This window comes from Vicia villosa, linkage group LG7 (assembly GCF_029867415.1).
Source record: "Vicia villosa cultivar HV-30 ecotype Madison, WI linkage group LG7, Vvil1.0, whole genome shotgun sequence".
Taxonomy (NCBI): domain Eukaryota; kingdom Viridiplantae; phylum Streptophyta; class Magnoliopsida; order Fabales; family Fabaceae; genus Vicia; species Vicia villosa.
The window spans coordinates 76131477-76203565 of NC_081186.1; the positions used below are offsets into that span (position 1 = coordinate 76131477).

General features: G+C 33.0%; 2 protein-coding genes and 1 pseudogene across 2 annotated transcripts; 1 reads left to right on the top strand and 2 right to left on the bottom strand.

The window, feature by feature from the left end:
- Positions 1-28398: 28398 nt before the first annotated feature.
- Positions 28399-41316, bottom strand: LOC131620873 (glutamyl-tRNA(Gln) amidotransferase subunit B, chloroplastic/mitochondrial-like; annotated as a pseudogene).
- A 3004-nt stretch (positions 41317-44320) lies between these two features.
- On the top strand, positions 44321-48647 carry LOC131620875 (ADP-ribosylation factor-like protein 8c). The gene is made up of 6 exons (XM_058892053.1): positions 44321-44562; positions 44728-44809; positions 44908-44940; positions 45037-45158; positions 48007-48168; positions 48295-48647. Exons 1-6 carry the CDS (start codon positions 44525-44527, stop codon positions 48410-48412), a joined length of 555 nt encoding a protein of 184 aa, XP_058748036.1. The 5' UTR covers positions 44321-44524; the 3' UTR covers positions 48413-48647.
- A 4258-nt stretch (positions 48648-52905) lies between these two features.
- Positions 52906-56209, bottom strand: LOC131620876 (probable inactive receptor kinase At1g48480). Its single transcript, XM_058892054.1, has 2 exons — positions 54812-56209; positions 52906-53800 (listed from the first exon to the last, which is right to left on the bottom strand). The coding sequence occupies exons 1-2, from the start codon at positions 56067-56069 to the stop codon at positions 53199-53201; spliced, it is 1860 nt and encodes a 619-aa protein (XP_058748037.1). The 5' UTR covers positions 56070-56209; the 3' UTR covers positions 52906-53198.
- Positions 56210-72089: the final 15880 nt, after the last annotated feature.

Genomic DNA, 72089 nt, shown 5'->3' on the forward strand with positions numbered 1-72089 from the left:
TATATATATATATATATATATATATATATATATATATATATATATTAGAGATAGTTATATGGTACATTTAGTGCATTATAGCTTAGTGTACATATCTTTACTCAGAATATATAAACACTGATGTAATCTATATTTTACTTTACTCAATTTAATGAAATAGTGCTTCTATCATACTCTTTCTCTTCTCTCTTCTTCTTGAATGTAACAAACTCTCACTCCTTTCATGGAGGATTCCTGTATCATTGACATGGTATCAGAGCAAATCAAGCTCTGATAGCCATTGTTGTTTCTCTTCTCTTCATCGTCGCGTAGATCTCCTCTTGCCTTTTCTTGCTTTGCTCGATTTCTCTGCAACAATGGCTGCTCAGAGCTTCCTCGATTTCGCGACCAACTCTGCCAATCCATACTACCTGCATCCTAACGAGAATCCAGCTCTCGTTGATAAGTGCCAAAATGTCGATGTTTTGAGTATGTAAATAGTGGCACTTATCGATACTTTTGTTAATACCGTTTGAATAATTCCCCGTTTTGTGTATAAATACGTATACTTTGTGAATAGTTGTATTTTCATATACTTTTATACCATTTGATAGTTTTTCCTTTGTTTTTATAGGTATTCATGCTTATTGGAGCCTTGAGGAATAAAGTGTCAAAGACACGGCTTCAATTTCGCAATTTGGTGAAAGCCCGCTTAGCCACCGTCAAGCGGACTTCCAAAGACTCAAAATAAGGATGACCAAAATCATCATTTTGGTTTCCATTCATTCATTATTGGATAGAGCATTGAATAAGCTTTCCAACGCTTCGAACCGGGCGCAATTCGGAGTTACGGTTCTCGAGTTATGGCGAAAACAAAATCTGATTTTTAGCAGACTCCGCTAAGCGGAGGGGGTCCGCTGAGCGGAGCTCCAGCGGAAAAAATCAGCGTCTGGAAGCAATTTTGAGTCCGCTGAGCGGAGGGGGTCCGCTAAGCGGACCTGCTAAGACAGTAGCTCGTTAAAAGGGGCCAAAATCACATTTTTAGGTAATGGGTTGGGTATTTTTGAGTCCCAACACCATCAACTTCATTCTTAGGGTAGATTAGCTTAGAAAACAACTTCCAAGGTTGCATAAGGATGATCGGGGGTGGATTGAGCATCGAACGGAGCTGACAAACCGGGAGATTTTCGGTTCATTTCTCTTCTTCTTTGTGTATTTCTCTTTGGTTGGGTTTGTTTGTATATTTACTTGAATCTTATGTATATTTACCTATTATAATGTTATATTTAACTTGCTTTACGAATCTGTGTTGATGTTATCCTGGATTTTTGCTCTATGCTGGGGATTTGGGTGCTTTAGAGATAAACTTCTTGAATCCTTATCTAGGATGATTATCTGTTGGTTTTGAACTCTAGAGATAGATTTAGAGCTAGCATTCACTGTTTGTATCTGTACTTAATGCTTTCGTGTTTGAGCGGCGCGCGAGAGATCGCCGACGCGAGAACACGAATGTTCTCGTGACTTCGCGTTAGAGATAACCTTAGTTGTGAGATGATCTCGTTTGTGCTCCAGAGATGGACGCTTATGTGAGAGATACGTGATGACATAGATGAGTATCGTAGGTTGAGTATAACGGGTTGGTAAGTGTATGTTTGTGAAGAGTGAATATATTTACATTCCTGATAAGTTATTTCTCTTCTAAGAATGTGTTTATTCTTTTCTTGTCTATATCTTTGTTTACTTTTTGCTCATTCAATCCAAAGTTCGAAACCATAGAAACTATTGAATGGCATCTCTCCATCTCTGTGGACGATAATTCCCGGATCAATATTTCCAAATCTTTTTTATTGCTTGCCCTATACTGCATTCAACAAAATGGCGCCGTTGCCGGGGATGGTTGTGGATTGCATCGCAATAGTTTATGTGGTTTTGAGATTTGTATATATCGTATATATTGTATAGTTTCACTTGTATATATATTTACTTGTACATGTTTACTTGTTTATGTTCACCATATAAGTTTACTTGTATATGTTACATATAAGTATACTTTTATTGGTGAATGTTGGTGAAACATGTTGATCTCGGATGAACTCTTTAATAACAAATCTTCACTTTTCAACTTGTGAATCCAACATTCATCAAATTTACCTTTTTGTATGATAATAGTTGTTTGTATTTCATACTTGTGCATATGTGTTTGTTTATGTATATAGTTGTATACTTTGGTTTTTAAGTTTGTTTAATCATTGTATATATTTGTACCCGTAACGTTTGTTGAGTGTTTTGGTTAGGAAACTTTCTTTAGGCTTGTGCGGTGAGACGTCACCATGGCATGACGAAAAAAAGCTACTTTCCAAACACCAAAACAATAAAAGCGTCGAGCTAACGACGTAAAATAAGCGCTTGTTGGGAGGAACCCCAACAGTTGTAAAGTTTTGGTTATTTTTATGTTTATGAGGTATTTAGGTGAAGTGGAAGCAAGCTAAACACATGTTTTGTTCTGATTTTTCTGGTTTTTCTGTCATCCGCTAAGCGAGCCTAGCTCCGCTAAGCGATGACAGTAAAATTTTGTTTTCCTGCTTTGTACCAGTGGGGTTCCCATTCCACTTGGTTCACTCTTTTTCCCATTTTCACCAAGGCTAATTAGTAGTATATATTAGTTTTGTTTTTCTAATTCTTTTGTTGGTTGTTTGTACTTAAATTTTGTCGGTAATTCGAAGATTATTGAGGTGATTTTCCAAAGCTTGAGTGTTTCAACTTGCGGATGTATGGTAGGATATTATTTTTGAAGTTGTATCATTCAAGGTACTCATTTATCGCTTTCTATAGCATAACATGTTTAGGAAACTTTTCATTTGTACAATTACCATACAATTCATTCTTTTGCATTACTTGCTTGTTGATTGAATCACTTTAGTTCCCAAACCATAAATGTGAGGAAGCTTTTCATTGTTCATATATGCTGGAGGCCACAATCTTTGTTTTAACTGGATTTTATTATGCTTAATCTTTTGTTTATGTTGATTTTATGAAAGCATAAAAAGGATCAAGGCATTTTGTTTCATTTTGAGCACAACCACCATAACCAAATAGTCAATTCACCTTGTGAGTGTGTGATCATTTGTTAACCCTTTTGAGCCTTTTTGTCAATGTCCATGTTGTTTTTGCTAAATGCTTATCTATGAGTGTTTAGTTCTCATTTTTTCATGGATGATTGATTCTTTTTTTTCTTGAACCCTCAACCATGATTTTTGGTATGAATTTTTACCTTGCCTTAGAAAGTAGAGAGTATTCATATGATGGTGTGGTTGAATTCAAGTTGGGGAGAAGATGATTATGTACTTATTTGGTTGTTGCTATGAGGTTGAAAAGAAAGAAAAAAAAGAAAAAAACGTGAAAAGAAAGAAATGTGAAAAAGTTTTGAAAAACAAAAAGAAAAAAGAAGCGAATAATTATAAGTATGGTGTTTTGGTTGTGACAACTTGAAATAAGGAAGAAGTTTAATCGAGATTTTGTTGTTTGAATCTTTGGTGGATTGATCACTCCCTTAGGTTTAGGCAAGTTTTTGTTTCGATTAGCCTTAGGACTTATCCCTTGTTTGTTAACCAAGCCACATTACAACCTTGAAAAGCCCTTGTGATTCTTGCTTTTGTATCTTCAATATGATTTTTGGATGAATGCATAATTTAATCTTTTGTTTGCAAGATTGTTGGATGAGTGTTAAAAGTCCCTCACCTTTGTGTGTTATTCATCCATTGATGAATTTTTGCTAGGTGTGATTCATGATGTGAGCATGTATTGTGTTAGATTGTTTTGTATGCTTTTTGTGCTTAAGATTCGTTTCGTTTACATGTTGTCGTTGTAGGATAGTGGTAAGTATTTACTTTGTTTATACGTTTTTGTATTGAGCCATACATTTGTTTTTGGTTTTCAAAACTTGTTGATTCACAATTCTTTAGTTTATTACATTTGATTCTTTGATTTATTTGACATTGTTTGAGGACAAACAAAGTTTCAAGTTGGGGAGAGTTTGATAAGTGCCAAAATGTCGATGTTTTGAGTATGTAAATAGTGGCACTTATCGATACTTTTGTTAATACCGTTTGAATAATTCTCCGTTTTGTGTATAAATACGTATACTTTGTGAATAGTTGTATTTTCATATACTTTTATACCATTTGATAGTTTTTCCTTTGTTTTTATAGGTATTCATGCTTATTGGAGCCTTGAGGAATAAAGTGTCAAAGACACGGCTTCAATTTCGCAATTTGGTGAAAGCCCGCTTAGCCACCGTCAAGCGGACTTCCAAAGACTCAAAATAAGGATGACCAAAATCATCATTTTGGTTTCCATTCATTCATTATTGGATAGAGCATTGAATAAGCTTTCCAACGCTTCGAACCAGGCGCAATTCGGAGTTACGGTTCTCGAGTTATGGCGAAAACAAAATCTGATTTTTAGCAGACTCCGCTAAGCGGAGGGGGTCCGCTGAGCGGAGCTCCAGCGGAGCAAATCAGCGTCTGGAAGCAATTTTGAGTCCGCTGAGTGGAGGGGGTCCGCTAAGCGGACCTGCTAAGACAGTAGCTCGTTAAAAGGGGCCAAAATCACATTTTTAGGTAATGGGTTGGGTATTTTTGAGTCCCAACACCATCAACTTCATTCTTAGGGTAGATTAGCTTAGAAAACAACTTCCAAGGTTGCATAAGGATGATCGGGGGTGGATTGAGCGTTGAACGGAGCTGACAAACCGGGAGATTTTCGGTTCATTTCTCTTCTTCTTTGTGTATTTCTCTTTGGTTGGGTTTGTTTGTATATTTACTTGAATCTTATGTATATTTACCTATTATAATGTTATATTTAACTTGCTTTACGAATCTGTGTTGATGTTATCCTGGATTTTTGCTCTATGCTGGGGATTTGGGTGCTTTAGAGATAAACTTCTTGAATCCTTATCTAGGATGATTATCTGTTGGTTTTGAACTCTAGAGATAGATTTAGAGCTAGCATTCACTGTTTGTATCTGTACTTAATGCTTTCGTGTTTGAGCGGCGCGCGAGAGATCGCCGACGCGAGAACACGAATGTTCTCGTGACTTCGCGTTAGAGATAACCTTAGTTGTGAGATGATCTCGTTTGTGCTCCAGAGATGGACGCTTATGTGAGAGATACGTGATGACATAGATGAGTATCGTAGGTTGAGTATAACGGGTTGGTAAGTGTATGTTTATGAAGAGTGAATATATTTACATTCCTGCAGGTTAGGTTTTCGCATAGTGACATTTTCCGCATATCTGACATTCAAGAAGATCTATACAAGCTTCGTCAAGGTACTTTAGATGTGTCCAATTATTTCACTCAATTGAAGGTTATGTGGGATGAATTGGAAACCTATCGTCCAATTCCATCATGTACTTGCGCTATCCCTTGTTCGTGTGGTGCTTCGGCCTCAATTCGCAGCTATAGGGATCAAGACTATGTGATTCGCTTCCTCAAGGGTTTGAATGAGAAATTCACTCATTCCAAAAGCCAAATCATGATGATGAATCCCTTGCCCGATATTGATAAGGCTTTTTCATTGGTGATTCAGCAAGAAAGAGAGATGAACTATGCTGTATCTGTTGTGGCACCTACTGGCAATCCTGATGAGAGCATAGCTCTCAATGTCTCTCAGGAGGCTCAATCACATAAATCCAATCCTCACAAGGGAAGATATCAGGGTGCAGCTGGTGCAAGAGGCTCAAATCGTATCTGTACTCATTGTGGAAGAACTAACCATACAGTTGATACTTGTTTTCTCAAGCATGGATATCCTCCAGGTTTCAAGAACAAGCCCAAAGGAAATGGCTCTAGTTCTCAGCCTCACACAGCAGCTAACACGGCTTCAGAGACACCTACACCAGGTTCTAGCTCTACTAATCCCTCTTATGGTTTGACTCAAGAGCAATACAACAACATAATGGCATTGCTTCAACAATCAAAACCTGTTGTCACCACTAATTCTGTGTCCACATCTCCTCTTATGCTTAACACTATGTCCTCTACCACAAATGGTAAGTCTTCTTCTCTGTGGATCCTTGATACAGGGGCCACAGACCATATCTGTTTCAATCTTTCAGCCTTTACTAAATATCATAGAATTGTTCCTATCTCTGTTACTCTGCCTAATGGATCTCATTTATCTGCTTCTATCTCTGGTTCTATTCAGCTTACTAACTCCTTAACCTTGCACAATGTCCTTTACATACCCTCTTTCAATGTTAATTTGATATCTGTTGCAAAATTGTCTAAATCCAACAATTGTTTTGTTCAGTTCAATGCTGATTCTTGCTCCATTGTGCAGAATCCTTCCATGGAAACGATTGGTATAGCTGATCTGCAACATGGCCTCTATGTTCTCCATGCAAATTCTTTTCCTTCTAATTGTAATAGTTCTTGTAATTCTGTTATCCCTAATGATGCTACTATATGGCACATGAGGCTAGGTCACCCTTCTAAGCAGGGTTTAGAACACATAGCTAAAGTTTTTCCCTTTGTTTCTTGTAAAGAGATTGTTACTCCATGTGACTCATGCCATATGGCCAAACAAAAGAAATTTTCTTTTTCTGATAGTATTACATGTTCTTCTGATGCTTTTGATCTTATTCATGCTGACCTATGGGGTCCCTTTTCCACTATTTCTTTGTTAGGACACAAATATTTTCTAACTCTAGTTGATGACTACTCTAGGTTTACATGGGTGATTTTCTTAAAAACTAAAGATCAGACTCGTCTTAGTTTCATAAACTTTGTAGCTTATGTTGAGAAACAGTTCAATAAACATATAAAGTGCATAAGATCTGATAATGGTACAGAGTTCCTGACTCTTCACAATTTTCTCTCTTCCAAAGGCATTTTACACCAAAAAGTCATGTGTTGAAACCCCTCAACAAAATGGCATTGTTGAGAGGAAACATCAACACATTCTCAATGTAGCTAGAGCACTACATTTTCAATCCAATGTTCCCTTTACCATGTGGAATTTCTGTATCCAACAAGCTGTTCATGTCATTAATCGTCTTCCTACCCCTTTACTCAAAATGAAGTGTCCTTATGAAATTCTGTATAAAGAGCCTCCCTCCCTCATCCACCTTAAGGTTTTTGGTTGTTTATCTTATGCAACATCTCTCATGGCTCATAGGACAAAATTTGACCCTAGGGCTCGCAAGGCTGTGTTTATAGGTTATACAGAAGGGACCAAAGGATATGTTCTTTATGACTTGACAGATCACAATATATTTGTGTCAAGAAATGTCATTTTTTATGAATCTTTGTTTCCCTTTAAATCTGCAGCATGTTCCCAAGACAACAACTCTGCTCCTCCCTGTACTTTGAGTCCTAGTTCTGACACTCCTCTCTTTGATGACACAACTCCTATTGTTCCCTTAGACAATGCTGTGCATCTTACTGAACCATTGGATAATACCATATCTCATAATTCTGACACTGATAACTCAGCACCCACTCCATCTCTCACCCCTGCATCATCTCTGCCTCATAGTCCTTCCCCTGTTAGTTCTTTACCTATCAGTTCTTCCACTCTCCCTGATAATACTCCTTCTAGTAGTAATACTTCTCCTGATAATCAGCCTCCTCCTAGGCATTCATCTAGGAACTCTCACCCTCCTTCTTATCTTGCTGATTATCACTGTTACTCCTCTTTTGCCAACCCTCCAGCTAAAGTTCTTTATCCTTTGTCATCAGTGTTATCTTATGAACACTGTTCCCCAGATTTTCAACATTTCTGTTCCACCAACTCTCCACCTCAGAAGGCATTCCTCTTGCTGATCCTTCATCCTATAGAAGACTCATTGGTCGTCTCATATACCTCACCAATACTAGACCCGATATATCCTATGCTGTCCAGCACTTGAGTCAGTATGTCTCCAAGCCCCTGGTCCCTCATTATCAAGCAGCTACTCGAGTTCTCAAATATCTTAAGTCTGCACCTGCTAAAGGCATTTTATTTTCAGCCACTAGTTCTCTGAAATTGTTTGGGTTTGCAGATTCTGATTGGGCCAGATGTCCAGAATCTCGCAAATCTATTATAGGATATTGTGTTATCCTTGGCTCATCTCTCATTTGCTGGAAATCAAAGAAGCAAAACACAGTCTCTCGTTCTTCCACCGAGGCTGAATATCGAGCTCTGGCATCCTTATCATGTGAGCTGCAGTGGCTCCAGTTTCTCTTTAAAGACTTCCTTATCAGTTTCTCTCAGCCTGCTTCTGTGTTTTGTGATAGCAAGTCAGCTGTTTATCTTGCACATAATCCAACATTTCATGAGAGGAGCAAGCATATTGAGCTTGATTGTCATGTTATTTGTGAGAAGATTGTATCTAAACTTCTACACTTGTTACCTATCTCTACAAAGGAACAGCTCGCTGATATTTTCACAAAGCCTTTACACTCTCCTCTTTTTTCTTTTCTTCTGTCCAAGCTTGGCCTTTGTAGCATCCAAAGTCCACCTTGAGGGGGGATATTAGAGATAGTTATATGGTACATTTAGTGCATTATAGCTTAGTGTACATATCTTTACTCAGAATATATAAACACTGATGTAATCTATATTTTACTTTACTCAATTTAATGAAACAGTGCTTCTATCATACTCTTTCTCTTCTCTCTTCTTCTTGAATGTAACAAACTCTCACTCCTTTCATGGAGGATTCCTGTATCATTGACAATATATATAAAAGAAAAAAATTATGCATGAAAACATAACTTGTATTCACAAGGATTCGCTTGAATTCGTCTCAAATTTGAGGGAAAAAAATTCTTTTTGATTGAATTTGAATTTTTTTAATTATAAAATATGAGAACGAATCGGATAATAGAAACGCTAATACTCACTTCAAATTCATTTTTAAATTCGTCTCATTTATTTTATTATGTATTTTATTATTTAATTTGTGTAACTTAGAACTAGTAACAAACCCGTGCGTTCGCACAGGTTCTGGTACGAGATGCGCAGTTGTTTTAGATGTATATTTTTTAATAAAAAAATATATATGAAAATAATTAACCGTTGATAAATATCTTCATGTTCCCGTTAATATTCAATATTGTGATCAGTAACTTCAGATTCCCGTTAATATTCAATATTGTGATTAGTAACTTCATGTTCCCGTTAATATTCAATATTTGAATCAGTAACTTCAAGTTCCCGTTAATATTCAATATTGTGTGATCAGTAACTTCATGTTCCCGTTATATTTAATCAATAACTTCAGGTTCCCGTCAATATTCAATATTGTGATCAATAACTTCATGTTACTGTTAATATTCACTATTTTGATCAGTAACCTCACATTTCCTTTAATATTTTAATCAGTAACTTCAGGTTCCCATTAATATTCAATATTGTGTTCAGTAACTTCATGTTCCCGTTAATATTCAATACAAATAGTCAGTAACTTCATGTTCTCGTTAATAAGCAATATTGTGATCAGTAACTTCATGTTCTCGTTAATATTTACTATTTTGATCAATAACTTCATGTTCCCGTTAATATTCAATATTTTAATTAGTAACTTCAAGTTCCCGTTAAAATTTCATATTGTGATCGGTAACTTCATGTTCCTGTTAATATTCGATACAAAAATCAGTAACTTTAGCTTCCCGTTAATATGCAATATTGTGATCAGTAATTTCAGGTTCCCGTTAATATGCAATATTGTGATAAGTAACTTCATGTTTCCGTTAATATTCACTATTTTGATCCGTAACTTCATGTCTCATTAATATTCAATATTTTAATCAGTAACTTCAGGTTCCCGTTAATATTCAATATTGTGATTAGTAACTTCATGTTTCCGTTAATATACAATACAAATAATCAATAACTTCAAGTTCATGTTAATATGCAATATTGTGATCAATAGTAAAGTTGTTACCGTTATAACAATAATATATTTTTGTATATGAAAATATTTTAATAAACAATATGTTTATCCCCGTTTATAAATATTATTTTTGTTGACATTATTTATAAAAATATTTGAATCAATAATAAAGTTGTTGTCGTGTATAAAAATATTTTAAACAATAATGTATTTTTGCCCGTGGATAAATATTATTTTGTTTTTTTTACTACATTAGAAATAATGTATCATACATGTTTTGTCTTAAATTGTGATAAAAAAGTTTATTTAACAAACTTCTCTTACACACAAATCCACTATTTTCTAACACGCCGCCCTATACTTCCTTATCCATCCTATTATCAAATATCACCATTAAAAAATATAATAAAATACTTTCTTATCCTAAAATGTTGTAATTTAAGAAACTTAATAAAAAATATTATGAATAAAAAATAATATTTAAATATTTAATGTGGTAAAAAAATACATATTTTATGTTAATGACTAATTCATCTTATAATATCTTTCATTATCACAAAAAATATTATATGATTAATACATAGATTAATTAATTAATATAAATATAATATAATTTTAGAGCCAATAAATAAGATAATAGGAATCTAACTTTATGCTCCAAAATCAAAAGAAAATAGGAGATATACGTTTTATATACACCTACAACAAAAAGAGGAAACCTAACTTTATTCTCCAAAATCAAAAATAGAAGTAGAAGTTGTAATCAAGAAAATAGTGATTTGAAAGGAAGAGTGTGAAGTTGAAAAAATGGATGTGGTTACCAAAACCAAAACTTCACTTTATGAGTTGATCAAAAGTTTAGAAGCAAAATAATAAGAAATGAGTAGAGACCAAAACAATTAAAATCTAGATGGAGAAGATATCCATTTGTCAAACTTAGAAGTAATAAGGACATTAATATTTTTTCCAGAACAATAAATGTTCTTATATGGTAGATATTTAAAATATATGTATAAAAACCGAATTTAGATTTGAATTTTTCATTTTCATTGAAATTTGAAAAAAAAAATTGTTTTAAAAATCGAATTTAGATTTGAAAGAGATAAATTCCGTCCCGATCCATCTTATGTCATGCCTAGTTGTTTGTTGCTTTGCTCAATATGTTTGCTTTTCATGAGGAGCTTTAAGGGGCTAGGCACACCATTGAGATTGTTTCGTAAATTCTTTTTAATTATTTTTTTCTTTCGAAAATAGATTCTCAATTGGAAACACTTATTTTAAAATATTCAGTGTTATTTCTTTGAGGTTATGGAATAGGTGATTGAATTGTGTGGAGCTAATTAAAAGTACATGTTTCATTATTCTCTTTTTTTTAAAAAAATACAAATGAAAAATCGTTTTGGAGACAAATATTGCTTCACTTGATTTTTAAAATAGTTATTATGTTGAATGAAATTATATTTTTTCTAGTGTTTCAGGTTTATTAGTTAAGTCTTTCTCTATATTATTTTTGTTAATTTATTTTACTTTATTTGTACTTTTTAATAATTGATTCTTATTTTTTTAGAATTTAAAATCACAAAGTTGATGAAATGGAGTAATTGAGTGTGGAGAGACACGAAGTGAGATAGAGTTAGAAAAAGTGAGATAGACACATATAACCGGTTACTACGAATATGTAACCAGTTACACCCACGACAAAATCATTTATCTCAACTTATTTGACTTTTCTTCATAGTTATAACCAATTACAGTCCCGCAGTAACCAATTACAACATTTGAATTATTGTTTTTCACTTAACACACCACATTAGTTCAAGTGCTCCAAATCTTCCATGTCCATGTTCATCTTCAATCTCTTGAACATTTCAATTGTGACTCCCTTGATCAACAAATTAGCCAATTGGTCTTCACTTCTAGAATATCTCAATCTTAACATTCTTTCACTAACAAGTTCTCTAAAGTAGTTAAATATCATCTCAATATGCTTGCTCATCCCATGTACAATTGAGATCTTAGCAAGGTTTATAGCAGAAACGTTATCAACCATGAGCGTTACAACGTCACCCTCAATGCTGCCCAACTCCTTCAATAGATTCATTAACCAATCAGATTGGCACAAACACAACAAATCGACAATATACTCGGCCTCACAAGACGAGAGTGCTACTACTGGTTCCTTCTTCGAACATCATGAGATTGGTGTTTCACCGAACATAAATATGTATCCACCTATAGATTTTTTACCATCTTTATTTTCGCATCAATTTGAATCGGTAAAATCGAGCAAATTGTATTTTCTGCCTGTGTCCATTGCGGGAAAGAGAATTCCGCAGTCAAAAGATCTTTTAAAGTATCTTAGAATCCTATTGAATGCTGCCAAGTGAGACACTTTTGGTATCTCTATGATTCTACTCACAATACCGACACTAAATGACAAATCTGGTCGCGTATTACATAAGTAACACAAGGATCCAATCAACCTCCTATACTGAGTTGGATTAACATCTTGCTCATCCTCATTTTTCAACAACTGTAGCATCGGTTCAGTTAGACTAATGATATCATTACAATGCTTCATTTCAAATTTCTTCAAAAGCTTCTTGGACTTGTTGAACTCAATACCAAGGAAGTACGTCATGAGGCCAAGGTTGGTCATCTCAAACTCCTTCATAAGCTCACTCTTGAACTAGAAATGTACTTTTGTCGCTTCCCGTAATCTATAAATCGTCTACGTATATACAAATAACTATCACCCCTTCACTTGTATCCTTCTTCACATACGCACCATGTTCGGATACACGCTTCTTGAAGCCAATCTCCTTTAAGAAACCATTTATCCTCTTGTTTCAAGCTCTCGGAGCTTGTTTCAAACTGTACAATGATTTCTTCAACTTGTATAACTTTGGCTCTTGGTTTTTCACAATAAAACCAGGGATTGTTCTACATAAACTTCCTCTTCAAGCAGTCTGATCTTACTGCTTTTACATAATCGGTTACAACATGATTTTGCATCGTTTTCAAAGTTGTTGATGTTGTTGTCCTGTTGCCTATTGTTGTTGTATCCCCTATGTGATCATGATCAATAGTGTGTTCCCGTCATCAAACTCTTGTCTTGTAACTTTGGCTTCATTCACTTGAAGTTCCTTCTTGTTCGCGTTGCACTCTCTTGTAAAATGACCAAACTTTTGAAAAATAAAGCATTACATCTCGCTCTTGTCAATCTTTCTCCTTTCACCTCTAAAGGTTCTTTGACCACCTTTTTTGTAGCAATTTTCTCACCCTTTTGACAATCCGAATTCTTTGAATTTTGGGATTCTTTTCTACCAAAATTCTGAAAATTCCCTTTACTCTTCATGGGCCATTTTCCTTTCAATTTGTCTTTTTCATTGAAATGAGCTTGCAAAGTGATCTTCGCCTTGGCCTTATCACTATTTCTCTCTTCCATCCTTTACTCATGAACCTCAAGAGAGCTTTGTAGCTTCTATTTTCTCATCATCGCAAGATCCTTTGATTCCTCAATCACTACGACCACATTGTCAAACCTTGGCGCTAAAGAACGCAAGATTTTCGCGACAACATACTGCTCTGTGGCCGTTCTCACCAACCGAGTAATTCTTGTCATGAAATCGTTGATTATCTCTTTTTCCTCCATTAAATTAGTTCAAGTTGGCGTTTGTGAGTTTGTAACCTCACAACCTTTGCCTTGCCAGCCCCTGCATATGCCTTCTCCAAGATTTCTCGCACTTGCTTCGATGTTTCACAACCACCAACTTTCTCAAAGTTGTCACCATCCACACATTGATGCATAAAAAACAACGCCTTTTAATCTCTTTTTTTTCTTCTTTATGTGTAGCTTGTTATGCATCCGTTGCACCTTCGACAAGAGGACTCACTCTGTTCTTGATCACTTCAAAAATATCTTGGTAACCAAACAACACCTTCATTAGCTTGAACCATTTGTTTTAATTCTTCGCATCAAGGATGAGTAAGTTTGCATGAATTATTACATTGGAGACATAATTCATGTTGCACATTAGGTGTTTGGTTGATCGAACCAATCTCTTGATGCCAAATATTAGAGCTTGGAATCACAAAGTTGATAAAAATGGAGTAATTGAACGTGGAGAGAGAGAGAGAGAGAGAGAGAGAGAGAGAGAGAGAGAGAGAGAGAGAGAGAGAGAGAGAGAGAGAGAATTTGCATTAGCTTTGATGAGGATATCTCTTGGGTATTTATACAATTTTCGGTTGGATTAGGATACAAGTAACATAAACTAAAAAAACATAAATTAATTTTCTCTAATCGGTTATACAAAACTTGCAACCGATTACAACTGCTACAAAAACTAAAAATATAATAATTAAATACTACAAATGCATAACCACTTACGCTACACGCAGAAAAAAATCACTTTCTTAAATTTATTAGACTTTTTTTCATAGCTGCAACCGGTTACAACTTCACAATAACCGAGTACAACACTTAAATTATTATTTTCACTTAACATTTTTTTTTGGTTTCCCCAGCTTTTATCCATTAAATTTTCTCCAATAAATTTGTTAATAAGACCGATGTTGTATAGATTTTGATTGTTTGCATTTTGTTTTGACATAATCCTCTTTTTGTATTTTCCGTTCTCCCGTTTTAACACAAGAATTAAACTAATTAATTTATTTTTAAATCTTCTTTAATCTAAAATATTTCCTTGATGTGTTTAACCCTTAGACTGGCATGCTTACAACGTCACAATCAGAAAACAGCAGCTCATCAAGAAGCTTTGCTTGAGTTTGAAGCGTGAGATACTCTCCACTCACTAGTGAAAATAAGTATATTATATTATGTCAAAAAGTTAAATTACCTAAAAAATCTTTGGCTATATTATATTATGTTTGAATAGGTTTTAATTAAAATGGATAAGCAATGAGGTTTGGATAAGACAATATGTTTTACTAGAAAAGAAAAATCCCTTAAATAAATTTATGTTACACACAATATTTATTAATTTAAAAGAATAAATAAAATTTGGTAGGTGGAATAACTCAATTTAATACTACTACATGCTAATTGAGTTCAATATATCATTAGTTTAGTTGTATATTTATATTAATATAAAAATAATTTATTAATATTTATATACGAAAAATAATAATTTTAAAAAATAAAATCAAATATAGTTTAACCTCAATAAAAATTAATTTTTTTAATATCCCCTTAATTTATAAAGTTATCAAACTACATAAGCACTGGTTAAGGTCATCAGAAGAACCTCAACCACTTGATAGAGTGTTAATTAAAAAAATACAATTGAAATATTAAAATCACATTCCATATATTAACAAAAATATCCACACATCTATTAGTTTCTTGGTATACAATTTGCATTGTTTTTAGTTAGACTTTGTGGTTCCATAGAAAAACATATAATCAATATTCCTTTAAGAGTTTAAAGGTAGTACTCAGTTTAATTTTTTTTACACGGTCAGCGTATCACAATCCTTAAAAATAAATACTCTACGTGTGATTTAAAGAAAAAGTCAAATATTTACAAAAATTAACGGTTTAAATTTCAGCAACAATGTAAAACTGCTTTACACTGTTGGTGTATTTCCTTTAAAACCTTCCTTTAAACATTTTGTAAAAAATAAGCCCTTTAAACATTCAATTTAATTTTAAAACTTATCCTAGGAAGAGTGTATGCTATCATCACATCATATAGTATAATGCATTCGTATGAATTATTTATAGCTATTTATCTCTTTTCACGCTTTAATCTAAATTAATTGGTGTATATTAAACTTAAATTAAATTTTATATGTGTAGATTTTCTTAACCTATTATCTCATTCTTAATATATGAAGTTGTTTGCATTTGTAGTTGAAAGAATAATAAACTTATTGTTAACAGTTGTCCGTTAGACATTGCAATAAAACATTTAATAAAAATGTAGAATAATTTAAAAAAAAGAGAAGATAAATATCATTGATAAATTAAACTTATTGTCATAGAAAGCTATGGTTCACCATTTATGCTACTCAAGTCTAGCCAACTTGCACTAAAATAGTGACAATTATTCTAACCGAAACAACTAACTGCTAATAGCATAAAACTAAATACAAAATACAATAAATCACATACTGTATATAATTTAGGAATTATGCCTCTAACTCCCCTCTTAAATTGGTGGTGAGTGAATCACGCCAAGTTTGTCTCTAAGTTGATTGAAATGTGTGTGGCTTAATAACTTGGTGAGACAATATGCAATTTGATCCATTTTAAGGACATAAGCCACAAGAACCTCATTTTGTAGTATTTGGCCTCTCATATAATGAATATCAATTTCAATATGCTTAGAACGAGCATGCAATATTGGATTAGAACCTAGTGTCTTGACACTCAAGTTATCACACCATAATATGAGTTTCCTTAGAAATGAGAGTTTAAATTCAGTAAGTAGTTAACGAATCTATGCTATCTCGGCAGCTAGGTCAACTAAAGCTCTATACTATGATTTTGTATTTGATCTTGATACTACCTTTTGTTTGCTTGAGGACCAAGAAATGAGTATTTCACCGAGGAACACACATTGATCAACCATGAATTTTCTGTCATCAACACCAGTGGCCCATACTGCATCAGAAAAACTTGTTATATCCAAGTCTATTGATGGCTTGAATGTGCAAGGAATAATTGACAGTGCCTTAAATATACCTCAAGATTCTTTTTAAGCCTTGCTAGTGGTTAATGGTGGGTGAACTCATGTAATGACCGAGTTTATTTACAAAAAAGGCTATGAAGGTCTTTTATGAGTTAAATATTGTAGTCCTCGTATGGCTAATCTGAACACAGTGGAATCTTTCAACTTCCCCCCCACAACTATGAATTTCCTACTTGTTATCATCGATGTTAAACATGGTGAGGCATTGTCCATTTTGAATCAACTATGTTTTCTTGATATTTGTTGGGCACTAGTATCCACGTTTTGTTGGACATGAGGGCTTGAAACTCTTATTGCATTTCTTCTTTCCATAAGGGTATTGTGAGAGCTTCCTTGGCATTTATAGGCTCCATTGTGTCTTCGTAGGTCTTAGTAAGTCTAATGTAAGGTATTTTTTGTGTATGAATGCCTGACTTACTCCTTATATGTATTGCATTGCCTGTATTTTAGTTTAGACTTGATTTACCCACACTTTGCTGTTTAACTATGTATGGTGTCTATTCATGAGTGGTGTCATCTTCTAATGAACCATTGCCAGTTTGTTCAGTGGCATTGTTAACACCTTGTGAGTCTTCTGCAATTATCTCAATTGGATTTTCTTCTTAGTGATTGGTATACTTGCATTATTGATGAAATTACCTACAGTGCACAAAGGAAAATAAGTAGATGGATAATTAATTATTGTTTTTAGAGGACTTCTTGTACTGAGAAATCCATCATGGAATGGAAATGGTCTTCATTGAAGAAGACATGCCTTGATATGAAAATATTTTCGTGATAGTTGAGACATTTGTCCCCTTTGTGGGAGTTGATATATCCTAAGAACACACACCTAGTTATGTGAAATTGCAGCTTGTGTTGATTATAAGGTTTGAGACAAGGGTAGCAAGCACAACCAAATGGTTTCAACAACTTATAGTCATGTTCTCTATAAATAATAAGTGAATATGGACTCTCATTTTTAGTAACTTGAAATGGAAATTTATTTATGAGATATACTGCAGTAGAGAAGGCTTCCCACCAATAATGTAAGGGCATTTGAGCTTGTGCAAGTAAGGTTAATCCAAATTCATCTATATGTTTGTGTTTCCTCTCAGTTCTTCCATTTTGTATAGATGTGCATGTACATGACATTCTAAATTGTATGCCTGCTTCTATTACAAGTTTTTGCACAAGTTTGTATTCACCACCACTGTCACACTGAATTACATTGATTCTTATATTGAATTGATTTTCGATCAAGTTTTTGAATTGAGTGAAAGCTTGCACAATCTTAGAATTTTTTCAAGGGATAAATCTAAGTGAACCTACTAAAATCGTCAACAAAGTGCACATAATATTTAAAACCAAAGGATGACATTATTGGCAAAGGGCCTCATATATATGTGTGGACCAATTCAAGTGCCATATACATTTGTGTGGACAAGTTCAAGTGGTCCCTGAGCAATAGAAGAAGATTACTTAAAAGGTAAGAGATGCATTTTGCCATATTGGCACACTTCACAAAAACTAAAACTATCACTAGATGGTACTTTGACATTACAACTTTTCAAGACTTTATTATTTGGGTGACCAAATCTCCTTTTTTTTATCTCTCCTTGAAAGATACATAAGAACTTAGGTTTCTTTTAGTTCTTAAGATCTGGTACAATCCATCTTTAAGTATTCCTTTTAGTATTACCTTCCATGTCAAGTTGTACTTCACAAAACAACAATTTTCATCTAACTTAACAAGTATGTTATTGTCAGCATCGAGTTTAGAAACACTTAATAGATTTTTGGTAATCTTAGGTACGTATAGGATATCATGTAAATTGAGTGACTTATGTTTTGAGGAACATGTGGCCATAATTTCCAATTTCTCACCATCACTAACAACTAGTGAAACCTTACCATGGTGCTCAGTTAAGTCTTGAAACTTGTGAGATTGATGTGTCACATGATTGCTTGCACCACTATCAAAGTACCAGTCATAGTCTTTGACTGAGTTCCGAGAAGCCAAGAAGGCATTGTGATATGCTTGCTTGTCACTGTCTGCTGAATAAATGGTCTTGAGTAGGCTTTGTCGAGCATGTCAAATCAATCTATTATAGTGTGATTACTCTTTCCACAAGCTTGGCATGGTGTCTTTGATAACCTACCTCTTCCTCTGCCTCTTCTCCAACCTCTTAATTTAGAACCTCTCTAACTATTGTTTGAACTAAACATGTTTCCTCAGTGGTCAGATTTGTTTGCAATAGTTTGAAGGTGAGAAAAATATACAAGAAGGGGGGTTGAGTTGAGTATTTGATAAATTTTCTTTTTTTGAATCAACAAATTCTAAATCTGACCAAGTTCAGATTCTATACACACCCGTTCGGGACTTTCTTGCTCAATCAACCTGAAAGAAACTTTCTTGACTAAACACACATGTTCAGGACTTCCTTGCTTAATCAACCTCAAAGAGATTTCCTTGATCAAACAATCAGTCTGAGAATTCCTTGCTCAAACACACTGTTTGAGACTTTTACAAATTCTAAACAAACTATTTAGGATTACAACAAGATGTACCTGATATACAATCAGAGATACAAATAATATAGCATAAGAAAATATCTTGTTAATTGAGATTTCTAGGATATAAAAGTGTAAGAAACTCTTAAGTCTGTATAATAAAACAACTATGTATGAAAGCTTAGAGTGGAAATAATTCTTGTTCTATCTTGTTGTTTGTATTCTTGTTACTTTTTTTGAATCTTCAGCTCCTTATATAGAGGGAACAAAAGAGACGTTGGAAGCTTGCTTGCACGAGTATCTTTCCTGAAGAAGCAGTTTTCAAGAGAGAGACGTTGAAGTAGGTATGATAAGCATCTTCATCTTCTGAATAATCTCTTTATCTATTGTGCTTTCTCAAGTAAGGAGTCCATAGGCATGCTGTAGTAGACTAAAGAAATTGTGTCACACAACCTTGAGCCTTACGCTAAAGCTTTAGTTGAATTTCTCTATAATTCTGGTAGTTGATAATATGGAGCTACTTTTGCACAGAGCACAGACCAAAAGGCGTTGTACTATGTTTCCATCTTAGCAGAGGCTCAGTCAATATCGTGCTAAGGTTCCATTTAAAAACCAGATTCTGATCTTGTAGAATATGAATTATATGCTTCTTCTTTAAAAGCCATTTAACTGGGTTAGAACCTAGTTAAATACTAGCTTAATGATTCTGCATACTTAAACAGATGTTAGTATATCCTATTTGTTCTTTAATTACTTTGTTATCATCAAAATCCAAAGAGTATGAACATATTTTGTTCCAACAATATCCCTCTTTTTGATGATGACAAACATAAGTATTTTAAGAAAAATGGTTGATTAGTTTAAACAACTTGACAACATCAGCGTCTGAAATTTGTTAGCTCCCCCTGAGTCTAACAATCAATATGTTGAGGTTTGTAAGCTCTCCTTAAGTTATATCCAAGTTTTTAAAACCAATTTTAGTAACTTGACAACTTCAGAGCATGAGGTTTGTAAATTCTCTCTGAGTCTAATAGTTCATAGGTTGAGTTTTGTAAGCTCTCCCGTAAGTTCTATCCAAGTTATTAAACTTTTATCAGCAGAAATAATTAAGCACATAATATAAGTTAATTAAATTGGGTTCAGGATTTAAAAAAAAACACAAAAAAATTGTTTTTATCATACTCTTTAAAATACTCTCATATTTCTCCCCCTTGTGTCATCAACAAAAAATAAATAAACAATGAGTAGGGAGAGAAAATAATACTGAACAGTAAAAATAATAAAGAGTGAAAGAGGTAGTAGGTGAACAATCAATGAAAAAACAGAGACATATTGATGGATAAGCATGCATACTACAAATTCCAAGATGGTCAAAATGAGAGTCTGACAGAGTAGGATAGGTAACAAGGCTCGAGAAGCTTGACCATAAGATTCTGAAAAAAAATTTTGAGGAGAAATTTCTCTATAAAAGCATAGGCCATATCGCTCAACGAGATCACTTTTCTGTTTTAGATTTATACCGTCCATCAACCTGGGTAGGCGAAACCCATCAAAGATAGAAAGAAATGCCAAGAAGATTGTAAGTCAGAAGAAGCAACTCAGAAAGGAGAAGCAAAAGACTGAGAAGGCATCACCAACTCATGTTTACTTTTTTGTTGACTTTGCAAATACTTCTGCTGGAGTTACTACTTGAAGAAGAAGCAGTGCAACTGAAACAACACAAAGAAGTCCCAACAGGAGGAAAGATTCACCTTCAACTGAAGCTGAGGCAGACCAAGACTATTTGGATTATCTGGATGAGCTGATGAATTAGCCAGAAAGTTCCACATAGTTCTTAGGTTTCCTTGTCTTCATTATGTAATATCCTTAAGATCATCCTTGTACTAGCTTCTTTTAACGAAAGAAAGTCTTTATGTTACTATGCTTGTCTCATTTTAACACATCCATCAAGTTAGTAGAGTCTGCTTAATCATCAATCAATTTTAAAGTAAAAACATATGTTTTAAAATAAAAAACAGTTTTTAACAGGATTAAATAGTAGAGAAAATAAAAATTATTGGTTGGAGGGAAGGCAAGCACTATTTTCACAAGTTACAAGATAGAAAAGATCGTATTATAATAAAAGTAGTTTCCCAAGGAAATCTTTAATATAGATTTGAATGATACCCCCAATTTTCTTCTATAAATACAGACATTATGTATGAACATTATCATCTCATCCCTCTTCAAAGAAAAGAATTGGAAAAGCAAAGTAGTTCAAGGCACATAAGAGAGATTTTCAGAAGGAGATAACAAAGATGATTAAGAAGCAGACAAGACAAGAGAAGCCCAATGAGAAGGAAGCTTCAAAGGCATTGGCCTTGTTAGTTGTAGGGGCATCCACATCATCTGAAAATTTTCCTGTGAGAAGGACTTTAGAGAGGTTGATGAAGAAGCTCGAGAAGAAGGAGGATCCAGAAGAAGAGTGGGACGAAGACTGGGTGGCTCGCGTAAATTCATTAAGCAAGACAAATGATAGAATTTAAGAAGAGTATTCTTAAGAACCATCTGAATAATTGGATCTTAATTAGGCTTTGTCGATCCTGTGAAAGCAATATATTGCAGTGTGATTACTTTTTACGCAATTTTATGTTTTAATTTTGTTGATTATTGTGGGAGTTGTTGTGAATTTGATTAAGAATTTGATTCATTAAGCTCTTTTGGGTCTTTTTGCTGATGCTGTTGATTTTACTATTAAGATTTTTGCTATGGTGGAAAATGTTCTTGTTTTCTTAAAAAATTGGGTTTTGTATGAGTTTGAGAAACAATGTGAGAATTGATTCAAAAAATGAGAAACAACGAGCAAAGAGATGTATTCTATTAGAAGAAAATTTAGGTTGAGAAGAAATATAAATTTTGGTTTGCATGGTCGTAATTTTTGTATTAATTTAATTTAATATAATGTGTTGACTAAGAAATGATAAAATTGAAATGAATAAGTGATGACCTGGATGTCAGATAATATTAAATGAACACTACTTGGTAATAGTTAACATCGTTTAAAAATGGATGAAAAAGTCAAACGTAGATTGTTTTGAAAAGTTAAGGGACTCAAAGGGCCCTTTTTAAAATTATGGAACCAAAATGAACTCTGAATATAAGATACATGACAAAAAGTGTATTAAACCTATATTCAACAATATAATTCAAATAAATTTTAATATGTTTTAATGTATATCTAATATTACTTGTATACAAATTTAGAAGTTTGTGTGTAAAACTGTCTGTGTGAAAGATTAGTTTCTGTAATTGAAGACTCCGAATTTCAAAATTCAGATAAACCATATTTATTGTTATGTTATTCTTTCATATGTAAAAGAGACACTCCGTAATTCAATATTCGGACAAATTCTTAATTGTACCTAATTAACTCTGGATTTCAAAATCTGAAATGACACCTTAGAAACAATAGCTTTTGTATGGGTCCTTATTTCTCTAAAACTTGTATAAATATGTCTCTTATGTAGATGTAACTATCAAAAACACACGGAATATCTAAATATTGGTATCTCGTTTTTTTTACTTCAACGACGTGAGTTCTCCTCTTGAACTTAGGGACACAGAGAACGTCTCTCTTGGAGTTATGAAATTCAAACTAGATAATCTCATGTGCTACCTAGGAAATCGAAGAGTGGTTAAGTTTGAGTACTGTTCACCCTTGAATGATAATAAAGGAAAGTTGAAGTAGGGATGGCAATGGTAGGATCGGGTGCGGGTTTCACACTACCCAAACTTGCACCTGAAATTACCTCCCGAACCTGAACTCAAAGGCTATTCGAGTGACAAAATAACATCCACGTCCACACCCGTTGGATTTAAGTTTTCCACCCAAACCCGCAGCAAAACACATAAAATACAACAACAACATTGAAATTTTCATCAGTTTTCATACAACTTTCTAACAACAATATTTCAATTTTCCATCAATTATGTAATTTAATGTCTAAGCGGGTGTGATTTCGGATTTCGGACGCGAGTTTCACACTACCTAAATCCACACCCAAAATATCGGGTGGCACCCGAACCCAAACCCAGTCAACTCGGATTTTCACTCGTTAACTCAGGTTTGGGTGCGGGTGGGCCCGCAGATTTGGGTCTGCCACTGCCATCCCTAAGTTGAAGTTTAGCAACTTTGAGTTAAAAATGGAGGAAGGTTTAAGAGTTATGTGGAGTGTGTTTCACCGTTGAAAAGAAATGGTCTAATCGAAGTGGGTGTGACACTGGCAAAATCGATCAACGATATTCAAAAGGTGTTGAAATGTCCTCAACCATCTCTAGATCATGAAATGTGATGTTAGATTTTATGTTAACAAATATCTATATAACATTACATATTTTGTGTACGTGATAACAAATATTTATATTAATTTATTTTTTCTTCATCTCTTGTATGAAATTGTTTATGTTTTCTAATAGCAGGATATATTTCGGATTTCACAGTCTGAAAAAATTTCGTAGCATGATTTTGTATATTTTCATAAATTTATTATGATTTATGATAATAGTGTATATTCGAATTTTAAAATTTGGAAATCCTCCTAAATGAGTATGTGGTGTGATTAAGTAGTTGTATCAAGAAATAATTTAAATTTAAATTTTGAATTTATTTTTAACATTGACTTTAGCGTATTTCTGGCTACGTTATGTACTTCAGACGCATCTGTATTTTAAAATTTGAAATCTATGAGTGTTTTTTGAATTTTGACATATGCATGAGTAACAACAATACATGAGGTGCGATGATTAACCTTAATTAAAACTATGATTAACCGTAATTAAAACCATATTATTTTCTTTTATAATTATTCTATTATTTAAGAAAAAACTTACTATCACTAGTTAGTTATGATCCATATAGTCAAAAAAGTATTTTATTGGATGTTTTGAAAATCATTATCACGAGGACTTTTTATCTTAATTAGTTGTACTATGTTTAGTCTAATAACTGAGACATCATCACTCAAGTTTCGATACGGGAATGGATCCCCTGACTTTAGAGCGGGAAAGTCAGGGTGACTTTGGGTGAAATTCATCCGTTGGATCAACTGTGTGAATCATATAGCAACACGTGTCAAATGATATAACTTAAACTAAATAAGAAAAGGAATAGTTGCATCTTCTCCCACTTACCGTTGTCGCTCCTATTTCCTTCCATCTTCCATGGTTTTAATGGCAAAATTGCTGAGACTCCAACTCTGTTAATTGCTTAAATTAATTTATTGTTTCTTAAGTTTTTCTCATGGTTCCTTGATTAACTTCAAGAGCTACTCTATACTCATTCTTTCATCATCTTGTATTTGTTGTTTTAAAACTGCTTTTCTCATGTGTTTGCCGTAATGTTTCTTCTCTTTTGATTATATTATAAACTCTATCCTTTAATTTAATTTATGGATGACAGACCCAATTTTTCTCTTAAATAAAACCATAATCCATTTTTTGATGTGCCATATTTCTCAATTCCATTTTTCCTTTGAACAAATATTTTAACAGAAAATAGAGGAGAAAACAAAATCAACAGATCTTATATTGATGGCGGTGTGTCGGCAACATACGGAAGGTTGATGGCGGCGCATAGGCCAGCGAAGCGGTGCAAGTCACATTGAGGAAGCAGAGTCTTGATGAGAGAATAATCTGTTGAAGAAATGTTTTTGTGGTATTGCTGACTGTGATGTGTTTTGTTTGAATGTTTACGATTAATAAAATATTATTTTCAAAAATAAAATAAATAACATGACACATGTTATTATATGGTTCACACAATTGATCCAACGGATGAATTTTACCCAAAGTCACCCTGACTTTCCCGCTCTAAAGTCAGGGGATCCATTCCCGTTTGGATACAAAAATCTGTCTCTTGCAGAAAAGTAAAACCAAAAAAAAACAAAAACTCAGTGGTTGCATACACCAGCCACGCGTTAGACTGACGTCAAATTTTAAAATAGAAATTATCAAAAAAAGAAATAAACTTCAATTAAATAAAACAAACATTAAATTATACCTAAATGTATGTGTTAAAAAATGTAATATAATATAGAAAATTTCTTTATACAGTTATTATATAAGGTGAAAAATATTTTTAAAATCCTGAAATACTTTTCGGATATACATTTTCGAATATATTCCTATCACATTTTCAATTATTTCGGATATATATATATATATATATATATATATATATATATATATATATATATATATATATATATATATATATATATATATATATATATATATATATATTCAAAATCGCCCTTCGTTAAATTTTTTTCATTTAAACGTTAGATTTAAAATGTCAAGTGTTTTCTCGGATATGCATATTCCAAAAAACCCTTCATATACATTTTTCTCTCCTTCACTATTTCATTCATTTTCTTTCACACAAAACCAAAATTCTCTTCAAATCCACCTTCATTTTCAATCAAATTTTCGTCTCCAAACCAAGTTTCAAGTGGTTCATCATATCAAGGAGAGCATAGAAAGCTACAATTTGAAATAAAATTTTCTCATTCCATCTCTTATTTCGGATATGCATATCTGAAACTTCCACTGATACTAAGATAAGATTTCTTGGGTCCATGTAACTCCAAAAAGTCAACAGTGGTTACTTACCCTCACCTTGCCTTTGTCTACTTCAGCAGTGGTGACCTGATGCCGCTTCAATTTAGGTTCTCGCGTGACACACCGTTCGCGGAGTTGATTCCAACACTTAACTCTCTCTTGCAATATTCAGAAAATCGGAAGATGGTTAAGCTTCAGTACCGTTCACTTTCACTTGACGCCGAATGAAACGTCAAGTTCATCCCATTTGAGCTCAAGAACGACGACGATTTAAAGGTTATGTGGACAACTTTTCAACGATATTCTTCGAAGGGTTTGATCAAGTTGGATGCAAAACTTCAAAGATCGGGAGAAGACGTTATCAAAATGTTGTGTCATCATCAACTACCCATGTTTAACAATATGTAACTTTAAATTTCGGTTGAACTATCTATGTAATTTCGATTATTTATGATAAATCGATGCTCTGTTGCTTTGTTGTTATGTATACTGTTTCAGACATTATTTCGAAAATGCAAATCCAAAGACACGTTTTTCTAAAAAAAAGGGTGATTTATGATATGCACATCCGAAGACACCATTTTCTAAAAAAAGGTGATTCCGGATGTGCATATCCGAAGACACCTTATTTTATAAAAAAAAATGTCTTCGGATGTTCATATCCGAAGACACTTTTGTTTCTAAAAAATAAGGTGACTTCGAATATGCACATCTGAAATCACTTTTTTTTAGAGAAAAAAAAGGTGTCTTCGGATATGCACATCTGAAATATAGGGGTATTTTAGGGATTCCATCGCGGGTAGAGCTGAAAATTAGTCGATTCGAGTCGAACTCGTCTCAGCTCACTTCGACTGGTTAAAAATTGGCCGAGTTCGAGTTCATCACGAATTTTTATTTCAGCTCAAACTCGACTCGTTAAGAATTGGTCGAGTTCGAGTTCATCACAATTTTTTTCCAGCTCAAACTCTACTCGTAAGAAGTTTACGAACAACTCGGTTCAACTCATTAGGTTTATCTCGTTAGATTCAACTTGTTTGTTTCACATACTTAATAGTACTCCTTAAATTTTTTTATATATATATATATATTTAACATTTTAAATTAATATTTTTTAAATAAATATAATATACTTCGTAATTTATTGATTAAAAATGGTTAATATACTTCATAATATTATGGTTATGGTTAATATTATGTCAAATTCCAAACTTGTTGCAACTGGCTACTGGGTTGTTGCTCTTTCATTTTCTTCACTAAAAAATATTTTCACACTCCACATAAAAATATAGTTTATTAAATCAGAAAATGTATCAGTCATACAATCATACATGGTTACGGATTGGTCAATTCCAAATATAAACATTTTTATCTATTACCATATACATCAACGTTTTATAATTAACTACTTTCATGATGTTATATATAGGGTTGGTTTAATATTATTGAATAATTTAATTTTCACAATCTTTACGAACAGTATGTCATTGTATAGTATATGTCTAAAAGAAGTCTTAATATTATAGTTGAGAACAGTGTTTTAAAACCAGGACCGGTGATTGATCCGGTCAATGCACTGGGTCATTGGGTTAGTGGTCGAACCAGCAGGTCACTAATTAACCCGCATGATTATTGACCGGTCTCTTTAAAAAATTAAAATAATAAAATATGTGCATATACAATTTAAACATATTAAACTTAATAATAACTAATCCAAAATATAATTGATCTATATAGTATCTTAATATATTTAAATTTAATATTATATTTATAAATATACATGTATGCTATATTATAATTTATTTAAAAATAATATTATATTTTAATATATTAGATTTACCTAAAATATTATTTTATATATCTATATATATAAAAAAGAAAAACAAAATAGTATACTATTATTTATTTATACAGTATTATATATGGTTTTATTTCTTATTTCTTATACAGTAATATATATAAATTATCTTATTCTTAACAAAGAAATATTATTGACCAAACGGTTAAAACCTTGACATATGAAAGGCAGGTTGTTCAATTCTCTGTTAACTATTGGATTACATTAAGTCGGTTTAATCGTCTAATGGGACAACGCTTAAATAACTAAACGATTGAGGGCAGAGACCTCTCATTAGGCTTAACTGAATGGTTCAACCCATCCCAGTACATTCAGGCACAAATAGGGGTGGGAATAGGCCAGACCGGCCTACAGGGGCCTACGGCCCAGTCTACATAGGCCTAGGCCAGGCTTATTTAAAAAGGTCAGGTCAGGCCTAAAAACTAGGCCTATGATAGGCCTTAGGCCAGGCTTAGGTCTTTTAAGTTTATCGTAGACCAGACTCAGGCCTTCTAAAGCCTAGCCTAGCCTATTTCCACCCCTAGGCACAAAGCCCAATCAAACAATTCATCAATAATTAGTGTTTAATAACAATTGACCATAATATAATTAATTATTAATTATTTCAATCCATATTTGATTAATTAAAATAATTAATCTAACAATTACTTCATCCCTTTGGAACTCAAAAATGCACAAAATCTATTTTCTAGAATCAGCGAAACAAGAACCTTCCAATTTTATTATTCATTTCCAGTTTGTCTGGTGGCAAGGTGCCATTTTACCAGTGATCAACATTCACATGTAGCTTTCAGATTGAAGACGTGCATATAGCAGTCTATTAACATTAGCTTTTTGAATTCAATTTCTCCAAGAGAATCTTGTTAAGTAGACCTGGATTTGCCTTACCTTTAGATACCTTCATGACCTGCATTTGGACAAAGGTAAATCAAACAATGATGATAAAAGGGGGGAAAATAAAACATGATCGTTTCCAGATCTACAAGTTCATACCTGGCCCGTAAAAAAACATTGAAGTTTAGTTTTGCCTCCTCGATATTGCTCTACTTGTTTCAGATTCCCAGCAATCACTTTGTCCTCCATTTTTTCAATTTCAACTGGACCGGCTATCTCTCATTCCCAAATAATAATCCAATGTAGTTGTTCAGAAAAGTGGAGATAGCCTATTAGCCCTTTACGTTTGGTTAAGAAAATAGATAGTAATTGGCGCTTTGTACATATTATAGGGCCTTGAATAATATTACCATACTTAACAAGTTTACAATGGTCGTATTAGAAGAGTTGTTAGATGAATTGTGGGGTGCACGAGTGTTCTCTAAACTGGATTTTAATTATCAAATATCATCGGATATGTCAAATAACAAAGAAAATGAGAGAGATAGGATGAAATCACGTGTTTCAACTACGCGTCGGCGTCATACTCTTCATGTGGGCTTACAGTAATAAATGCAAATAATGAAAGGCCTAAGTATGGATAGTGGCCGCAGGTTATTTGGTTAAGGAAAAGATTTTGTGGTGGCTGACAAGAATCGAACACAGGATAGTGGCTGCAGGTTGTTTGGTTAAGGAAAAGATTCTGTGGTGGCTGACAAGAATCGGACACAGGAACAAAAGCGAAATTGACACATGAATCATGTGTGGAGAAAGTGAGAAAATGAGGAATGGTACTACTCTAAGTTACTAACTTGAACTAAATCCTTTTTTTCTATGATTTCTTCGACACTTCCACCCTTGGCTAACAACTCAAATAGTTTCTGCAAACACATGAACAAATAGTAAAAATACAGAATGCAAAATAAGCCCAGAATAACAAATATCTGATTGCTTTTCCTTCTTTTCCAATCCTTGCAGACAAATAAATGAAGCACACAACACATTAGCCTAACCATCGTAGGTTGTACCGTGTAAATCAAAACCTCATCTTAAAATACAAAAGGGATGGAAAGAAAAACTTATGTTTAATGAATGTAATATATGCAAAGAAACAATTTTCTAGAAAACTATATTTACATGATCCATTAAACCTCAAAAAACAGTACATGATTCTAACAAGAACAAAGTATTAGCCCAATAATTGCACATTACTAGTCAACATATTTTATAAATTATTAGCCCAATAAACACAAACAATTAATTTTCAAACAGAATTTAAGTCTCTGGAAAAACTGATGAGAAAAGCTAGAAAATATGAATATGATTAGACATACAACAATATAAAATAAGTATGTGCTACTAATTAGTGCAAAAGTAAACTATACCTCCTTCCCAATCTTGCCACTGATGATTCCTCCTTTAATGGAGCCTATCAACTCGGACAACTCTTTATGTGTAAGCTTTATGTCATTTATGGTCAGCTTTTCATTTTTCATGAAGGCAGCAATGTCACTCATTATCCAGTTCGCAACCAGCTTTGCATCAGCACCCTTTGCAAGAGTAGCATCAAAAAATCCGACAATCTAACACATCCATTGAGAATATACAAATCATGTCAGACCATAATTGGTATTTATTTTTTAGCTTTCTAATATGTTAGACTTTATTGAGGTCCACAAACAAATGCAAAAATGTAGTCCATGAGAAATGCAGAAACACAAACAAATCAAAAATGCAAAAACTCCGAAATAAATACCAGAAATGCAAAAATAGAGAACCGATTAAACACAGAAAAACATGAAAATACGAGTTTATCGATTTATGGGATCCTGTTAAATCTTTTAATACATTTCCTAACAATAGTAACACATAAGTGTGGTATTGGACATCTAGTAGATTGTAATTAATTTTCTAATTACTATTTAAACAATTTTTGGAGCACTCTTTTACTATGGGGCTGATAGGACCATTGATCGGCCCAATTTATAAAGTTATAGTTGGGAAATCAAAAGAAGAGGAATGGAAGAAGTGAAGGAAAAACAGCGGGTAACTCACATTTTTATTATTAGCTAGGAAAAGAACATCTTGCATGCCTAATCCCATATTTTCATATCTTCTACATTGTTCTTCAGGAAGCTCCGGTAAACAACTTTGAATACCATCCACGTATTCTTGGGAAAGGATTACTGATGGAAGGTCTGGTTCTGGAAAATATCGATAATCAGCGAGCCCTTCCTTTTTTTCTCATTGTAATTGTTCTCTAAATAGAAAACTAAAGTTATTATTCTTTAATAAAAAAAGATTGGGGGAAAAGAAAGTTATTTTGTACCTACTACAACTCCTAGAAGAATAGATTGTAAACAACAACAATATCACAATATAGTACTAACCTGAGAATCTTCTTCCCAGAGTCGAGTTTCTTGTACTATTTGATCATCTTGACCTTGACTATGAAGTAGAGCCTGCCTTGAAATTTCGAAATCAATAGCTCTGCTCATTGACGCAAATGAGTTCAAATTTTTTACTTCAACCTGCCACAACAACAATTGATCATATGAGCGCCTAAGTAGGTAATATATTGTATTTGTTACTATTACATTGCGACATAAAGCTCGATTAATATCATTTGGTGGTACTTTATTTCTTTTATAGACAACTCAGCTTTCTTACCCAAAAAATCAATTTGCAAGAAATACTCCTCATTTTATTCTTTCATTGCAGATAAAATCTCACAACTCTGCCCAATAAAATATTTTCTTGGAAACCAACAATAAAAGTAATCAGCTCAAATAATAAATTTCCTTTCCTACACAAGTGTAAAATGTATCAATTTATAGAGAAAAAGTCACTTTAAGGTAATTAACACCCAAAATTGCTCATGCTTCACCTAATTGCTTACAAACACCTCCACTGCACCCAAAATACCAATACGGTTTGAAAAAGCTAATAACTATTGTCTTGCTTGCGCGACTCGGGCTTTGGAAAGAACATAACCAATCATGAAATAACCTTTAACAGCTTAGTCCGAGTTTCTTAAATAATAGTGAATAATCAAAATAAAGACGTCATTGGCTAGAATCAATAAAGTTTTCGAGCAATTTTAACAGCAAGACCAACAAGCTACCTAATAAAGTTTTCATAGCTAATAAATACCTTTGTCCCAAATTTTGACTAGCCAATGGGTCGTACTGATACATTTACATCACAGCAAAGAGAACCTTCTTGCATATTGCCATTGCTCACTCCCAAATACCTAACCAACCTCTGTAACTCTGCTGCATATTCTGATGCTTCAATACCATTTCTCATGTCAGGCTCAGAAACTATCTCTAGCAAAGGTACCCCTGCCCTATTTAGATCAACCTATGAAAAAGTACCATCAAATTTAACATACTTGTATCATAGGACATAAATATAAAAGTCTCAAACCTTCAGTTATAATCATTAGGGAAAATGAGCGAAACAAAGCATTTAGTGTTACATAACATGTACTATGCACAAAGAAATATATGAAACTGATCCAACAAAAGATTTTTCAAAAATACTTATGAACAAATGCAGTCAGTCACTCATTCACATTCATCGCAATGTTAAAGGACGCCAAATTAATTGACAAAAATATATATAAAACAGAAAAGATAAACAAATGGCAAGAAATAACCTAAGTTAATAAAATATCTAAACCAAAAAGCCAAATGAAGGGACAAAGAAACAGTACCTGAGAGAAATTTCCATTTTCAGTATGCATTAGCTTCCCTGCATCCTCTTCCATATGAACCCTTGTAATGCCAAACCTCTTATGCCCCCCACCAAACTCCAAAGGAATATCAACATCAAGAAAACCAGAAGCAGCAATTGGAATATCAAACTGAGAAATCTGATACCCTTTTGGAAGATCGGGATAGAAATACTGTTTCCTATCAAACTTGGAGTTAAAAGCCAAATTGCAATTAAGAGCAAGTCCCAATTTCACATCAAAATCAATAACCTTAGAGTTCAAAACAGGCAAAGCACCAGGCAAACCCATACAAACTGGACAAATGCTGCTGTTAAGAAGTGATCCATAACTGTAATGACAATTACAAAAGGCTTTGGTAAGTGTAGAAAGCTGAACATGAGTTTCAATACCAATGACAACTTCCTAGTCTTTGGGAATTTTATCAAGCTTTTTTGATTAAGTACTTGCTGGAACTTTGGTTTGTGTTGCTTTGGCTGTTGTGGAATAAAAGAACCCATTTCTTTGGCTGAGTATCAAGGTTGGATAGAGTAAAAAAGGGTGAAGTTGAAAGGTTCTGAAAATTGTGTAAGACATTTAAACGGAATAGGAAAGAGCGAAGGAAGCAACCCCCCGCCTTAAAAATCAAAGTTCCATACAGCCTCCACGTATCGCCTTGAAACTATCTTAATATGTTTTAGTTGGATGACTACACCAAAATCACTTGTATTCTTTTCTTTTTCTTCAATTATGCTTCAACTATACATACAGCATACACATACAAACATCTTTTATGAGTACAAAATATAGCAATAGTAAATACAATTCACATTATACGAAATTTTAAGGCTAGTAAAGTTCTGGATATAAGATGATTATTTAGCAATTTGGTGATGTTTACAATGCACAAGTTAGTCATGAATTAATAAAAATAGTTGTATTATATGTGTATACAAAAGACATTTGAGTTTCAACATCAATGGAAGAGTATTTTCAAACACAATAAGATGAAATTGAGATGCAAGAAGCATTTAGTCCTGAAAGTGAATCGAGAAGGCTTGGCATATGTATTGTCTGATTGTCTCATCTAAGCTTATAGAGTCCAGATATTGCGTATCGAAATCATTAAAGAATGGGAAGACTAGAAAGAAGGGAACATCGACATATCTCTACGGCGGGGCTAGCGGTGGGGCAACAAGAGACAGTGGGCTGTGTGGCACAAGCAGAGAGATGGATGTGGGTCGCGGGTAGCTCGTTTCGCAGCCAAAATTTCTTTAAATTATTCTTATATATATAGCTTGTTTTGTATACCATTTTTTGTCACTATTATAAGTAAATTTGATTGATCTGGACTGTGGGCAGGATGTTCGCGCTAAAACTCGTCTGCTCAGACAGGGAAAATGAGTCTATTAGTTTCGTAGTTTACCCTTTTTACTGTGTTAGTAAGCATTTATTCTTAGGTTTTGTGGGCGGCGCAGAACAGTTGTTCCGTAAGCCCTTCTGCTTTGTAATATGAGAGTTTGTAACATGTACTCTTACTTGACCACAAAATCTGCGAATATGGAAGCCTTCGGCGGGACGTCGCTACTCTAGGGAATAGGTCCATTAAATGGCTTTTTAAAATGAGATAATATTTATTTGAAAAAAAACGGACATGTCTCCCTACGTTAGTTAGTGATGATGTTTCCTCTCTTTTAGAGCACTTGAGTGTTTTTAACCAGGTTTTCAAGAGATCTTCGTCGTTTGTATCAACATTGACTAACAAGGAAGGTAATCATATCTTAAGTGACTTGGTGGATCCAAACATATTGGGAATTGTTTCTTCTTTTATTGGTGAGGGTGTTTTTGACTAGGCAATGATTAACATGGGTCCTTCATCTGATTGGGGGATATTTTTCCTTGATGAACATAAGAGGTTATGCAGTCAATATGACAAGTGTGTCGTTTCCTTCCAAAAATGTTTATTCTCCCTTATAGATTTCCGCCTTCCTTTCAATAATTTTGAGGTCGGCATACTGAACCACTTGTGGATTTCCCCTTCATAGTTGCATCTAGTGAGTTGAGCATTTATGCACTAGTGTAAGTACAAGGGGGTAAACCGAATGTGACATTATTCTTTCATATCTTTAAAACTCAAAATAGTCTAAATTATGCTAAAGGTATAACCTTGCTTTCCTTGAGGAAAAACATCAGGTGTTTCGAGACCTACCTTGATAGTGTGAAGAATTTCAAGGATCGCTTTTTTTGTTACTCCTATTAATGAAGAAGCTCATGAAAATATCTTTAAATTAAAACTTGATCGTTGACACTAGAGTTGTTAAAACAGGCTACTCGACCCTAAATGGGTCGACCCTGACAAGCCTCACGTTTTTTAGGGCCAAATCAAAAAGGCGTTGTTGTAATATGGGCTCAAATATTACTACCTGAGCCCGACATTATATGGGCTTCGAGCTACCCGTTTCTAAATGTACTTTTATTTTATAAAAAACCTAAAAGAAAAACCTCATAATATTTATTATTGTGGTGTTATATTTAGTAAAATTCTAGAGTATGGCGCATTCGTCCAACAATTAGGTCTCCCAAATGGGATCTAAGGGATTCACCTGCAAGGTTTCACGAAAGTTAGAATCAAGCAAGTGAGAGTCTCCTCGGACCCTTATAAAATAGGCGGTCAATAACCTCCCATAGTAAAAGAGGAACTATTAAGACCACGTCCAGACGTAAAAATCTAGGTCTAAGAGACCTCTATAAATACACTCCCCTTCAAGGGGAAGAGGACAGACTCTCAGTCATACATCCTTTCCACTATCCAAAGAGCACGATGCTCATTACCACCATAGCGTACACTATCATTGCAACCGCCCGCCTAGAACCTAGCAGCGCCAACCGTCTATAGGATCTCTCACCTCATGTAAGTTGATCCTCTAGATAGATTCAAAAAACACCACACATGGCTTCTTACCGCCGTGAGAAACCCCTAGCGATCATACAATATTATATACCTACAAAGGCCTCTCAGTATCCCCGCCCTTGTAGGGGGAACACGCATAACCTGTACTTTTTTACTAGTACAATGGCGCCTCAATAAAACTAACTTGGGTCACACCTATTTTCAATCACCATCTTTCATCTCATCATAGTCTTAATGATTACGCATAACTCATTTTGACCATGGTCAATATGAGAGTTCAATCTCCGCGTCAGTGAGCACCAGCGGAGCGGGTGACGCCGACCCTATGACGGAGATGCGCGCAACCAAGGATAAATTGCGACGCCATAATCGAACACTGCAAGACAACATTCAAAACATCAGACATCCTCAACAGGAGGCCAACCCCCCAAAAGAGGTTGAACTACTAAATCCCCAGCCACTCTCAAGGAGAGGGTAGTAAAGCGGTACGCCATACCCTTAACATCATAGTAGGAGGATTCATCGAGACGATGAGACCAGCTTCGAACCCAAATAAATAATCCTTAAATGGATGAATTATTCAACCAAGGTATAAACAAAACTCTCTTGATTAATTTACAATACTACTCTTCCAGGATTACAAATTGCCTCACTTGCAAAACGATTTTCTCGAAAGCACTATGACTAAACTTTAGTGAGAGAAAGTAAAAAAGAAATATTTTTTAGAGATTGCGAGGAGTGAAAAATGAAAACTCATGTTTCTGGATGTTAAAATATGTGGGAAGGGATCTCTATTTATATGTTAGAGGTTGGCATAAAAAAGGACTTTTTTTCGGGTCCAAAATTAATGAGTCAATCGATTGACACATATACTAGTCGATTGGTTGGCCTAATAATAATCAATTTGAAAATTTTAAAAGGAAAGAAAATATATAATCGATGTTTATCATTAAGATTTTGTCTTAATTGCTTATGGCACATTTTTGCACTGACTCAATTTATTGGGTAAAGTGCCAATCAATTGGAAAGAGAAAAAATTTGCCTGGAGCTTTTCAAACAGCTCCCAACTCATCTGGCACGACTTCAAGATATTTTTGTAAGTATTTTCTTGAGAGATATAAGTTTAAAAAATTGTTTTTGTATGTGTGTGTGATTAGTTGTATAACTCTACAAGAAAACCCTTATGCTTTTACAATATTATTCACGTAGGCGCGTTAGGGTAAGCTTTTACACACTTGAAGTCTTGTTAGATACATCAATCTTGTAGACACTTGCTTGAAATTTACTTTGAGACTAGTTTTGAGTTGTATTATATTTAGATGTCATCATTAGAGAATCTAAATTATCAAGCCCTATTGATTTGATTGTATCTTTAACCGCTTTATGCTTGACTTTAGTTGTTATCATCAAAGACTAGTTATCATCATCAAAAGTATGTTCATATTCAAAAGAGTTTCCTTGATCAATGACCTACAAAACATGGTTCCACATTCTCCCCCTTTTTATGATGACAACACATCTCTTAGGGAGATGGTAAAAGAATTAGAAAATATATATTTGAAGTGATTAAACTCCCCTTCAATTAACTATAAAGTATACTCTATTCCCCTGAAAGTATACTTCTTCCTCTTTGTCGAAATTAAAAAAGAGAGTAAAGATGCATTGCGATAATTTAAAAATGCAAGCATAAGCAAATAATGATTTAAGAAAGAAAACATCATTCTTTTATTAATTCAAAGTTGTTAGGAAGTCAAAGTACAAAAAAAAAACTGGCAGAATTTAAATATTATAGAAAGTAAGAAATAACATGAAACTAAACACACTTAGACACCTAGGTGAGACTATGTTGTATCAAAATCATCATTCAAGAACAAATTTCGTGGTAGTTGTATTTGGTCCGGGATTAAATGTCGGATTATGAAGTTGAACTTATCATTGATCACATTCATTTTTCCAATTATGAACTTGAGTAAGTCTTAAGTTGAGGGTAGTTAAGAAGATTGGCAATAGAGTAATCAAATTTGTCTATCTTAATGGGTATTTCTTGTTCCTTTGCTTTTCTTTTCTTCTCATTTGAAGGTGTCTTTTAGTCACTTTTTCATTAATGATCTCAAACATGAGGAATTGAAGAGGCCAAAATATTTCCTGATTTTCTTTAGGTTGAACAAGATTTATGGCGAAAGAGCAAACAAATAAGTTTCTAGGACTTGATCATCTACTCTCTAAGAAAAAGGTGGTGAATCTTTAGTCGTTTCAGCAGCAATGACGACAGAGCAAATAACTTTGAAAGGAGGTTGAATCTAAATAAAATAATCGAAAATGGAGATATGAACTTTTAACTGAAAATCTAATTGTTAAAATTCGTAAGAATTAGAAGTCAATCTCTACATATGGCATCAATCTATTATAAATATATAAAAAATAAAGTACCTGGTAATTCCAAGTTAACCCCTCTAATTAAATGTTTAATCTAATCTGATTTCAAGGGTATAAATGACTAATTGCACTGTGTTGCAATCACAAGCATTTGGTAATTAATACCGCTTATGTGTCATGTCTAGGCTTTTTGTTGTATTTGATATTTATTTTAATAATTGGATAATTAACTATTACAAAGTATCAATTTTTTTAATAATGGGATAATTAACCGTCTTTACACGCTTTAAAATTTTGAATAATGAAAAGTCACATTGATGATATGCACTCCACACAACTTCCCACTCTACAATCATTACTATTACTATATTTTATTTTTCCCGTAAAACATCTTCCCCTTAAAATTCAAAGTTGCTCATCCACTCCATCCTTCAAACCCTAAATCTCTTCTTCCAGGCTTCAAGTTTCAATTTTCGCATATATGTTTTGTTCATTCTCTTGCTTTTTCAATCGAAAAAGCTTTTCATGCCCTAACAAGTTTAAGTTGTTTTCTGATTTTCTACAATTGATTTATGGAGTTAGTTATTGCCATTCAATGGTACCTTTCTTCGCCAATCTGATTATGTTTGTTTCTATCTCACTACTTTAGCTCAACATGAAAGCTATAATTTTCTTGCAGAAAAATTAGCTTATCAGCTTTACAAGAAAATGTTTTCGGGTCCAAGATGGGAGCTCTTGGAGAAGAGAGGAGCCAAGAAGCAAATATTGCTATGTGGAGGATTTTGTTGTCGGATGAAATTCTTCACATCAATTCTCATCTTTATCTCCTTCTTCGGTCTCAAAATCCACGACATCGAACTCGGTTCACGCGTTGTGCTTCCACGATACCGATTAACGAACTCATTATTTAGTTTCATTATTTTGTACTGTTAAAATCAATTCGATGCATTGTTATCTAGGTTTTATGATGCGGATGTGAGGAGAGTGGGCTTCGAGGTGTTTGATTGGTGCAAACAAAAGGTATTGGTGACGACAAGGTATTAGTATAATTTTCATTGATTTAGTAATAGTTGTGTCTATTTGGTTTGATGATTGATTTCTGTCATACATACTTTCTGTGATTCACTTCTGTTTTGATTTTTGTTATGTGGGTTGGTTCTTGCTGTTATGACTTTTGTTCCTCTTTGTACAAAAATGCATAATTATTAAGCAAAAGGAAATGTTTGGTGTTCCTGAAAACAACGTCTCACAATGTTCCACAACCTCATTTATCATCTTTTAGTCTCGGAGAGCCATTGGTTCTAACAGAGGTCTTCTCATAACTGAAGCTATTGATATCTCTGACACTGCTCACATGTAAATAATAACAACTAATTCAATCAATCTTCTAAATTATGCTTTCATTTTGTTTCTTTTATGTATATATAAATTGTGTTGATTAAATTACTTTTGTCATGTATATTATTATTTGTAGGTATTCCTATACACCGGATATATGGACTAAAGAGCATGTTGAGGCTTGGAAATCTATTGTGGAGGTTATTCATGTTGAGTTTGTATTAGTATGTAGTTTTTTTACTTTTGAATATTGACAAGAGCCTGCTATATTTACCTTTTAATGTGTTTTAATTTTGCATCTTCCAGTCATTTTAGACACTTCTTTCTTTGCTACAAGTCGCCCAATATTTCTGCCAGCCAAACTCATATGTGCTATATGATTGTGTGCCTTTAGACAACAATAAAGTTTATTGTGACAATATCTTCTTTATAAAATTTGACTCTAACTTCAATATTGCTACACCTCTTACTCGTGTATTATGGTGCCTATTGTAGCAACCTGCCCTAAAAATTTAGACTTTTAGAGTCGCCACCTATTCTGAAGGGCGAATAGGAAACCCTACGCAGATACGAGATTCGGGGTAAGATTATTATAATCAGGTTGAGGGAAGGTGTTAGGCACCCTCAACCCTTTCCTATGGCTTTGAATCTAAGGTAACAGTTTTATGGCAAAATTATAGAGGTTAATAGATAAGGAAGTAAAAAGGGCAAAGATGAGATTTATGGGGAAGGGGACTCGCCTTGTTGCCAAGTGCCTACGTATCTCCTTAGGGAGAATCAGAGTCAACGTAGTTCGGGCACAGGGTTGTACGCCTTAGAATTTGATATGAATGTATTTGAAGTTGTTTTGAAATTGTTTTGAAATGCGAAGTTCGAAGGTATTTTGAATTACCTTATCGTAGTTGTGAACATCGCAGTGTTTGAAAGGATGTAAATCCGTAGTATCGTGGTTTAGTGTTTTAGATGTGGTTTTGAGCGTACAACCCTGCTTTAATATGGCACTGTTAGATGCAGTGATCAATAGATTTGATCAGTATAGCTAACAGATTAATGGGCATTGCTGGTTACTCGGATCGATAGATTGATCGTCGCAGGCAGCAAATTGAATGTGTTTTTTTATGTATTTTTATCTCTCGTCTAATGCGACTAATAGATTTAATCGGGTCGAGGAGAGAATTTAAATAAAGGATTAATTAAATTATTATTACTTTATTCAGATATTTGATCAGCACGACATAGAGAATCGACTAATTCGAAGGCGGGATGAAATAGATATTCATCCGCCATTTATCTGTTAAAGGGGATTAGGATTGATGTTTTATTGTTGGATTTGATTAATTAAATTAATCGATTGTTAATCACTGCGACCAATAGGTTTAGTCGGAACGAGTAACAAATTAAATCCTAAAAACTCCGGCCAAATGGCCAATGGGATTGGGCGAACCCTCATAGTATAAACCCTTATAGGTTTTATTGTGATTTAAAATTGATTAAAATAAATTAAATCGACATAATCAAAATAAATCGAAAAAATAAATTCAACGCTAATTATATTATTAACATGGTTTTAAAAATTAAATTTTGTATGTAATAAAAATAAGTAAAACTAATTATAATTATATAAACAATATAACAAATAAATAGAAAAATAAATAAAGAACCTGGGCTTTATTCCTGTGTATTGCGCTGATGAGGCTCCATGGTGTGCTGCAGGCAGTGTGGGCGTTGGATCTTGTGTTGCTGACAATCTGATGGTTCAGATCTAAAGCTCATGATGAGGCTCCTTGAGTGTGGGTGCACAGGATCTATGGAATGCAAATAATAAAAAAAACAAATCGCCTAGCCTGGGATTCGATCCCAGGACCTTCAGATTGCAACCACGCTTTTTTTCCATCCAGACTGTACACGATCCTTTGTTTGAAATATGCTACACATTAAATATAATAATAAAAAAAATCGAATTAAAGAGAGCTTCGCACCCAGCCCTTTATGCATCATCGTCTTCGTTCATGTTTTTTTCTGCAACATGATGGGGCTTTTACCCACGGTTTTCCTACTGTAGCCATATATTATTGCCATCAAAAACCTGCAAATTGCCACCGAAAAATACAAACAAATGCTCCAGATAGATTATAAACAGCCCCGCGAATCCGATGGCACCCTTAGTTTTGTCTCATTTTGTCTCTAATTAGGATTCCCTAATTTAAAGCTTATGAACCCTAAAAATGGCGAATCCTTCAAATGGCCACTAAAATTCAATTAAATATGCAGAAAGCTTGTAATCATCAATCTAAGCACGAATATATAATCAAAATCGATTTATGCAACGTGAATTATCGGAAACGGGATTAAAATAAAAATGAAAAAAAACGTGGCTTGAAGGAGGCCAATCTGAGCGCTTCGGCCGAAATCAATGGTGGTGATGGCTTCAGAAAACTCCTGTGATTCGATTGGGACAGTTTGTTTGGGCTTGAATCGGTCGATATTTCGTTCTACTCTCTTGTTTTTGCCCCCTGATCTTTTGCGGTTCTTCACCGAAGCTTTTTAGCGGCCAATCCCCTTGGTTTGTTAAGAAGCATCCTATTTATGTTGGTCAATTTAGGTTATTTCCATACCTAATGGGCTTATTACCCAACTATAAAAACTAAAAAATAACTCTAATAATAATAATCCTAAGACTAATTCTAATAATAATAGTTGGTAATAATAATTTTAATTAAAATAACACTAACACTAATAATCCTAATAATGTATAAAAATACTAAAAAATGATTAGATTAATAAAGTTAATAATAATAATATCATCTAATATTAATATTAATATCAATAATAGAATTACTAATATTAAATACTAATAGTTAGAAATAAAAAAATTACTAATAAAAATGTAAATGTTAGTAAAAGAAAAATAATATTAAAAAATGATGAAACCTTGTAATAATTTGGGCCCCAGGTTTGGATCCCAAAACACCTGTTAATCGCACCCCATTATGTTCTCAGGATATTTTATAAGAGGGCGGGTTTGACAATAGGAATGTCAAACCCCATGGCTCTTAATTCTAATCCTTGAGGCGTAGATTTGATCGGGCAAATTTTAGGGTATTACACCTATCTAATATTATATTATATAATCTAATTGCCAATATCATTAAAAGTTCCCAGTGTATATATTCTAATTGCATTCTATCATCAATTCACATTGCCTATACTGTATATTTTAATTGCATTCTAATAACTTGATAGATGGTGAAAAAATTGTAGTTTGGAATCATTGTCTTTAGCATCATTTTCTATTGTGGAACCATTAATTCATGGAAAAATCCACAAGTGTTTTCTTCCGGAAAAAGTTACCATCAAAATATGAAGATTGGGAACATGACACAATTACTGCTTGATAGGTAGTCTTTGATAGGCGGCATATCAATTAGTATGGTCTGTAAACTGATTTCAGAGATGGCATATTAATTGAAGTGAAGAAGCTTGAAAGTTTAGAACATGATTAAAATTACAATGATGAAGATCGAGACTTTACAAAAGCACTTTCAATCGTCATCGTCTTATTTCTCTTTTGTCCTTATGCTTATTATTTAGTTAGTGAGAATTGAGAAGTTATTTCATATTGTGTTTCTCTTGCATGGACTAGCAGCATACATGCAGACTATCTAACATTTATGTTCGGTTTTCTCCCCTGCATTTTTAAATTTTTATGAAAAAGCAAAAGAATATCACTTTTGATTTTTTCTAAGCCTATATTTAAAGATGATGTCTCCAACACTCACATTACTTTCATTGCAATAAATGCTATTCACTCAGCATTAGAAAGAAAACAAAAATAAGACTTTGAGTAAGTCATCAATTCCATCTTTATATCAGAACTAAAATGATGTGGTGTTGGTGGTAGCCTAGCATACATGAATTCAACTCACATGAAGCTGTACATACAGGAAAAGAAATAGTATGATTAAAGAAGCTATACATACACGTAACTATACAAAGCAATTCTCTAACATGGTTAATGATTAAGTAGAGAATAAAGTGAAACCAACTCTAAGTTTCAAATTTAAGTGGACGGTAATTATCCAATATATTATAAGTTATAATTATAATTATCTAATAAATTATATAATTTATTAATTTATAAATACTTTTACAAACCATAAAAAGTCTACGGTTGATACAAGTATTTTTATAATCGCGAATAAATTACAAGTATTTTATAAATCGGAAAAAATATATTGTTGATACAATTATTTTTATAAACGATAATAAGTTACAAATATTTTTATAAATGGGAAAAAGTTTATTTTTGATACAATTACATTTATAAAGAGAACTAAGTTACTAATATATTTAAAAACGGAAAAAGAATCTATTGCTAATACAATTATTTTTAATAACAAGAATAAGTTACAAATATTTTAATAAACGAGAAAAAGTCTAATGTTGATATAATTATTTTTTTAAAACGGGAATAAGTTACAAAAAAAATTTATAGATGAGAAAAAATCTATTGTTGATACAATTATTTTTGTAAACAAACATAAGTTACAAATATTTTTATAAACGCACTATTAAATGTTTTATTCATTTTACCTTTGTTTTTTAATGTTCTGTTTGGATAAAGGAAACACAATTAGTGGATTATATTAGCTTATGTTTGTAATTCTCTAAATGTTAACGATCCGAAAATATGAATTCAAAGTTGACAAAACGTAATATGAATCCAGAGAGAAACTCGTACGATAACACTTGTTTGTAATCCATATTTGTTATGGTTATAAAGGTCCTTGGAGGCATAGACTGACGGTAAATATCAAGCGTATCTATAGGATAACATTTGTAAGTTATTTATCGTAATGAAGGTCCTTGCAGACGTAGATTGACGGGTAGATGTGAAGAGCATCTATGGAATAACAATTGTAGATTGTTCATCGTACTTACCAATGTTGTGTTCAAACAGGTTTTCCAGGTACTGTCTTAGTTGGTAAATGACATTTTCTTTTTCTTATATACTATAATTTTAAATCTTTCTTTTGTTGTTGTTTTATATAATTCGGTTGTACGGTTTATTCACTTCAACAAGATTTGTAAATATTTAATCAATTTAATTTCTCTAATATACTTCTTTGATATATTTTTTCAAGTTTACAGTAAGTATATTCTCATTATTTGTAGAGCTATATTTCCATTATTTTTGAAAATACTACTTGAATTAATGTTTTAAAGTGTGAGCATATTATTAATCTATATTTTAAACTATGTGAATATTAATGAACTGTAAAATAAATTTCAAAACTGACAAATGAGATATTGCGACGTGTAATATGAATTCCGACGGAACCCGTGCGGTGGCACGGGTATCTTACTAGTATTCCGTAAAAGTTGAATCAAACACATTTTACTATAAACATCCCTTCCCCCTACATTTACCTCGAACCAAATCCACCCAAAGGAAATCAGAGTTGATTAGTAAGGGAGGAGAGTTTTATAATGACATTTAAATTCAAATATTTATTTTGATGATAAATAAATTAAAAGTTTAATCGACGTAGTACAATTGGAAAGGGGGAAATAGCAAGGTAGATTGAGCAGTTATCACACAAAACTAGGTACCACAAAAGCGACAAACAAAACAACATCTATGTTATGTGTTTTCTTCTGCCGTATCGTATCGGCATTCTACATTCCAAACAAACATCTCTTCCTTCCTTAACATTCCTTAATCTTTCATTGGTCGGTTAAAGCTTCTTCCTTTCTCCCCCATCCTATCTTTCTCTTTCATTCTCCCAAAATGGGTCTCTGGGATTCTCTTCTCAATTGGCTCCGCAGGTAACACTCACTTTCCGATTAACTTTTTGTTTTTCTCTTTTTCTCTATTGAAATTTCATACCAGTTACTTTACTGTATATTGAAAAATCATTGAGTTAAATCTTTCAGTTATTTTGGGATTTGTATGAATAGGTTAACTGAATGAATGGTTGTGTGTTTTTGCAGTTTGTTTTTTAAACAAGAGATGGAGCTTTCTCTTGTAGGTCTTCAGAATGCTGGCAAGACTTCTCTTGTCAATTCAATTGCTGTGAGTTAATGCCACTGCAAAAAAAAAAAAACTTGCTTTTGTTTCTATGGTTTCATAGTTTGGATTTTGATTTTTGTCTTGTTGGTTTTGTTTGACAGACAGGAGGATACAGTGAGGACATGATTCCAACTGTCAGTATTTTTTTTCATCTTAAATTTGAATTCGGAATATACGGACTGTGTGCGAATTTCAGTAATTGAAACATGCATTCTTCTATTCAACTTTAGGTTGGGTTCAACATGCGAAAAGTGACGAAGGGAAATGTTACGATAAAGCTTTGGGATCTTGGTGGACAAAGGAGGTTTCGAACAATGTGGGAGCGTTACTGTCGTGGTGTCTCTGCTATTGTGTACGGTTTATCTTCATGCTCTTTTCTCTCTTACTTGCATACTTATGCATACATTGACATTTGACACACATGCACAACTTCTTCCTTTGTAATTTTTTTTAGGTTTTGGTGTTAGATCAAAGATTGCATGTAGTTGATGTTTTCGTTTTTATTGTTTATGGTTCTGTTAGAGCCCAAAGTTTGGTTCTGTATCATGCAGAAAACAAGCCTAAAATGTGGTTTGTATACTCTTGGAGAAAGAACAAAATAATAGAATTGGATTAGTAATGTAGAACCCAAATGGTAGGACTGTTTTGTAGTACTTGTTTGATGTTCAAATAGGGATGACATATGATAGAAAGGTTATGGGGCAATTATTTAATTGATATGGTGTTGTTATTTTCAACCATATAAATTAAATGGAGGATTTCTCGTGTCAGCCGAAGAATTGTTTCCTCATAGGAGAGCCTTGGCTCTAAGGGTAATAGGGAACATAGTCTACCATATATGCTGTGTGTTTGGGTACTACGTCGAATTCAATAAAATTTTGCTTTAAACCCTATCATTTGCTCAACTTTCATGAACAAAGAGGGGAGTTATGTGAACTGGAGAAATAACAGGTGATTGTTAGGGCTCAACATCAACTATAAATATAGCCAAAGTAGTCCCTTTTAAGGCTTGGGCAATCATCACTCCTTAAGATAGTTTCTGGGATTAAGTTAAGCACATGTTGTCAATAGTACGCTATAGCGGAATAGTGTAGCAGTGGTAGGGTTCGATGCGACACTATTGGTCTGCGAGCCGCTGTCAATGATAGCAGTTGTAGAGGCCGCAATTTCCGCTGTTGCGTCTGCTAATAGAATACTGGGGATAAATTCCTCAAATTCTTTTTGTTTTTTAAAACTGTAGTCTTTTTAGAAGGGTATAAATTTCAATTTGAATCCTTTGGAGAGTACTTTTATGTTCTTGCTCACAAATAATCGTTATGCTCCTTTTCCTACTAAAAATTCAGTTCTCGTTTATTCTTCTCATAGGCTTAAGTTTTATTACTCTATACTTTAGGTTCTTTAACTATTAAGTATGATGATCTCTTTAATTTTATGTATTTGTCTATTTTTGAGGATTTATGTTTACTATGTACACTGGTTTTTAGTCTTTGCAATAGCAGTTATTCCCCTCTCCGCTATAGCATTTTAGGAGGTTGGTGCTACGCGCTATCTGAGATTAACAATATAGGCCCATACTCCAATATGGTATCACAGCCTATTACAGATCTAACATTAGACCACTTGTATTTGTTGACGGTCCATATTTTCAATGTTGGACATGTAGGAGTGGTTTTGAGGTCAACATCGGCTAGAATGTGATCAGTAGGGTTAAGTTAATCCTTGTCCAAATTATAAGAATGACAGGTAGGGACGTAGGGTTGATTTGTTGGTAGAGTTCAAGCATTCAACATAGAGGACATATGTGGCACAATGCTGAAAATGATGGCTGAAATTGCTTTGGTTGGAGATTCATCTTTTGTTTATTGGTCTAATCAACCAGAATCCAAGGTGATTCTTGGCATGAGTACAAAATGTTAAAAATGCAGACTTTCCTATGCTGGACAGAACAATTAGTCCAAAAAACATGTTTGACGGTACAGAACATAGCATGGATCACTCACTAGGTATGAAATTTATTTTCAGGTGACTTCTAGGGTTAGGGAACAATTAAGTCTTTGTCGGTCTACACTTATTGAGAAAATAAAAAAAGAATATCTATACATTTCCACACACAATTATGTCCCTATCTCTTCCCCATTTGTGTCCTCTCCAACTCCAACTCAAAATCTGAAGATGAAGCTCGGTAAAAATAAAAAATTGTAACAAAATAAGGTTTGCAAACCCAAAACATTGATAGCTAATGCCTGAAGAGAAAACCCAAAACATGTTTGACCCCTTGCCTCTCCATGACTATCCATCCCATCTCACGATTCGCATCTCATAAGCTACCAACGATGATGTTAGATCCTGAGTTATAACACAGAAATTAAGAATGACATGTTTCTTTGAGTTCAATACAGAACCAAACACATTGAATAAGAATTTAATCAATTTATTGATTTAATGGAGGATACTACTCTACATGTTCTAGTGAACCAAACAAGTAAACACATTGAATAAGAAGTTGATCAATTTAAAGGAAAATTGTCATGAAGAGACAGTTATGGAGAACCCATGGTGGTGGTGAATGGATCCCGTTAAGTTTTCAAATTCTAGCAAGACACATGATCATACAAATTGAGGTTCAACCAGTGTGGCTTCTAACAAGGTAACTTTATCCTTGGTGGCATCAACAAGGAAAGGAGAAATGGGGAGACATAGATTTTCTCAATTACATATCCTGAATGATTAAAGTGCAGCGCTAAAGGGCTGTGCTTCATGTGTGGTGAAAAATTCAATCTACTGTACAAATGTGTAGACAAAGTAGAGGTTGTTAGTTAGTGTAAGAGGAGAATGAAACTTTGAATGAATAAGGAAGGAGGGATAGTGAATATAGAAGTAGAAAATTCAATTAGGAAGAGGTGATTGAGTTAAAAGTTATGGGACAATTTGGTTTGAATTCAGAGAGACAAATGTAGTTAAATCTGTGAAGTTGAAAGGTAGATTGATGATAAATTGGGGGGTGCAATCTGCTAAAAGATTATAAACTAAGATTTGTGTGTATGTGTACTCGTTATTTGGAGTTAAATAAATTTTATTTTTAAACCTTATCAGTTTCAAACTTTGGCGACAGAAAACCCGATCGTGCATGCTTCATATTATGGTTTTTTTTTGTTGCTCTTTCAAGTAATTGGGGATGGTGTTTCTTGGTGCAATGGCAGGTATGTTGTAGATGCTGCTGATAGAGACAGTGTTCCAATAACTCGAAGCGAATTAAATGAGCTCCTGACGAAACCTTCCTTAAACGGGATTCCTTTGCTTGTTCTTGGAAACAAAATTGACAAGTCAGAAGCTCTTTCCAAGCAAGCATTAGTTGATCAACTGTGAGTTTTTTTAATAAATTGATTATCGTTATTACTCGTGATTGTTTGTTGTGTGTTTGTTGATATATGTCTCGATGCTTTGTGTAACTAATTAAACCTTTAACTTTTTACTTGGAATGATCTCAGAGGACTTGAGTCACTTACAGACAGAGAGGTTTGTTGCTATATGATTTCATGCAAGGATTCTGTAAACATTGATGTGGTCATCGACTGGCTTATCAAACACTCGAAAACTGCAAAATAATTGTGTTGATGAAGTGTTCTTTCCCAGTGTAATGCATAGACCTTCATTTTAGTTTCGGGTCAAGTATGAGTATGTGTACAGATATCAAATTTGGTAAAATGTTCCATGCAATGTTGTTGAGAAAACTTATTACTTGATATTGTACCAAGTTTTGGATGGTTTCTGTTCATAACTAGATTCATGTCCATCGATTTTATTCGTCTGTTTAATGAAAAATACCTTGTTAGCTTTTGTATGTTTCGTGCAGAGTTCGTTTCACAATAAAATGTGTGCATGCGCGAGTGTGTATGTTGTTTATCTAGTTTTTATTACTGATGAATTGCATTGTGGACATGTTATATGTTTGTCTCAAACAATATAGAAAATACATATATGAGTAGATAAGCTTAAACTAGTGAATTCAAACAGGTCATTGAGATGCTGAGATGAATTAATGTGTGTGCTGAACTATTACATATCCCTTTCATCCGAGTTTAAGCTAATAGACTTGTACTTTCCATTAATTATGTTAATTAAATTCTTTGTTTAAATTATGTGGTTTATCATTTTTCAAGCTCAAGCTCAATAATTTGGTAGTGGACCACATGCGGGCCTCTATGGATTAGACATTTGGTTCCAGGACTATCTGGTGACAATCATCATGACCTTCTAGTCTCTCCTTTGAATTTGTCACATAACGTGCTTCAAAGTTCAGTTCAAGCATATTATCCAACAAATACTTCATTTTCAATTAATGTTTAGGTAGATGAAACCAATAAATATTCTTCTGATGGATATTTTCAGTGTCATCTAAAATGTTAAATAAGTTTAGATAAATGAGGTAGTCTAGTAGTAGTTATGGAGGACTCAAGTTCAACTATTGAGTTATCAACATTAGCTTTATTTGGTGAGAATTTTTTGAACTTTACCTATATGTAAAAATAAAACATCAACTGTTTTTTTAAAAAAATATGCCTCATTAATCCTTATTTCAAATGTTTGATTTGGGAAAGTGTGGCATGTAAATGTGAGAGAGTTGTGTTACATTTTTAACAACCAACATAAAATTTTGAAATGCATAGTCGGTCCCAAGCTCGAATAAAAAAGGAGAGAGTTGTGTTAGACTTTTAACAACCAACATAAAATTTTATTGATCCTCTATGACATGGATAACTATGAAATAATGTGAATGTTAGATAGTTGTCTATAAGTAACGTGATGTACGTTCAAGTACAATGTCAAAAGAGAAGAGGCGCTGCATCACCGTCTGGATGTAGTGAAAAATAAGTAAGGGTTCCCACATTTTTGTGAATGGGTATGGGTAAAGAAGTTAGTTCACGAGAGTAAAATCTGTTTTAGATAATGGAATATAAGCACAATTACTGGAAAATCTATGGAAATAGTGGATACTATGGTAAAGAGGAAGATCAGTTTCATGTGCCTACAAAAATTAAGTGGACAAGTGAAAAGGCGAGAGAATTAAACAACCCAGGTTTTAAGCTTTGGTACACCGAAAGAGTTAGATCGAGAAATGAAATGGGAATTATTGGGGACAAGGACTGAAAGAAGGATATAGTGGACGTGAAAAGAGTAGAAGATCGAATCACAACCTTGAATTTTATAGTGGAACAAGACACCTTTAATCTTATTAGTGCTTACGCGTCTCATGTTGGTTGGCATAACACCTTAAGGTAAAATTTTGGAAGGACTTAGAAGACTTACTTCAAAATATACCTCAATGAGAGAAGATTTTTCTAGAAGGAGGTCTAAATGGACATGTATGAAACGTAACAAAAGATTTTTAGGGCGTATATGAGGGGTATGACATCGGGAAGGTAAACACAGAGGGTAAATCCATCTTAGAGTTTTCGTCGACCTTTAATATTACTATAACTAATACTTGATTTAGAAAAAGAAATGGGCATCTTATCACATATAAGAATGGGGTGACAAATTCTCAGATAAATTTCTTTTTTATTAGGAAGTCAGACATGAAAATTTGTTTGGACTAGAAAGTTATTTCGGAAGAGAGTTTGACTGTCCAACATATAGTATTGGTTATGGATGTAAGAACCAAGAGGAGAGCTAAGAGAAGAAGTCACATGTGAGCGTCACAAATCAAGTGGTGACATTTGAAGGAAAAAAAACAAGAAAATTTCCAACATAAGATCTTGGAGGGAGTGTTTGAACAACCACATGGAAATGCAAATGATATGTGGAACAAGATGGCCCAAGTGATTAGAAAAGTAGCTAAAAAGACATTAGGAGAATCAAAAGGTTTTGGACCTAGGGTTACAGAATCGTAGTGGTGGAACGAAAATGTTTAGAGTAAATTTAGAGTTAAAAATGATTGTTTTAGATGTAAAAATGTTGAAACTTGGGAAAAGTATAAAAAAGTTAAGAATGAGACCAATAAGACGGTGGATGCAGCAAGACCCTAATCATTTGACGGACTATATTAATATTTGGAAACCAAGGAGGGAGAAAAAAATTGATATATACGTTCACTAAAGAAAAAGAAAGAAAGACACGGGATTTGGATCAAGCGATGTGTGTTAAAGATGAAGAAGGCAAAGTTTGGGTTCAGGAAAAGGATATAATTGATAGTTAAAAGACGTGTTTCTATAATTTATTTGATGAAGGATATGATATGTTATCAGACTCTACCAGACTCGGCATTAGAGAAGAGGATCAAAACTATAATAACTACCGTCAGATTAAAAAACAAGAGGTAAAAGAGACGTTAAAAATGATGAGTAACAGTAAGGCGGTTGGACCAGACAACATACCTATTGAAATCTAAAAAGTTCTTGGAGATAAAGGTATTGAGTGGCTCACCAAACTCTTTAACAAATTTATGAGGTCAAAGTAAATGTCGGATGAATGAAGAAGAATCACTTTAGTTTCAATCTATAAGAATAAGGGAGATATACAAAATTGTGCAGATTATAGGGGAATTAAACTTATAAGGCATACATGAAGTTATAAGAGATAGTGATTGAACGTAGACTAAGAAAAGAGACTCAAGTCACTAAGAATCAATTTGGTTTTATGTCTGAGAGGTCGACCATAGAAGCGATCTATCTACTACGACGAGTGATGAAGCAATATCAGATAAATCGACAAAACTTACACTTAATTTTTATTGATTTGGAGAAGGCATAAAATTAGATTGTCTAGAGAATTTTGTGGAAAGTCTTAGAGAATAAAAGTGTCCGGATTACATATATTGGAGCTATCCAAGATATGTATGAAGGAATATCGAATAGTGTGCAGACACATGGTATAGAGGTTTTTCCATTACAATAGATTTGCACCAAGTTTCAACCTTAAGCCCTTACCTTTTTTTTTTACTTTAATTTTGGATCTACTCACAGAACACATCCAAGAGCTAGCACTGAGATGCATGCTTTTATCAGATGATATAGTCCTACTAGGAGAGTCAAATGTTGATTTAAACGAGAGGTTAGAGACGAGCTTTAGAAATACATGGTTTTTTGCCTCAGCAGAAGTAAGACAGAATATATGGAATGTAATTTCAACAAAAGGAGAAGTGTTTCTAACCTAGATGTGAAAGCTGGAGACCTCATCATTCCACAAGTAACGTAGTTCAAATATCTCGAGTCTGTAATACAAAACGATGGAGAAATAGAAAGGGATGTAAACTATCAAATTCAAGTTGGGTGGTTGAAATGGAGGAGGTCTTCAGGAATTTTATGTGGCAGAAAGGTACCACTCAAGTTGAAGGGAAAATTTTATCGGATTGCAGTGCGACCTGCAATGTTTATGGGACAAAATGTTAGGCGTTTAAGAATCAACACGAGAATAAAATAAGTGTAATAGAGATGAGGATGTTGCGTTGTATATGCGGTAAAACTATACTGTAGATGATAAGATTAAAAATGACATTATTAGAGAGATTTGAGGTAACATCTATTGTAAAAAAATGATGGAAAATAAACTTCAATAATTTGGGCATTTAGAGATAAGACTTGTAGATTCAGTGGTAAAGAGAGTAGCTCAGATGGAGAAGAGTCAAATAATAGAGCATTTAGAGATAAGACTTGTAGATTCAGTGGTAAAGAGAGTAGATCAGATGGAGAAGAGTCAAATAATAGAGCATATAGATATAAGACTTGTAGATTCAATGATAAAGAGAGTAGATCAGATGAAAAAGAGTCAAATAATAGAGGTAGAGGAAGACCTAAGAAAATTAAGAGAATTTATTAAGAAAGATCTCTAGACTAACAATTTACTTAGATAAAAACATGGTCCTAGATAAAACCTTGTGGTAGAAATTGATAGATATAGCCAACTCCACTTCCACTTAGTAAAATAATGTTTGTTGTATGACTATTAAACATTATATATGATGTAAACTATATTTTTGTAAAATAATAAAAATCACGATTCAATTATAAACCCATATGATTGTGGCAGACATCATGGAAAAAACTCAATTTATAAGCAAATGGGATTGAAAGATAATATAAACATGCACTCAAAACTATGATAGGTTAGACTTTGAGAAGAGTAGAAATCCTTGTTTCAACGTTTATAAACAAATAAACTAAAACTAATCCCCTAAAGAATAGAAGGATCAACAAAAGCTCCAAACAAATTATTCACATTTCCCAGAGTAAAATAAACAAAAATCATGAATATATAAATATAAATGTAGCAATCAATAAAACAATAACAATATAAATAATCATGCCAGAAACTGGCCAATATTGAAATCATGAGATTCCTCTCTTTAATTCTATACTCTCACAGGAAAAGTCAATGCTCTCCATCTTTAAGCAAATCATGATTCCTCAATAATCTCTTCTTGCTCTTTCACATTACTAGAATGACAAATTTCCCCAATCAATCTTACAACCACATCCATGGAAGGTCTCTTATCAGGATATTGAGCAGTACATTCAAGAGCAAGCTGCAAAAGTTTCACCATTTCGTCCTCAACATTTTGGTATCTCAGAAGCTCCATGTCGAAAACATCAGTGTTCCACTCGTCTTGAATGATCGACTGGACCCATCTCGGTAGGTCTACTCCTTCATCGTTTAGCGTAGAATGAGTAGGAGCTTTTCCTGTGAGAAGCTCCAGAAGCATAATGCCGAAGCTGTAGACGTCCGCCTTTTGGGATACTTTGCGGGTGTCGGTGACCTCTGGTGCACGGTAACCAGAAACTCGGTTGGGTGTAGCGGTTGGAAGAGCGAGATACGCTAGGCCGAAGTCGGAGACACGGGATTCGTAAGATTTGGTGAGAAGGATGTTTGATGACTTGATGTTTCCATGGGAGGATGTTGGACTTTGTGAGTGTAGGTATGCAATCCCTTGGGCAGCACCAAGGGCTATGGTTGACCTTGTTTCCCAATTTAGTGGAGTCCTTCCAGTTCCATTATTTGCTATAACATGAAAATAGTAAGAAGTATAAGTAAACAATGTAAAAAAAAAAAAGAGCCTAAAAATGTCTAGCATCCAACTCATTCATGATTCACACAAAACTTGCAAAAGAACATAAATCAGTTGAAGTTTCAATAAATTCAAACCGGATTTGTATCCCTTGGATCACGCATTTGTCGCACTCACGTAATCCGTACGATATTGAATAGTATAGATTGCTTGACTATGTAGTCAAAATCAAAATCTTAGAGTCTTGTGCAGTCAACATTACTTCATAAGAACTTTGAATGTTGGAACAATAAGTACAATCAAATTGGAAATGCTCATTGACATAAATATAAGATTTTTGGGATCTGCCAAGCCTAAGTAAGAGGCACATAAACTTCAGATTTCTCATATAATGCTTTAGTAATCAGAAATCTAAGACTCTTGATGCAAGATTCCATTTCTTATAAGCATAAATAATGTGTCAACAAATATGCATAGGCCTCAAATATCAAAATATTTATCAGTCTTATCCTATGAAGCACAGACACAGACACAAACACCAGATATTACACCGACACAAACACACCTTTTTCAGAGGTGTCAGTTCTACAGAGGTCCTATCACTCAATGCAAGCCTTATATTCAGGGAAAAAAATAACAATCTCAATTCAGATTGGCAGAAGATATGTTGAAATGAATCCAAACACAGTAACACAGTTGGGGGGCCTAATGTGTCAAACATTATCACTATAGTAATATAGATATTTTAGTGATATTATCTTCACACATTTAGAGACCAAGAAGACAGAAAATAACTAAAAGAAAAGCACCTAGGGACATAAAAAAAGCAGTGATTGTCCAAAAAGCCAACATGGACTAGACACAAGAACAGCCACAATCATTATACTAATAAACAAAAGAGAAGGTAGCATATTAGCATCACAAAACACATCCAACACAACAACACTAACAATGTCCAACAAAAAATGACAAAAATCAAAAGCAAAAGACAAACACATACATACCATGCAAGAGTGCAGATAAGCTTCCCATTGGCATGTAATCATACACAACAAGCTTTTCATCTCTACTATAATAATAACCCCTAAGTGGGACCAGGTTCTCATGAACCAATTTCCCTACCTCCTCCATTTTCTCCTTGAATTCCTTTTCACTTGCAGTAACATCCTTCAACCTTTTCACAGCCACTGTCACTCCCATCTCCAATGCTGCCTTATAAGCTGTTCCAAATGTCCCTTTTCCCAAAACTTCTGCAGAAGCTCTTAACAAATCTTCTAAACTAAACTTTCTAGTCACATTCCCAACAAACACCAAACTCTTTTGTAACGACACGCCCGAAGCTGAAACCGAAGCCGAAGCCAAACCAGAACCTGAATTACTCACACCCCCATCACCAGCACCATTTTCAACATCAACACTCTTGGCATGTGCTACATTATCAGAATCACTTTTTGATCTTTTTCTACACAAGAACACCAAAAGAACCAGAATCAACACAAAACCAAAAACACAGCCAATTACAATACCAGCAATAGCTCCACCAGATAACCCATTTTTCTTATTTCTGTCATTGTTTCCAGGACAAGGTATTTTAAGGGGACTCCCACAAAGCTCATTCCCCGTAAAAGCGCTTATATCTAAACGCGAAAACCTCGACGGAATCGGCCCGGTTAAATTGTTAAACGACACATTGAATACATGTAAAGGAGGAACATTAAGGTCAGGCACCGAACCGGTGAACCGGTTTTGCTCCAAAGAGAGTGTATCCAAACGAGTGAGCTTGTTGAAACTAGAAGAAACTTCACCGCTGAAATTGTTATGAGCTAAACTCAACCGAGTCAAATTCTGCAACCCAAACACAAATTCAGGAACCTCACCGGAGAGAAAATTATTCTGAAGGTAAAGATTCCGAAGAGAAACCAGTTTTGAAAAATCCGAAGGAATTGGTCCGGTTAACAAGTTGAACCGGAGGGAAAGTATCTGCAATTCAGTGAGGTTTCCTAAACCAATCGGAAGGTTACCAGCGAGACCCATCCCCGGTAGCCTCAACGACGTGACTCTTTCGTTTTGGCAGGAAACGCCGGGCCATAAACACGGGTTAGTCTCGGACACGTTCCATGATCGGGTTCGTCCTCCAACTGTGTTCCTTAAAATCAGTAGAGTTTCTCTATCGGAAGCTAGATCGGCGCCGGAAACAATGGCGATTAATAAACTCGCCGTGAAAAGAACCAGAAGAGTTTTTTTCAGCTTCGGAGACTTCATGTTTGAGGGGAATTTGGGTGGAAGGAAAACGGAGAGAAAAAGAGAAGAAAAGAAATTTTTTGAGATGAAGAGTGAGAAAGTGAGAGTGGTGGGTGTCTCGTATTATATCAAAACCTTTGACGATGTTAGCGTCAGAAAATTAGATTTCAGCGTCAATTTTGTGTATCAAAATGTGCAAAAAGTTGTCAGCATATTAATATAAAATTTTAATAAATATATTCTTTGAAAAAATAACTATAAATAAAAAAAATCAAAGTGAATGAAAAATTAATATATTTGCTTCAATGTGTACTAAATATATAAATTTTCATTGACTCAAATATCTTTTTGTAAAAAGATGGAAAAAAATATTGTTTTTATGACTATTTAATTTTGGTGATATTCTGATTTTTTATAAAAAAATAATAATTTAATTCTATAATAAAGAGGAAATTGTAGCCTACATTTAGGTGTAGGGAAGGAACAATGTTTCGCAAGAATGGCCAATGGTGATTGGTTGGTTTTGTGTTGAAAAATTTAAGGAAGTTTTTTAGTGGACCCCACGTGTTTTGTTGTTCAGTAAAAAAGGTTCTGGTTCGGTTGTGTCGTGTTCTAACGAGTTCTCCGAGTTGGATATTTTTTGCAGGAAAAAAACCTTATTATATTCATGTGGGACCCGAATATAATTAAAAATATATTCTGGATTTTCATATATTTTAATAAATATAGAATTTTAGATTAAATTTACATACACAGTCAAATAATATAATTATTTTTATTTATTTATTGACCAATATTTTATTTTTTAAAAATAAATGAATGAAATATTGTAATTTAAAATCACATTATTTCTATCCATCAATGGGTTGTCTATGTAGTTATTAATTAAACGAATTAATGAGAGGATGTAAAATTCTTATAAATAATATATCAAATCATATCTTTTCATATAATATAATGTTTAGAAAAAATTAATCTAACAAAGAAATATAATATGATTTAAGTATTACTAATTTCCATAAATCAATTTTTAAATCACAATCTTCTCTTTTTTACTCATCACATTGTATGTTATGATTTTAACCGAATAAATCAATACGTACATTAACTAAAATTTCATCAATTTTGAGATATCAATATTTTAAAATACCTAATATTAAAATTATACTAAAACAATTCCAATAAATTCTTCACAAATTGTATAGAATTTGTAATTTATTTTTTATAAGAATAGAATTGCTAATATTACTTGTAACAAAAGAAAAAGAGAATTGCTAACATTACTTGTCCAAAAGAGAAAAGAGATTTTTGCTAGACAATTGATAGTATGTCTATCTTGTTGAATAATAAAAAGAAAAATATCATAGTTTAATTAACTCACTTTGTTGTTGTGCATAGACAATTAATCATAAGAGTGTAAGTTTAAGTCCATAACATTGTTTTTAATGAGTGAAATTTTAATCAGTAAACTTTTTTAAAAAAATGAAAAATATTACATAGGAGTATACTTGATGTCTAAAGGACAATTTCCTCTCATTTCCTTTTGCCGTTTCTTTTCGCATTTTGTAATCGACCATATTTCAAGCAATGAGTTTTAGGCTATTTTTATTATTATTATTTTTATTACTACAAGCTCTTTACCAACTAAAATAGTTTCATGTTTGCCTTTGTTTATTTTATATAAGATTTTCACGTTTACTTTTTCTTTCGATTTACCGAAAAGGTTAATGGTACTTCCATTGCTCATGTATCCCTAGATTAAGGGTTTTGGATTCCACGAAGTGATTGCATGATATAGACTTGTAGTCTTTTTGTTTTCAGAATGTTGACATAGTGATTCCACATATAATAATCAAGTTTAGATTTTTTTCCTACCACCACCGATATGATCCTGTTCGGGAATTAGAAGTGGGTCAAGTCCTCTCCTAATCGCAGTTGCGGGTAATCGAACTGTTGTCCTCTCTATTAAATCCAACGTCAATCACCACTACATCAAATTAAATTTAAAATTTAGATAATATTCATTCATGTACACCTTCATTTCTAAAACGAAAAGAGACAATAAATTTCTAAAACAAAAATATATAATTGTCAAATATATATTTAGCAAAATTTTAGTTGAGAAAAGAAGTCATGAAATGTAAAATAGTTTTACAATATAAACCAATCACAACCATGCATCTAATTACATTTCACTTTCATTTAATTATTTTTTAATGATATGATATTTTGTTAATTTTTTATTGGTTGATTGTGTAAAATAATTTTACACTGACAGTGTATGAATATTATTATCTTTTTAATTACCTTTTATTTATTTATATAAAACCAACTTTCAAGTGTATAAATTTTGCGAATTAAACATAATTTTAAATAGAAATTGAATTAATAATGAAATCACAAAATTTGAAAGACTATATATCAATTATCAAATATAAGAAAATGATTTTATTTCCAAAATTCTAACTAACAAAATCAAAATCAATATCTTTTTCATGAGCAAATTGATTTCATTAACAAAATCAATAGTAACCAAACTGTACACCTATTGTTCCCTTTTTGGAATCCAACATAATCCTGGTCTAATATTGAATCCAACTTAGAAAGAAAAATTAACTCAAATAGCACAGATCCCGTGCGGAAAGTATTAACTCAAATAAAATAAATAGAAATGGATATATTTTATGTAGTTGTTAAGATCATATTCCCTCTGCTTCGTCCAACTTCTTCTTTATTCTATAGAGGGTTACCTTGTTGGCTAATTTGACCTATTTGTTAGCTTGCAGGTGGACCATTGAACTCCACCATAGTTGAACTAGAAAACTACATATAGTTATTAGAGATAGAGAAGTTACTACCAATCTTGCAAAGGATTTGTTTCAAGTATAAATGCTAAAATCTTTCTAATGTGATTTTGGACACCACGTCCGCTTTAATCTACTTATTAGAGTAGTTTACTCCTACGAGTAGAAACTTTAATTGAGCTCGAGTTAGTTAGAAAGGGCCCAAAATTTCCACGCCACTCTGATAGAAATCGAGAGAGATATAAAAGAGTTTAGGACTTCTTATGGGGCGTGATGAATGTTTGAATTCTTTTAGAACTTTTCACATTTCTTAACTAATTTTGCAATGTCTTTTGTCATAGTCAGTCACCTTAGCAGTTTGTGGGCAATGAATCTTCCTCCGATGTGACTCAACACAATCTTTCATGGACCTCCATGAGAACTAGGGAGGTCTCACTCTCACCCAAACATTTTGGCACGAGGAATGACACCCCATCGTGTAAATCCCCCTACTATTATGGTGTATTTTCCCCCAACATTTGACCCTCTTTGCTTCGCCCTCCTTTGAAGGAAAATCGTATATGGTCAGGTAGTAGTAGCACATTATTAACATCATCCAACATGCGGTGTTTGTAACACCCCAAATTCTAGACTAATTATTTATTTAATCATTTTAGCGTGAATCTATGAGTCGTTGTGAAGTATTGAAAATGTGATGATATGTTGAGTCCTTATCATGATTTGTGATGATCTGTGATGTTTGAGATTATGATGACTTATGTGATGTCTTGGTGATTCATCTGATGTCGTGGTGGTTTGCGTGATGATTATGTGTATCGATGAATTTTGGCTTATTTTAGAATAATTAGAATAATAAATGGAATTATTTTAATTAGTAAAATAAAATGATATCAGTGTTAGAGATATTAAGGACAACAATGGTCATTGGTGAAGAGTAAGTGAGGGCAATATGGGAAGACCATATTAGGGGTCCTAGAGGTAAAAAGAGAAAAGGAGGAAAGAGGGATTCATTCTGTACGATCAAAGTTTTAAGAAGAGGCAGAAGGAGAGAGCTAGGGCACAAAGAACATGGAGGAATACGTAGAGAGAACACGAAGAGAAATAGAATCCAACCGTGAATCAAGGTAAGGGGAGACTCTTCCTTTTAGTATCTCTTATGTGGTCTTAGGTAATAGGTAGATTGATGTATGGTTTGATTCAATTAGACATTGGGATTGTTAGGTAAGAGTGTTATAATTTGGATTGAATTGATGATAATTGTGTGAACTATTTGGTTAATAATGAGTTTAAATGATGTTTTGTGGTGTATGATTGAACGTATAATGATTATATGCCTGTATGTGATGTCTGGGGTCGATTTTGGACTGAAACTAGGTGGAATCGCAGGGTCTGTCGCAGACCTGAGAATTGCTGAAATCGCAGGTCTGCTGAGCGAAGGTCCCAACGTAGTTCGCTTCTGTTTGACGTTGCTAGTGGTCCGCTGAGCGGAGGTCTGAAGGAATTCGCTTCTGCCTTGCGTCGTTGAGCGAACCTGGCTGAACGAGAATTTTTCTAAGACTTTAAAATGACGTATCTTTTGATCCGTGAATCCTTTCTTAGTTCCGTTTTGGGCGTTGGGCAAGTAATTGAATGTTTTATATGATGAATGATAATTATGGGCAGTGGCCGACTTTATCTCTTTAAAACTCGACTTAATTACTTGATGAGAATTGAACATTGTGTGCATATGAGATAGGTGTGACAATGTATTTGATGTGATGATGAATTGGTTGTGATTATTATTATGATTGTGATGAATGCATGACCATTTGAATGATGTTGAAAACATGTACATACTTATTCGGTGATGTGGTGTTGAGATGAGTTGTTCATCGTGATTCAGTGATGTTTTTAAGTATGTTATGTGTGTTTCATTCATTCATATGCATTTGATGATGGATCCCGTTGATGAGTGGATCGTTGGTGGCTAATTCCCATTGTGCGGAGATTAGTAAGCAGTCATCGTGTGCCCATGGGGGTGTGATCGATGAGGTTAATCATGTGCCCATGTGGGGTGTGAGCAATTTGAAGGGCAGTATCATAGAGAGAAGTCCTGTGAATGTGATTCACAAATTTTGGTACCACATGCATAGTGTCAGTTGTGTCATATGCATTTTGTCATAACATGATTGTATGGATTTCTGTGTTATGTGTTGTAATCTATTATTGTGTGAATTGATGAATAATAGATGTGAATCTGAATATGTATAATTGGGTGAACAGTATATTATGATGCTTGTTGCTTATGAATTGCATGACTTGACCGTGGTTGGTTTATTTATTTTAAATAATTGTGGCACCCTTGTGTTTATGTTTTTACTCTGATATATTTATTTAAATTGCCGCGGGGTTTAGAAGGGTGTTACAGTGCTGGCGACATCTATGGAGTTAATATCTTCTTTATCTGTGCTATGAGTGACTAAAGTTTCGTGTATTAATGTCATATTGTGTCTAGACTTCTTAGTGTTGGCGAGTTTGTATCAGAGATCGACATAAGCATCCTCCCAACAAAACACGAGAGTTTTAACAACAGAGACCTCCCAAGAGATTTTACCACTAGGAAAATCTCGAACCAACTGAGAGATTTTGATACTAAGCTAAGCTCACAAGCTAAAAAAGATTTTTAATTACGGAGACCTCACAGCCAAACAAAATTTTCGCTTATATAACTTACAACCGAAAACAAACTTCTCACAATGAGATATTACAATAATGCCCTAACACCAGAACCAAACACCTCACAGATAAAATATTTATTCTAAAAAATACTAAGGCAAGAATGAACAAACAATGAGAGAGAGAGAGAGAGAGAGAGAGAGAGAGAGAGAGAGATTGAAAGAAAAGTCTTAAGAATAAGTTTGATGGTGTGAAATGAAATGAGGGGAAACCCGTTATTTATATGACAAAAATGTGAATAAAAAAGAAAGGATTCATGAGCCTTTTCAGAATTGAGGATTGGATCAAATATCTGATTTCAACTCTTAATTCTTAAATAATTATTAAAATTACAATTTCGAATATAACCTCCAAGGGTTCCAATGGTTGAGTACCATATGTGAGAATGATTCTCATGTTCAATGGAAATTTCTACTTCATAGACTTATGTGTTCATTCTCTCTTGCTTGATACTTGGATAAATTCCATGAATCATCTCAAAAGTGTCCCACACTTCCTAGGCAGAATCACAAGCAAAGACATAATAAAATTACTTGAAACTTAAAGCATTTATAAAAAAAATCGTTGACTTTAAAACCAAACACCAAAGGTGTATCTATGAAAAGACATTTATTAAAAGAAGAAATATTTTCAATCAACATCTTCCTCCTGAGATGACTAGTCTTCAAATATGAGTTAGGTTTTGATACCACTTATTAGACAAGTGACTCCAAACACAAGAAGGGAGGATGGGGGAGGGGTTGAATTATGTGGATTTGAAAAACCATTTACAAATTAAAATATTTGATAAAATCAAAGTTTAAAACATTTTCATAAAACAAATAGGAAATAAGAAGCAGAATAAAGTAAAACATAGAGAATGAAGTGCAACAGAAATAAATAACAGAAATGAAAAAAGATAAGGGAGGAGAAAGATGCACCAAGGATTTATAGAGGTTCCGACTAATGATTTGACCTACTCTCCTCCCGAAGAATTTATTCTCGAGAGTTTCCACTATGATGTGAGATTTTGACATGTTTTTCCCATAAACCTCATTACAAAAGGACCAGAGTTTAAAATGGCTTTCCTCCCAACCAAACATGAGAGTTTTAACTACAAATACATAGCAACATAGAGATTTCACCACTAGCACAATCTTAAAAATGAGAGATTTTAATACAAGGCTAAGCTCCCTACCAAACGAGAGTTTTACTTATGAAGAAATCCCAACCAAATAAAGGTTTTATCAAGTTCACATCAAAAACCAAACAAGAGATTTTCAATTGGTTTAACGCACAACCAAAAACAAACTTCTTACAATGAGATATTATCATAATGATCTTACACTAGAACCAAACACCTCATAAATAAAAGATTGACTCTCAAAATCCTAAAGTGAAGAAATGTAAAGACACACACACAAATATATATATATATATATATATATATATATTCTTGACAAACACTTTTGGATAGTTTCCCTGAAGTTAATCTGGTAAGACTGCAACTGTACTGTACTTTTAGGGTTATTAGTTTTCTTTTTTGCTTTCATGTGTTATGGTTAAGTTGTCCCTTCCTCCACTGGAGGATCCCTTTTATGCTTGGCTTTGGTCCTTGTATTCATTGAGCAGTGACCTTCCAAGTCCAACAATCAAAAGGAGTTTATAACGTCCGCCATCACAATCATGAGGGCCTAACGCTTTTTTCATCAATTTTTGTAACTCTCATACAACCTTTGGATAAGTGTAATTGTCATACCGGCTTGGCACTTCAGTCTTCCGACTAGGCACACTACTCATAATATTCAACTTTACACAACGGCCCATATTCCCCCATATCTAACGAACACCAACTCGTTTGTTAATTTGTTTAGCGTTCTCCCCATATCCGATTTACAACTTGTCTCTAAGAATTCCAGGGTGTACAATATATATATATATATATATATATATATATATATATATATAGTATGTGTGTGTGTGTGTGTGTGTGAGAGAGAGAGAGAGAGGTATTAAGAATATTTTTTATGGTATGAAATGAAATGAGGGGAAGCCCTCTATTTATAGGAAAAAATGTGGCTAAAAAAGGAAAGGATCCATGAGCCTTTTGAAGTCCATACTCAATTATGTTACATGGATAATCAATTTTGTATTACAAAAAAGAAGGTTTTCAAAAGGCTCTACCACTAATCGATTATTAGGGTTGCAAAGTTTATAATGAATTAACCATAATGGGCTAATCGAATATGCCATGTAGAACCCATTCTAATTGATTAGAATGAGTGTCTAATCTATTAGCTAGGAAAACAAACATTTTCTGGTTGATTTAATAGAATAAGAGAGGCTTTTCAATCAGGAAAAAATGTGTGTGTAATTTTCCTTAGTAACATTTAGAGCTAATATTACACCTTTACAAACACAGACCACTCGATACAAACACAAAGAGCTTTCACATTTCGTCTGTTTCACAACTTTGAAGCTTCAAGTTCATGGCTATATTATATATCTTTGACTTTAACATTTCACTAGAAGCTTGAATCTTCCCCCTGATGAGGATTGTTATAAATCTTCATGAAAGACACCATCGAGTTAACATGAAGCCCATAAACTTATCCTATTGAACTCCAAATAAGAATTTGGAAAGGCTCAAGCACATGTTATACTTCCTGATCAACTTTAAAACACGCTCCAAATCACTACAATGATCACCCTCTTCTGAAGTCTTGACAGCCATGTTGTCTATGTGTACCTCCAGCTTGTTCCCTATTAGAAGGGTTTTAGGAAAATAGATTAATTTTCTTGCAAAGTAAGGAAATTGAATCCATTTCCTTGGCAGTTTTCAAAGATTAATGTTTGAAAGTCTCCCTATCGCAAATGAGCGAGACATAATAATTTCAATTTTATTGGTGCGAATTGCTGGTCCGCCACATTCCTTGACGATGCTAAATTTGTTTTCTACATTGCTTTCTTCGCCCTTGATATAGCATTTCGCTCGCACTATGATCTCAACCATGGATGTGGCGGGTTTACGGGAAAGAGACTCGTTTATGTGCCATGCTTTCAAACCATTTTAGAATACTCCCACAGTCATTTCATGGTTTAGATATACCACCTTTATTGTTTCCTTTTTGAATCAGGCGAGATATTCCATTAGGGACTTAGAGTGCCCTTGTTAGACATTAAACACGATGGTTGTTGAAACCTTCCGGTGCTTACTCGCCAAAAAATTATGAATTAGTTTCCTTGCGTGATCATGATAGATGGTTAGAGATTCATTTACTACCTCAAGTTTGCTTCCGTGAAAGTGCTCGACAGAGGCTTACATTTCAAGGAATCGTTAGCGCTAATTATTGTCATATGTGTATTGATGGAGACGTTGTGCTTGTAGGAGTCGTTGTTTACGTCAAACATCACCATAGGTGGAGGTTTAAAGTTCTCTAGCACTAGAGTACCCTCAATTTCATCAAAGAGGGGCTGAGGGTCCAAGATCTCGTCTTCTCCAAGCGAGTTATCTTCGTGTTGTTGTTGCTGAAGAATCAAGACGTTGTCTTCTAGGATTTTGTTGAGCGTTGCAACTTCTCCATAGCAGCTCACATCTCTAATATGGTCTTCTTGTCACCACTATCATTGCTGCTAGCTGTTGCGGTGCCTCGTTATGTCACGATATTGAGAAATATGACCAAGGTGATTGAAAGTTAAATGGAAGTTTTGCATAGTTTAGTTTTACCAAGACCACGCGATGGGCACCAATTGGACTTGCGAAAATACAATGAAGACGACAAACCCTCTTATTTGAGAAAATATAAAAGAGTTGTGAGTATGCTATATCTTTGAATAATGAATAGCCTCCCAACCCTATGGATTATGATAGGCTTAGTTCGAGAGCCAAATTGTTGGATGAAGAACCGGTTCCTTCCCAACTACTTAACTAAAGCGTGAGAATAATAAGACCATGTCTCCTCATTAGTAGGAAGGAGTGAGTTTATCTTTAGAAAAGTGGCAAACATTGGTCTTTTCAAAGACACGTGACCTCACACATATTAGCGCAGTTGCCACTTGAATAACACGAGTTTGGGTCGGACAACCCATGCTCCATGAAAGATGGATCAAATTAGACAATTTGTGACTCGCCATATCGTACTAGCCAAATTCTTCCTGTAGCCTTTTCATGACGTTATTAAGCTAATTGATTTATGAGCTGCTTCTCTGACAAAGTCCAATACAATTTTTTCAAGTTTATAAATAAATAATTAATATTAGTGTTGAATAGAAATATGAGAAAATATGATCTATGTATCTAAATGGATCTAGTCAATTGGATCATCTAATTCATTATGAAATAACATTCATTGGAATCATATATTACCAGGGTTGTTATTTCTATAAATAATATTTTTATCCATATGTTTGGCTAAAACTAAAATTTCCTGTGAACATTTACATATTTTATTTAATTTTAAAATTATAAAAAATAAATATCAACGTGAATACTAGTGGAAAGTTGTAGTTAGTTAACTTTATTCTAAATGGAAATGTTGGATTCTCTCTCTTTATATATGGAATAACTATAAAAAATGTCATGTGTAAAATAATTTCTGAAAATAAAAAAATACCCGATAATAATTTTAAGGGTCATGCTAACGAGTGCCTCAGGGGCACTCTTTAAGCATTCCATATAAAGAAAAAATTCCTTAAATAAATGATTTATTTCAATATCCAATACATTGAATACACGATATTTTAATAAAACAAACTTTGTTATTGTTTAAAAAAGTCCGTTATTTTCATTTCTAAAACATTAAATATAAGTATTGCTTACCTTTTTAAACTCTTAACAAGTGCCCCTGGGACACTCGTTAGCATTTCCCTAATTTTAAAATACTTGAAACCAACATGAAATAATTGTATTTTTTATGTCATATTCCCGAAAATATATTTTATATCTATAAAACAAACACATCCTAATAAATAAAGTTAAAAAAAGAGTGTTTTGTCCGACTTTAATAGATAAATTTAAATAAAGATCATCTTTCTTACTTAAAAATTCATTTGATTTCTCATAATCTTAATATCTTATTGCGAATTAATTTAATCTGGAATAACATTAATATTTAAATCAATCTTGGAAAAATTGTAAATTAAGAATTGCAAAACTAGGATTTGAATCCAGGTTAATAAGGCTACATTGCTGCTAGCTTACCACCACACCATGCATGTTTAGTTGTTTATAGTTGCAAAGGAGTACTATATATTAATACTTCATTCTTTTTCAATAATATATAAATTAAAACTGTAATAATATTTAAATAATTATATAAATGTATTATTTAATAATTATATAATTATATTATTTAAATGTATTTTAATTAACGTTTTTTTAATAATTTTATTTAAATGTTTTATTTAATAAACATTTATAATAATTTTTCTAATAATTTATATAAACATTTATATAATTATAAAAAACATTTATAAAAATATTTATATAATCAAAAAAGCTGTACATAATTATAAAAAAGCTTTTTTTTTTTAAATTATTCAACTTTTAAAAATCATTTTAGAAAAAGATTTATATAATTAAAACGTTTTTAATTATAAAAAACATTTATATAATTAAAACGTTAATTAAAAATACATTTATATAATTATAATGTTAATTAAAAATACATTTATATAATTATAAAAAAACATTTATATAATTAAAACATTAATTAAAAACGTTAATTAAAAACATTTATTGAAATTATTAAATAATACATTTATATAATTATAAAAAAAACTGAATAAAACATTTAAATAAAATTATTAAAAATGTTTATATAAATTAAAAAAACTGTAATAATATAAATATAAAAAAAAGCTATACATATAATAATTTTTTAATAATTATATAAATGTATTATTTAATAATTAATATAAACATTTTTTTAATAATTTTAATACACTATTTTAATTAACATTTTTATTCAGTTTTAATAATTTTAATAAACGTTTTTAATTAACGTTGAATAATTTTAATGTTTTTTTTTAAATTTATTTAAATGTTTTTTTTAAAAAGCTGTACATAATTTTAAAAAGTTGAATAATTTAAAAAAAAAACATTATATAATTATATAAATATAAAAAAAGCTGTACATATAATAATTTTTTAATAATTATATAAATGTATTATTTAATAATTTATATAAATTTTTTTTAATAATTTTAATAAACCTTTTTAATTAACGTTGAATAATTTTAATGTTTTTTTAAATTTATTTAAAAAGCTGTACATATTTATTAAACAAAATGTTTATTAAAAAAATTAAAAACGTTAATTATTAAACTTTATTCAACTTTAAAAAAATTATTCAACTTTATAAAATAAAAAACGTTAATTATTAAACTTTATTCAACTTTAAAAAAATTATTCAACTTTATAAAAAAAACGTTAATTAAAAAAATTATTAAAAACGTTTATTAAAATTATTTTAAAAAAAAGTTTATATAAATTATTAAATATACTGAATGTTTAAGAAACGATTTATAACACAATTATTTAAGAAACAATTTATAACACAATTATATAAAAAAACGGTACATGCATGGTTTGTTATAAAAGGATTATTAATGTATAATATATAGAACTCCCAGATTATTAGTTCTGTTGTTATATATTGTTAGTATTAACTTGTTAAATATAAGTTGATTTTGAAACAATAAAATCAAGAAAAAGCATTAGCTTAGTTGGTTGAACATGGTTCTTCTTTAGGTAATAGTCACAGGTTCGAATCCTGGGTATGACAATGTTTTTAATTGCGTTTTGCTTATACAATATGTCGAGTCAAGAAAATCAAATGCCCAGTAGTCGAAGACTAAATTTTTTTTGTGAAAGCCATTTAACCCTATAATAAATCATAATTAACCAACAAACTAATTTATTATTTTTCACTGGGATATTAGTTAGACTACAAGAAAATTTGTGAGGTCAAATTAGATTATTAGTTTTTTTTTTCCATTTCTTTTTAGATCTCCGGTGATCCAACTCAGATTTGGAGTAATAATGAAAGAAAGAAATTAATCCCTTCACTTGGCCTTAAGGTTATTTTTCCAATTTCTTTTACTTTCTTTCACCCATCTACTTCCCTTTCATTGACATTATAATAGATCTTTCTCTTCCATTTGGCAATAACAATACATATTTATCTTTTGGAATCCACTCTCATTTTCTTCAATCCTGTTTCAAATTTCAAACATTGAAAGACACGTTAGCGACGAGAGTATGACTTTGTTGAATCGGTGCTGCCGGCCATTTATTACCAGCACCTAGATAATCTAGCTCTTCTTTGAGGATGATGACATGTGTTAGCATATAATATAGATACTATAGATGAAACAAAAAAGACATTTGATGATGTATTTTATACAAAGGGTTTAATAGTACATTTTTTTTCTCTATGAAGAATTTAATTTGCCACTTCCATTTTATAGCTGCCACCTTTTTAAATAGGGTATTTTTACCAAATTATTTCCATATAATATCGGATTTTTTGAAATTCTCAGGTATGGTATCGGAAATTTTATATAAATTTTTGAAATTTTGTTGATTTTATTAATATTACCGTGCTTGATGCTACATACCGGAAAATTAAAATTTTTGGTACCGGATTTTTCAAATTTACGGTATATGGAGAAGTTAAAATTGATACCGAAAATTTGAAATTTCCGGTACAGAAAAAATTAAAACCTTCATCTTACCGGATATTTGGTCACCAATGTTACCAATTCACTACATCCTCCTATGCACATCACCAATATTACGGGAAATTTGAAATTTTCGGTATATAAAAAATACCGGAAATTTGAAATTTCCGGTAATATTGGGACTTAAGAATGCACATCACCAATATTACCAGAAATTTGAAATTTCCGGTACATGAAAAATACCGGTAATTTGAAATTTTCGATAATATTGGGACTTAATTTTTTAAGTTGCACCCAATTTTTTTTAAAATTCCGGTAAATGGATACCGAAATTTTATAAAAAACAAAAAATATCCAGTATCGACCAAAAAGAGGTACCGGAAATTTGCTCTGCGGTACCGGAAATTTATTTTTTGATGATTTCGGCAATAGTAATTTTTTTTCAGAAAAAGGTAAATTTTTTTAGTAAATAGTGTCAGGGGCATTTTGAGAATAACGTAAAATGGGGGGAGGGGTTGGCAAGTATAAAAAGGGGGTGGCAAATTAATTTCTCATAATTTTGGGTTCAATTTGGTCATTTTTCTTTTAAAAAACCAATTCAATATTTTATTTATTAGAAAGATGATATATATTTGTCTTTTCTGTTAAATTCGTTAGTGAAAGTCAAAATTAATTGTCAAATGGCTCTGATGTGAAAATTAGATGCTGAGGTGGAAGAAATCTGAAGTGCGCATTAAGATAGTAACATACTCCCTCCGTCCTATAATGAGTGACTCATTTGAAATAAAATAGTGTCTTAAAATGAATGACCCATTTCAATTTCCAATACATTTTTTTCAATTCTACCCTTTAATTAATTAAAATTTCATCATTCCCAATACAAGACAGGGACACTATAGGTAAAAATATTATTTTCTCTTTTACTTTTATACACTTTTCTCAATATGTGTGAAATGACCCAATGAATCACTCATTGTGGGACGGATGGAGTATGTCCTTTCACATTTCATTTCTTCTTCATTTCCTAACTCTAGTAGAGAAACGTGAGAGAAACTTGAGAGAAACGTGTGAAGAGTTCTGAAGTTGTGATTAAATTGTGCATTTGTGTTGTTGGAGGGATGTATGCCTAAATGTGTAGAAACATGAAGGTGTGGCTAGACATTGGTATTTATGCTATTTTAGTATATAGTTGGATAGTAGTAGTAGTAGTAGTAATAATAATAATAATAATAATAATAATAATAATAATAATAATAATAATAATAATAATAGAATAAATGATTGATTAGTTAATTGGGCCTATTGTGGTGTTAACATTAGAATTAGTTGAGGTGTGTTGTTAAGTTCATTAGAGTGATGAAAGTTAGTAAGAAATTAATAAAATAAGAGAGAAAAGAGAATTGGGAAAATATAGAAGATAGAGAATTTTGGACAGGCATAAAGAGACTAGAGAAAAGATTCCATCGAAAGAGTAAAGCACCTTCAATCCAAGGTAAGGGTGTGGTTCTAACTCTATGAGGTTAGGTATGATGATTTGTATGTAGGAATGGGGTTTTGGGTCATGTTGATGACTTAGGTTCTGAAGAGAAATTATATGCAATTGATAAAATTGATGCTTTGATGATGATTCTTGTTGCTATGTGTTGTATGTGTATTGTATGACTTATATTGTATGATAATTGGTGTTGTTGTTGTGTTTCGTGAAATTTCGTTTTGACCGTAAATTTGGTGTCGAAAGTGACGTCGTAGAATAGTGTTTTTAAGGTCCCAATAGATGTTATACGATTGGGGGAGCATGAATATATGATTCTTTTGTAAAACCGGACTGTCTAAGATGGATTTTTGGTGGAATTAGCGGTTGTGGTAGTAGCGAACAGTTGTAGAATTTTTCTGCATAAACGCAGGTCCGCTTAGCAAGCCAAGGGCGTTTAGTGAGCTCTGTTATAAAAAGTTTTTTTTTGTAAAACTAAATTGGGTCTTGGACAATAGTGATTTATTAAGAATTTTAGTGAATTTTCTAGAATTGACTGGAGTCGTTTGAATGGTTTTTGAAACTATTTTTGAAAATCCAACCCACTAAATGAAAGTTTGAATCACGATTAGTTAATGCAGCTTTTCTATTGCCACTTTGAAAAATGTAACCACAAAACCTCCCATATTACTGCATCGTTCAAACTTTTAAACTTTGTATCATTCTTGTAAAACATAAAAGGGCAAATGAAATCCATTTCAAACCCACATCTCATCCTCCAAATTTGAGCCTCTGCAACAAGCAGGTATTGTTTCCATCTTCCAATTTTTGTGTTCTCTGTTTTGTTCTAACTTTATGTTGTCAAAATTGTATTTGTTGTGTGTTCATATAATCCATTTGCAATTTCAATCATCCATCTTTGCTGCATCTCTTTTACATTGCTTTAGTTCCATCATTCATTTGAGGATTATATGATATTATTGTTGTTGTTACAATGTTTTAGTTTAATCTTGGTTTCATGGATTATGTGATATTTGCAATGTTGTTACAACCTATAAAAGAAACTATGGCTCACTGCCATTGCAAATGATGAATATACTTGAACTGACAACAACGATGGTTTGGACAACCTCCACGAAACCGCAAAACAACCACCACAAACCGCTGTCTTTAGATATGCAACTATCACAAGCCGCACACTAAGTTTCCTCGCGATATCCTTGATCCCTTCAATTATTTCGTTTTGGTTTATGTTGGCTTCTGATTTTTTTGTTGTTGCTAAGTTATGGTTTAGATTTGTTCTAAAAAATGAAAGAAGAACTCGTGTTGTTGCTTGCATATAGATTTCTACTCTAGATTATACATTTTTATTTAGTTCTAGGTCTTTTC

Bases quoted from the DNA above. Each gene is read 5' to 3' on its own strand.
- LOC131620876 (XM_058892054.1), bottom strand. From the start codon at position 56,069: ATGAAGTCTCCGAAGCTGAAAAAAACTCTTCTGGTTCTTTTCACGGCG. The intron at 53,801-54,811 runs GTATGTATGTGT...TTCATGTTATAG, and splicing joins CTTATCTGCACTCTTGCATG to CAAATAATGGAACTGGAAGG.
- LOC131620875 (XM_058892053.1), top strand. From the start codon at position 44,525: ATGGGTCTCTGGGATTCTCTTCTCAATTGGCTCCGCAG. The intron at 44,941-45,036 runs GTCAGTATTTTT...ATTCAACTTTAG, and splicing joins GTGAGGACATGATTCCAACT to GTTGGGTTCAACATGCGAAA. The intron at 48,169-48,294 runs GTGAGTTTTTTT...GAATGATCTCAG, and splicing joins CAAGCATTAGTTGATCAACT to AGGACTTGAGTCACTTACAG.